Source organism: Dipteris shenzhenensis, chromosome 22, assembly GCF_047967505.1.
Source record: "Dipteris shenzhenensis isolate YYH24624 ecotype China chromosome 22, Dip_SZ_1.0, whole genome shotgun sequence".
NCBI lineage: Eukaryota > Viridiplantae > Streptophyta > Polypodiopsida > Gleicheniales > Dipteridaceae > Dipteris > Dipteris shenzhenensis.
The window spans coordinates 8,286,676-8,358,764 of record NC_141617.1 but is presented as its reverse complement, the minus strand read 5'-3'; the positions used below and the strand labels follow the sequence as shown (position 1 = coordinate 8,358,764).

The window sequence follows — 72,089 nt, the reverse complement described above, 5'->3', positions numbered from 1 at the left end:
TTCTCTACATGTCTTAATATCAAGCAAGTCAATGAAACACATACATCTGCTTTACAACACGTAAATTCCAATTGATTATATGCTTCTCACTCATCATTCTAATTCTTTTGGGTCACTTTTGTGGTTTTGCACGGACTTGCTTCCTCTTCATGCATCTCTATGTCCGTTTTAGTTCCTTGTGTACATTGTTCTTTGTATTTATGTTCTTCTTTCCCTCACAATTTTATGCCACATTATATCGATTGCATATTGCATCCTTGATCATGTCTATCTCAAAGTTAAATATGGAATAATCCTTTGGTGAACTGAACATCCTTACTTTTGATACAAATTGGAGAGCCATTTTGAACGTTTGGACATGAAGTTTGCAAGTTTGCTTTGGTAAACTTATAATTGCATCCTTTTGCATTAAATGTGCTTCGAGATGGTGAGAACCTTGAAATTCATCTACTCCTGAGAGAACATCATTTATTGACACACCTTGCATGGTTTTCACAACACCATAACTTCTATCACCAAGTTTGTCAATATCCATGAAGTCGTCTATGCCTTATACTAATGAAACCCTTACCTTTTTGAAAGTGCATGAATTCATCCATTTTGGATAAGATATCCCTTCTAGAACATTTTACTTTTTTAATGTCAATGAACTAATCCACGTCTAAAAGGGTACAGCTTGGTGTGTAGGCAAGTTGTTTTTGTCCATGCAAATTGCAATATATCTTATCTTTGTCATTGAAAACCACATGTCTCATTCTAATCTTCAAAAATTGCATTCTTCATCTCATAACCTTGTATACCTCATAGTAAGGAGCATCCAAGGAGCTGGCATTATCATCTATAGCATCATTAGTGGCTTTCATGATTCTCATATTTGCAAATGATAGTTGCTCCACCTATTCAAATCTTGATACTTTTCTTTTTGCTACATCCTTATTTGCAAATGTCTTCATTTGTAAAATATATCCTACTTAAAAATACAAAGAGATGTGCTTTTTACTCCTAACGATGTCTTTTGGATAAGTCTCATCTCTATTCCATGCAATAAAACCTTTGTTGTGTGTATTATAGGGTATAACATCTCCAAGTGTTTCCATATCTCCACATGTATGCTTTAGCTCAATATGTGAGCGAAGAGCCTTTGATACAATAACTTCCATCTTATCTTCACCAAGTCTTCTAAAATGGAAAATGGAATTTGGATTACTATGATGGATCATAGCAAATGCAACAACTTTTTTTTTGCAACCTAAAGTCAACTCCACCCCAGAAAAAAGCTCTATCACCATCTTCTTTGCGAGCTTCCTTTATAAGTTGCAATGACAAGTAAGTTCCAAAAACAGTACTCTCAACTGAATAATCTTCTTAATAATCATAAATTAAAATTATGAAGGCCTTATTTAGGTTTTAGGATATAGGGTTTATGCTAATGGGTATAAGATGTAGGGTAATGGGTATAGGACTTAAGGTTTAAGATGGGATTTAGTGTTTGTGGTTTCGGGGATAGGGTTGAGGGTTGAGGGTTTAGAATATAGGGTTTAGGGTGTAGGATTAGGATTTAAGGGTTAGGGTTTAGAGTATAGGGTACAATGTTTAATATAGGGTTTAGGGTCTATGGTTTAGGTTTTAGGGTGTAGGATTTAGGATATAGGATATAGGGTTTATGGTTTTGGTTTTAGAGTGTAAGATATACGGTGTAGAATAATGGCTATCAGGTCTAGAGTATAGGGTATAAGGTTATGATTTATATTTTAGGGTATGCCATTTGCGATTTAGAGTTTATGAAATAGGGTATAAGGTTATGATTTAGATTTTAGGGTATGCCATTTTGCAACTTAGAGTTTACAGTATAGGTTATAGGATTAAGGGTTTAGAATATAGGGTTTAGGGTATAAGATTTAGTGTTTATGATCTAGGGGTTAGGGTTTAAGTTATAGGGTATAAAGTTTAGGATTTAAGGTTTAGAATATAGGATTAGGGTCTATAATATAGGTTTAGTGCATAGGTTTTGGATATAAGGTGTAGGGTCTAGGGTTTAGGCTTTAGGTTTCAGGGTATAGAATTTAGGATTATTTATAATATAGGGTTTAGAGTATAGGGTTCAAGATTTATGATTTAGGTTTTAGGGTATGGGGTTTAAAGGTTAGGGTTTAGTCTTTACAATTTAGGTTTAGGAGTTAGGGTTTAGGATCTAAGGTTTGGGTTTAGAATCTAGGGCTTAGGCAAATGAGTAAGAACCTCGTACTTGCAAAGTTTCATAAAAATTGCACATGATTTGTATGGTGTGACATGCACTTCTGCTCATTTTTAAACATGTGCAATGCTAACTTGTACAAGAAAACTATGCATTGGTATGCTTATACTATACGTGTAAGTTGTTGATGGTCACAAAACTTTGCAAAGAATTTCCATGTGTAAGGCCCCTATTCGTGTAAAGTTTCATAAGGATAGTGCATCATTTGTATGGGGGAACATGCACATCTTCTCATTATAGAACATGCACATTGGGTAAGTACAAAAAATTATGCATCGATTTGCTTATGCCATACGTGTATGTTGCCAATAGTCATAAGAGTTTGCAAAGAACTTTCCATCACTAAGGTCCTTATACTTGTAAAGCTCCATAAGGATCGCACATTGTTTTTATGGTGCTACATGCACATCTTCTCATTTCTAAACATGCATATTGCTTAAGTACTAAAAGATTGTGCATTAATATACTTATACCATATGTGCATGTTGTTGATAGTCATGAAACTTTGAAAATGAATTTCAATGAGTAAGAAAAATTTTCTTCCAAAGGTTCATAAGGACCGTACATCATTTTTATGGTGGGACATGCATATCTTCTCAGTTTTAAACATGGAGGGTACGTAGTTATAAAAAATTGTGCATCGATATGCTTTACCGTAGACCATTCAAAGAATATGGATCAGAATTTATACTTACAAATTTTCATAATATCAAAACATCATTTGTATGGTGTAACATGCATATTCTTCTAATTGTAAGCATGTACAATACTGTAGAGGCAAAAAATTGTGCGTCTGTATGCTAATGCATACATGTAAGTTGTCGTTTGTCATAAAACTTTTAAAAATAAATTTCAATGCATAATTACCTTATTCTTGAAAAATCATTGTACATCATTTGTGTGGGATATCCATATCTTCTCATTTTTAAACATACGCAGTTGATAAGTACCACAAAATTATGCATCATATGCTTATACCATACATGTATGTTGCTGATGGTTATGAAACTTTTCAAAGCTATTTAAAAAAGTAAGAAACTCACTTGGAGAGTTTCATAATGATGGTGCATCATTTATATGGTGCAACATGCACATCTTCTCATTTCCAAACATTCACAATGCATTAGTATAAAAATGTTGTGCATTGGTACACTTATGCCATATGCGTATGTTGTCAATGCTCGTGAAACTTTAAAATCGTGCCCATCTGATAGGCCACCTCGAAGGGTATTTTTGGATTGTTGTGCATCATACTTGGCAAAAAACATGGTATAATGCATCCATGACCATATCCGATGTGCATGATACTTTGTACTCACCTTAAGGTGGGTGACATTGATATGCGTGCAAATAACCATTCCCGTAGGAGACTAGCACATTCAAATAAGTCACCCCAAAGCGTGTTTTTTCATCGTTGTGCATCATACTTTATGAACATGGTATTAAGCATCCTTGACAATGCAAAACATATTTGATGGGCATGATACTTTGAACATGCATTAAGATAAGTGATATTGGTATGTGTACAAAGTATTGTGCTCATCAAAGACTTGCACATTCGAATAAGGCACCCCGAAGCGTGTTTTTTGACCCTTGTGCATGATGGGTGGTGAAAACCATGGTATAATGCATCCTTAACCATATAAACCAGATTCGATGGGTACGATACTTTGCATGCACCTTAAGGTTGGGTATAACTAGGTGAATGCAAAATACCGTGTCCAACGGAGACTTGCATATTTGAATAAGCCACCCCAAAGCGTGTCTTTTAATGATTGTGCATGATGGGTGGTGAAAAACATAGTATAATGTGTCCTCAGCCATGCAAACCATATTCCAGGGGCATGATACTTTGCATGTGGCTCAATATCAATGAGATTGATGCAAAGTATCATGCCCATTGGATACTCTCATGTTCAAATAAGGCATCCGAAAGCATGCTTTTTTACCCTTGTGCATGACGGGTCATGAAAAACATGGTATACTGCATCACGACCATGGAAACCATATCCGATGGGCACAATACTTTGAACACACCTTAAGGTGTGTGCAAAGTATGATTCCCATCGGACAATCACACATTTGAATAAGGCATCTTGTAAATGTGTTTTTTGATAGTTGTGCATGATACTTGGTGAAAAATATGGTATAATGTGTCCCTGACCATGCAAACCATATTTGATGGGCACAATACTTTGCATGTTCCTTAAGGTGGGTGCAATTGAGGTTCAAAAAAGGCATGGTTCCCATCGTGCACTTGCATGTTTGAATAAGGAACACCCCGAAGTGTGTTTTTTGGTCGTGCATCATACTAAGTGGAAAACATGGTATAATGCAACCCCGACCATCCAAACCATATGCGATGGGCACAATATGTTGCACATACCTTGAGGATAGGTAACATGGATACTAGTCCAAATTATTGTTTCCATCAGAGAATCGCACGTTCAAATAAGTCAGCGTGAAGCATGCTTTTTGACCCTTGTGCATGATGCTTGGTGAAAAACATGGTATAATGCAACCCTGACCATGCAAACTATATACGATGGGCATAATAGTTTGCTTGAACATTTATATGGCTGATATTGAGATGTGAGCAAATTATCCTACCCATTAGACACTCATGCATTCGAATCAATGATCTCAAAGCGTGTTTTTGGACCATTGTGTATAACAAGTGGTGAAAAACATGGTATAATGTACCCTCAACCATGCAAGCCATATCCAATGGGCATGATACTTTGCATGTGCCTTAAGGTGAGTGAGATTGAGGCACGTGAAAAGTATCATGCCCATCAAACACTTTCATGTTTGAATAAGCCACCCCGAAGCATGTTTTTTTTACTGTTGTGCATGATACTTGGTGAAAACCCCAACCATCCAAACCATATCCGATGGGATTTTACTTAAAAGTTAGATCATTAACCAAAGTGGGTAGTTGATCAATCATCCACATAGTATTATTTTGTAGAATATTTCCTAGAAAAGTTTCGGAATTACTTTTTGCTCATGGTTTTCAATCTTTGACACCATTTGCAATATTGCCTTCTTGAGAACCTCCATCTCACTCATTTCAATGTGCTATGGATTTTATCACAATTGCATAATTATGGAAGAAGGTATGACCCGGGTAGTAGCACCCAGTCTTCCCTATTATTATTAATCTCTTTGTATTGCTTATGTAGAGCTTGCAAATGCTTTACTAATTCTTCTTTTGAACGAGTTCTTGTAGCCGATGCGAATGGTACTTTGATACATTGTCTTTATTAAGGCTTTGTTCACGGCATAAGGCCTTGAATCTCTCATCCATGGACAAGTTGCGTGGATATTTTCTAGCCATGTCTAGAACAAAGAGTAAAATTTTACATACATACATACATACATACATATATGTATTTTTTAAACATACGTATTTATATATATGTTTAAGAAATTAATATTGGCTCAAATCAATGCAAAATTTAAGTGAACTAACAATTAATTAAAATTTTGATATAATACTCAAATAAAATTAACAATTAATTAAATTATGATATAAAACTTAAAAAAACCTACATATATTATTTATTTTGCAAACACAATTCAATGCAACTTCATAAATATTTTGCAAACTTGATTCAATACAACTTCATAAATATTTTGCAAACACAATTCAATACAACTTTAGAAATATTTGCAGAGGATAAGAACAACTCGTTATCTCAACACCACATGTAGACTCAAGCATTAATTTTCATGTATCCAAGTATTGCCCTTCATTCTGCATGGCATGTCTCTTGTCGTGGGATGTCTCTTGCTGCGGATTTGGAATTCACACATTGGCTAGATCGACGTCCATGGCATGTTGAAAATTTTATAGAACAAGCCCTTCTAATACAAAGTATATCCATTCACTCTGCATGGCATGTCTCTTGCTGTGGAATGTCTCTTGCTGTGGATTCTAGAATGCGCACATTGGCGAGACCGACATCTCCATGGCATGTTGACAAATCTGTAGAACAAGCCCTTCTGTTTAAGTCTTACATAATCTTTCAGTGTTGATATCTATATAATAAAGGCATTTTTTCTTCAAGATGATGAAAGGTTCATTGCAATACTTAGTGACTTCATTTATATGCATATTATGGTAACAACAATGAGTCCTTTTTTTAATTTAAAAACTCAATATCTTCACAAGCTCTCGTAACAACACCATATTAGATAAAGTGGGAAATTTCTCACACTTGGGGAGTTTCAAAATTGGTTGGATTTCATTAAATTTGGGAATTTTTTTGTTGATTATGGGAAACTCTATCATGGGAATTATGCTAATATTGAGAATTTTATTGATTTTGGAAAATTCCAATGATTTTGGGAAAATTCATTTGTTGTGGAAAATTTCATTGGTCGTAGTAAGTGGAATGTAGCACTTTGGTAGTGTGGTAGAGTTTGAAAATTATGTATTCTATGGTTTTAATAAACATCATTTATGGACAATATAGATAATTTTCTATTGGTGTTAATGAACACAAATACATGGAATTAAACACTGTGCAAAGTTAATCACAAGAAACAAAATTGGTGAAAGACTTCATAATATGTAAATTGTAATATTAATATGCAACAATGCATCATTAAAAATCACAACAAAATTGATGAGAAGCATCACACCAAGCAATCCATCCTATTCTTGGACACATACATTCTATGGAATCTTAATCTTCTTGGGTTGATTTATGGCTTTTGATGTCCATGAACAAAACCACCACATTAACACACTCCCATACCTATGGATCTGACCTATTCTCTGCCCAATACTTGTTCCAACAATCAGCCTAGAACCTAAGATGCTATGCTGACTTTGGGAAACATGAACTCATTAGATTCAAAAAATAGATTCTACCAAGGGTCTCACAAATAGAAAAAGCCAATGATAAACCATAATCGTCAAAAATAAAAAGGTTTGATGTAGAAGAGAAAGATCAAAATGATGAGGCTTTTTGGTACAAAAGATTGTAATTTAAATCACAAAGACATTGGAACTTACATCACGGAGACTTATATGATATAAATATCTTAATTAAATCATGGATGATTGGATATCCAAACATTTAACCCCTCTACTCCCATACCATGTCTTGCATATTGGATCTTATTGTATTAAACCTTTCTCTTAATAAAAAGTACACTCAAGGTAATCCTACTCAAAGACATCATACATAGTCCCATAATGACATCATGAGGTGCAATGAAATGAATCCCTTTTGAATAATAAAAAACTAGATTTACAATTCGTTGGGGCATTTTTACTACAATTTCTTGCAAGCTCTCGGCTTGGATTGTTCACCATTTGTGCTCTCCATCTGCTTGGTTGCTGCTAATTGAGGGTGCCTTAGCCAACTCAACATCAATACTCTGTTCAATCATTGCTGTAGTCCTTTCAGCAACCTCATTCAAAATCTCATCACATGCCACTACAACACCTATCTTAGAAAACATTCAATCAGTTATCAAACGAATTTCCATGTATTAAATAGTAGTCTTGGCCCAAGGTCGATTTCTAGCAGTGCTAGGTCTTAGCAGTGTTTATACTAGTAGTGTTCTACCTTAGTAGTTAGCAATGCTAGTACTTGGCAATGATAGTAAGTCTAGTACTTAGCAATCCTGCACTTGTGGTGTTAGCACTGTCTTCCCTAAACAAGTTCTATGCTAGTAATAGTGGTGTTAGAATAGCAATAATAAGTTTTGTGCTAGCAGTTAGCTAATACTTAGCAATGCTAGTATTTAGCAATGATGTACTTGTGGTGTTAGCATAGCACTAGTAGCCTAGCTAGTATTATTAGCAAGTGTATGCCACTATTATATTTGTAATGGCAATACCATACTATTGTTAGCTTAGTAGTTAGCAATACTAGTATTGTACTTGTGCTATCTCAAGGCACTACTAGCATAGCCATTTCCTATAGTTAGTAGTATTATAATTGTGCTATCTTCATAGCAACTCCATTTGCTAAACTTGTACTTATAAGTATCATACTAAGTGCTAAATTTGTAGCTAGCAACAATGTTAGTACTTAGCAACGTTGTACTTGTGGTGGTACCATAACTAGTATTGTTTTCACTTTTATGCTACTTAGTAATGCTTGTACTTAGTAGTATCATGCCAATTCTAGACTAGTAGGTTGGGCATGCCAATACTTAGCAATCTTCAATAGAAAGCAAACCAAGGGAGCCCAAGCCTACACAAATACCTCTAAAAGTTGCAATATTATCCTACCTTTGCCAAAAGGAAATGGACTTTCTTTCATATTCTTACCTCCCCTCCTAAGCATCACCCCCTCGCCCCCTTCCCTCCTCCCCTCACTAAAAAAAACATACAAAACAACCATTCCAAACCAACAAGGTATGCTCTATTCAAGTGTGGAATGATGGGATGTGTCGAGTAGCAAGGAGGCAAAAGTTGTGACACAAATTATTGAGGAAGAATAGACATTAATGATCAAAATTAATAGTGAATGGAGTGGATAAGGTACCACCACCAACTCATCCTTTGATTGAACGTACTTCAAAATCTATTTTGGCTTACAAACTCATATACTTATTGAAATGATAATTTTGCGTAATAATGAACACAATTTAAAGTTGAGGTTAAAATTTCAATTTGTGTCTTGTAAGACTCAAATCTATCCCCTCCATTGGCAACTTGCATATCAAAGCTTACTAAAAGAATGCCACATGTGCACAAATAAAAAATCTCCTCCTTGCCACACACATTACATGAGTTGATCACATCCTACATAGCTTCACCAAATGCATGTTGCCTAGGCCCTAGAAGATTCCCACCTTAACTTCGCATCTTACCAAGTGTTGGCACCTTACACACTACATGAGTTGATCACATCCCTTATACACAGCTTGACCACATGCGTGTTTCCCCTTAGTTCCTAGAAGGTTCCCACCTTGATCTAGCATCTTGCCAAGTGTTCCCCATGGGACCCTTTATGATCCTCTATAGGAATTCTTATCATAATGGAACATATGCTCTCATCATATCCTCAAGAGTCTTATTACCTGTCTCTATTTAACCAGTAATCTCAGGATGATCCTCACTAATCATTCCAAGAAAATTATAAGTGCATCAAATACTAGGGTTTAGAAATGGCTAGTAAATTGTATCTATATCTTCTATTATGGATTTTAGTAATCCATGGAGACAAAGTAGATTACTAATGCAACAAATACTCTACTTGTGGAGCACTAACTGACTCTCTAGTCAGAATGGGGTGAGCCATCTTGGTAAGATAGTCAATTGCCACAAATGGAATCATACCCTGCTTGTGCAGCTCATGTCTTCTTCACTCTTAGATGTCCCAAGTGGCGACGTTTAATTATCTTCTATCTGAGATCATTCGATTAGGTATCATAACCTTGACATTTCTATTAAGCATCCATCATTTATGGTATATCTTGCACATACATGGCCTTCTTTAGATGCCAAGTCATCAATTACCCTGGCCCAACCACAAGATCCTTAGACCAAAGGCTCTAGAATTCTCATCCACCTTTTCAGTTCCTTTATCTCAGTCATCATTAGTACTCGCTAATGCTATGAAACTCATATTATGAATAATGCGTGATAATGCATCCTCAACAGGGTTATTTTCCTTCCATCTTTGATATCAAATTTCCATATGAAATACTTGCATGAGTTCTAACCACCTAGCTTGGTGATTTGGCTATTTACAAAAATACTTTATAGTATCATGGTTGACATTGATATAAAACTTATAGTCGTAAGGTCATCTCTCAATGATTTAAAAGCATGAACAATAAAATAACACACACGACTTTTTCATGAGTTGACTAACTTTTCTAGCAAGAAGAAAGCTTGTTGTAATTGCTGTTCTGTCTTGTAGTAAGATTGCTCCAATTGCATTGCATGACTACTCACATTGGTTTCTAGGAAAAATGGTCTTTGGGAATTAACAAATTTCTATACAAGACCTTCAAAAACTACTCTCTTTACTATGTCAAACCTCTCTTTTTAGTTCTTTCCCCCCCAAAAAAGTACTTTGTTTGAGGTAAACTCAATCATTGATGAAACAAGATCAGAATATGCTCTAATATGTATTCTATGAATTTGAATAGATCTTAAGAATGATCGCAAGTTGTTACACTCTCAAGTATCGTAGCCACCTTCTGCAGATCCATTTTAACCCATTAAAAGTTATAATGAATCCTATATATTCTAACTTAACCATGCACAGCATTTGTCTACTTTTTGCTAACAAAGAGACTAGCTCGTCTCAAAGGGTTGAAATCTTTTTGAAGTGTTCTCTATGATAACAATACTCTTGCTATAAACCATAATGTCATCAATAAAATGTACTAGGGACTTCTCAATCTACTGATGTACTAAATCATTCATCAACATGATGAATGTAGCTAGAGCATGGTAAGTCCTAATGGAATTACCAAAAACTCATAATAACTAGATCTGCTTATAAGAGTAATGTTATATGTATCTTTAGCTTGAATTTTGATCCAATCATAGCCACATTAGAGATTGGTAACAATAAAAAAGTACATCTTTCTTTTTATTTAGTGTCACCAGTGATGCAAAAGGTAAGCAATTGGGTTGATATTGTCCCAACCTGAGATATTCTTCTAGTTGTCTTCGCACCTCAACCTCTTCAATCTATGCGAAGGTCTATTTATAGGTTCTACCCTAGGAATAAGTTCAATCTTATGTAGAACATTCATTTTTAGGGATAACCTATAGGATAGGTCATCTCTAAACAAATAAAAAACTCATCGAGAATCTGATCACCTAATAAGACCATCTTTGTATCTTGGATACACAAAGAGCTAGCCAATACAACCTCGCATGACTCAACCAATGTATTGCAAAGGAATAGAAACTCACGGTACTAGCTCAACTCAACTTTATTCCTACTATTTGTTTTGGCCCATGGATGCTAAAATTAACCCATGTTTGACGACAGGTTAATTTATTTTATGCATAGGGTAATCTTTTTTATTATAAAAAGGAGCATAGGGTAATCTTTTAAGCCTATGTCTAAAAGGAGTGCACATTATATTTGAAATTCAAGGGGATTTTAACCCACACTCTTGTATTTCACACATGTGAGTTTTATTACTAAGCTATAGAGTAGTATAACATCTTTAAAGATAACTATAATATTAGAAATGGTCCCTCCTCCCCCTCCCCCTTTAGCACATCCCTTCCTCTTTAGTGCCCTCTTCATAAGTGGTTCCCTCTTTAATGCCTACTACCCTCCATTATTCTTTAATTGAAACTCCTCCCCTCCCCCCTTTATCCCTTTAATCATGGCCTTGCCCTCTTCCTTTTCACCCCTCTTCTTTTCCCCACAACTAATTAATAGGAATTTCCATTTCCTCAACATCTTAGTGACATACTACAAAGTGATAGAAACTCACCTCAAGTTTTCTGAACTTCATACCAAGATTAAAGGAACTTTAGGCATATCTCTTCGCCTCAAAGAACATATGATCAATCCATAAATGTGTCTTTGTTGATCCAAAACAGGATACTTCTTAGAGTGCCAAGCCATTCCACGATCTATGTTTGCATGAGCAAGGCTAGTAGTTTCAAAATCTAAATTTTTTGCATAGTCCCAATTGCATGACCATTTGGTCCCACACTTCTGTTGGATATGGAAATCTTCACTATATAACCATAGCCAAATGGAAGAGTTTGAAGTTTTAATATTTTCACTAGTTTGAAACTTATAACGTTGGGTATTGGTGTTCAATCAAACAACACAATGATATTATATTGTCCACATATGCCTTTATTTTTTAAAATTTAAAATTTGAATACCTCGTTATTGAGGGTCTTAATAGAATATTAATAAGTATATTTTCTAGTTTTTTTGAAATAGATACCTTCAAGAAAATAGTTTGCTTTATGCACCACTATCGCCCACATGAGTCACCAATCAAGGACTCTTTCTTGAGAGAGTGTCATTCTCACCTAATAGTGGCATTTTTGTAACTCAGATAAGGCTCAATTGTTTTCGAACTGGGTATTTATCCAACAGGACCCTGTGCAGTGTTACAATCGCGAGTCCCGGGGGTGAACTCTAGACAAACGTTGATTCCTTGTTTCCCTTTATTTTTGGAATGTTGCGTAAGGCAATAGATACTCAGTTACATAAGCAAAGCTTTCCTAAAAGAAAGGGTCAAGCACTTTAAAAAAGACAAACCAACCCCCTCTTCGTGAAAACTTGTCCCCTGACCAAACAAGCGAGTACAAGTACTCGTGAGCATTGCCCTTAAAGGGACGAGTTGATTTGGTAAGAGAGAGAGAGAGAGAGAGAGAGAAGTCGATTTGGGAAGGGGGGAGGAAAGAGGGAGAGTTAGAGAGAGAAGTGGATTTGAGAAGGGGGGAGGAGAGAGAGAGAGAGAGAGAGAGAGAGAGAGAGAGAGGAACACACTAAGAGAGATCACCCACCAGAATAGAAAGGAGTATGAGTGACAAGGTGAGGCAACAATGTGTCACAGAAATACTGGAGGGACAATTTTAGTTAAGGACGGCACTGCTGCAGGCAGTGCTAACAAAAGCGTCAGAGTGACAAGGATGGAACACCAAGACTACAGCTTTTCCAAGACTACAGTGGTAAATGTGCGCTTGGCAGCCCACTTCAACTGGAGTCTTCCCATGAAAACTCAGGTACCCAACCCCTTCACAAGCATTATTTTATAGGCCGAGGCACATCAAATTCAATTCCATGTACTTCACATCTATCAAATTTTTTGCATCCATTTCCATGTGCAGGTCTTGAGATGAACAATACAGAACACAGCTTACCGCTAGGGTACAGGTCCAAAATTAAACTACAGTAGCACATTCTAATGCACACCAGGAGAGCAAAGGCAATATCACACCTTGTAACAGATTTAAAGGCATAGCAGGCCAGCAACCGCAATCCTCGTCTGTGGAGTCTAATGCACAGCAGGACAGCAAATGCAATGACTCCAGATGGACCTTGTCTTCGTCTTTGTAACACTATGAGAGTTCCATGTGCCCTCCACCGTCTCCACATCTCCATGACCAACTGTGCTAGCAATTTTATGGTTCTGATCTGTTTTTTCAGACCCTTCCTTAGCAAGGAGACTTCGTAGGGGTGTATGTGTCTTTTCAGTTATTTGATGGTCCTTCACGTCAGCGTCACTGCTCTTTGGGACTACTGCATGAGCTAATTCTTCTGTTTGGACTTCATTATCTTCACTGCCAACTTCTGAAGTTCCAATCTCTTGCCAAGCTTCTGGAGAGGGCGCTTTTAGATCCTGTGTGGTACTTTTGCCTGAAAACTTCATCTTTGACAGTGGAGTATCTTTATCTTCACGGCCAAGTCCAGACGTACCTGCTCGATCCGACATGTTTTGCAGCTTCGGCTGCTCTTGCGACTCAAGATCTATTTTTTTGCCTGCAGACATTGATTTGCAAGGGTTAGAATTTTGTTTTGCAAACAATGCCAGTAATTTGTAAGAAACACGAGAGAAGAAAAGCCAGTCAGCTCAAAATCCCTCCAATACTTAGGGGTAAACCCTTGCTAAAGGTTAACGTCATCCTTTCAGATGTGAAGATAAAAAGGACAGAAATAGATATCTAACTTCGTTGCAAAGCAGCCTAAATTCATGTTGCAGACTTTTTTTCCAAAAGAGAAACTTTTTAACACTGCACAAATGCTAGAACTTGCAGAATTTCATGCCATGTGAAATAACTATTTGATCATTGCGTCCTAATGAAACCAAAATAACACCTCTAGCTTGCAGTTGGGCATAGAAGAACTTTATGCTTTCCACAGATCAACTAGCCCTTCTGTGCTCATGCAATTAAGTTTTATTGGTTCACATAGCATGCGACCTGATTCACCCAAACAATGAACATTATCATACCTTTACTTACAGTTTTGACATTAAAATCAACTGTACCTTCTAGCTTTCCATCAGCAATTTGATTGGAATCATCCATGTTGTCATTTTCGTCAATACTGCCACCCACAGAGCCTGTTTCAAAGCTATCTGGAGCATCTTCATAAGTTTCAGTCTCGATTGAATCAGTCCGTCCAGGAGGTGCTGCTCTCACTCCTCCAGCAGTCTGAACAACTATTTCTGGCGCTCTGCTGTTGGAAACTATTCTTGGCAACCCTTCATCCGTCGTTTCACTTGAATCTTGTTCTTGCAATTGCTTTCCAGCTTCTGACTCTTTGACATGACTTTCAGTGTCAGCAGCAGCAATGCATTTTGCAGGATCATCCTGCTTAGTATCCTCGACCAATGCCTTTGATTCACTTGTGAGTTCTGGTACTGGCACAAATCCTTTATGGAGCACATCCTCAGAGTTCACAGAAACCTTCTCCGTCGCTTCATCACTAGAGTTCTCACACCTGTGATTGACAGTTTGCATCGTCAAATCAGGTGTGACATTGACGTCATTAGAAGTTTCCACGTCCTCAGGCTGAGAAGATTCATTTAATGTAGGAGCAAAGAAATCTACGGGAACTCCTCCACAGTCTAAATTTGAAGTCGAATTCCCTGGCTGTCCTAGGGTGCCAGTATACATTTCAGTCGGCTCGCTTCCTGTCCCATCATGAGTCAGACACAGACCACTTTCTTTTATTTCACCTGACAAAGAAGACTGCTCAGATACGGGTCCTAGTTGTTTGTCAGTGACCTGTGTCTTATCAGATCTCACTTCTGTGTCACCATCATTTGTCAAGCCAACAACATCTGAACTTGATAAGAGAGGGTTCAGCAGAAGGTCCTCTTGCATTGAGCCATTTTCAGCATTTACATATTCACTCATAGGGGTGTGAACGGGTGAAGTATTCCTGGAAGATTTATTGGATGCTATGTCATGTCCTGCAACAAATGGCGTGCTCAAATCGCCATTCCCGCTTTCCAATCCTTCTGCTGAAGCCTCAAGATCCACACCCCTGCTCTCAATTGACGGGCAGGTCTCATTATTTTCTTCCACTTGCATTTCTCCATCATTTGAAACATCTTTGGGCAGCTCTGATTCTGCATAAGTATCCAGTGGAACAACTCCTGCAATGTTACCTGGAAACAAAAAAGAAAAAGGCAAATCTTACAAAATTCTCCTTTGAAGTGAAGCAGCTATCATTTTATGCTCCTAATTATTTTACCAGAGCCATGCCTGTTTCTTCAAAACATAAAACAAGTGGCCTAGCTATTGTACATCCTACGCAAGCAGGCGAACTTGTACTGTTATTCCCGTTATCACAACCTTTACATTCAACCAGACTCTGCCAGTCCTTGCTCTAAAGTTTTTGCAGCTGCTTACTCTTCTGCAAACAAAAGGAAAGGAAAAGCATTCATGGGCAATAAGGCCGATCCCAAACTTCCCAATCAGTATAGAGTCCAGAAAGTGATCCTGTCCTTTAAGCTTAGTTGCAGGAAAAGGAAACCCCGTTCCCTAACGTTTCCAAAATTGGGGCGTTCCAAAACTTGAAAACGTTTTGGAAACGCCTAATCTACAAGGAAAAGCCAACAAGGGCAGGTATTGACAAGAGATTATGGCAGGCTCTTGCATTATCATGGTGGGTGCATAGCAAAGGCCTCAGAAGTAACACAAGACTCGGAGTAGAGCCTTTGCAATCAATGAGACAGGAATCTAGCTCATAAGGGGGTTTGTTGTAAATTCTTCAAGGCAAGAGATCCCGCCCCCCCCCTTGCCGCATAACAAAATATGTAATTGGGCCTTGCTCAAGATATCCACACCCTCGTCTCTTTGAGTTTATTTGCTTTTGTAAGTTTGACGAATCATTCCCCACGTAATTTACTTGAAACAAATGCATTATCGTTTTCAAAAAAAAGGCTATATTCCTCACTCGGAGTAGCCTTGCTATTTGTTTCCTCACTTGTTGGAGTAGCCTTGCAATTTGTTTCCTCCACCAGCGTAACATGCATTTCTTTTGGTGAAGAAATACCCATGCCCGGGGCTGTTGGAAGATTAAGACTATATTCCTCACTCGTTGCTGGAGTAGCCTTGCTATCTGTTTCCTCCAGTGAATCATGCATGTCTTTTGGTGAAGAAATACCCACATCCGGGGCTGCTGGCAAATTTCCTAGAATCTCCTCATGATGCCCTACACAGAAGCCAGAAAAAGATTCAATTTCCAATTTTAAAAAGCATTAATTACTTAAAAGGGGAAAACATGACAAAAACAAGTTACTTAAAGGGGAAAGAAACAAGTTGAATACATTCAAGAGGCCTGCAGGGGCAAATTGAAAGGTGAGAAGAAGAAGCAGAAGAAGAAGAAGAAGAGAGAGAGAGAAAGGGGGAGAAAATGATGGGGGCATAAATAGAAATTTAGCTTCAAGTTGAGAGAGAGAGAGAGAACAAGAGGACACGTGGGTGGCACCTGGATTAGAAAGAAGGGACAACACGTGCAATTCTAATTTTCATGAAATAAATAAAACAACCATTTTCGCTTTCATGAGATGAAACACTGTTATTTAGGCTTCCACTTTAAAAGTGGCAGCCAAAAAGGGGGAAAACATGGCAAAAACACATATAGAGTACTTATTCCTACAGGGCACTTCCTAAAACACCATGCATGCATACCGTAGGGGCATGCACCTCAAAAAACGTCCAGAATTAGAAATATTATTCAAAAGATTGTTACTTCAAGGATGCAGCAGTGTAGGCGAATGCATTTCGGTACCTTTATAGACTCCAAATAACTGAGGAACCTCAATTCATGTATTGCAGCTTTTGATTAGATTTGACTCTTACCTTGCTCCCATACAAATATGACACCATTTCCTATTCCAAAGGCTATCACTCCAATCTGTCTCAAAACTGCCTCCAACGCTTCACCACTATGTGCCTCCGCAATAAATGATTGTAAAAATCCAAGGCATACCAACACTTTATCCATTGCCTCAAATGGGCTCCATCCCAATAGATAAATGCTTCGTGCTTTTGTAGAAAAAATCACTAGTTCCAGACATTTATCCCAAGACCTCTAAGTGTCATGGTAGAAGTCTCTCAAGTGAATTCTTCCACCCATTTTTCTGCTTTCCAGTATCTCCACTATCTACCACGATAGAATACAAGGCATTCAAGAGAGTACATATAGGATTTAAGGGCAGCAGCCATATTTTCAGACTTGTAGGTTCCATCATGTCACGAACATGAAACCCTATCAAAGCGAAGGTACCGTGGAGAGCAACAAGGGTCCATAGACCCCCTAATTGGCACCAACGTTGAGCGACTGAAATCTATTTAACTTGCATAATGGCCTATTGTTTTTCTGTGACAATTTTTATTTGGACCAGACTCACAAAACATAGAATTTTGAGACTAGGGAGAGGTGTTGAAGAGATGTGGCGAAGTATAAATGCTAGCCATGCAAGTGAAACAAAATGGAAAACAAAGTACTGCCAAGTTTGGTGCAGCCATTGCCTATCTCAAAAGGCAAGTGGACACACACCCCATGGGTTTTATTATTGAGATGCCTTCTATAAACAAGGATGGGATAGCAATTATGTTGTGGTCGGCAGGCTTACCAGACAAACCCATTTCGTCCCACATATACAGGAATTATATGCAGCAGTGGGCGCCCTCCTGCTCATCTTGCGGCTTGCCCTTGCACTAGCATGTGACTTTTGAGCATACATGTACACAAACAAAGCACAGACTCTGGTCTGGTTTGTTCCTTTGTTTTAGAACTCTCACTTGATTTGTGTGTTAATGTTATAAAGCGATTGCATGAGCTATGTGCTCTTTATATACATCTTGCTATGAAGGACCTGGTCCTTGAAACCCATGAATGCACTCCATGATATGGAGGAGATGGCCCTCCTATCCATAGGTAGCTCAGATAAGACATGCACATTTTGGCACACGTGCAATTTCCCTTGCCATGCATCCATACTTATTGCAATGAAACATGGATTCTTGAAGTGGGTGGTAGCTCTAGCCTCCATCTCATAGGTTACTCTTATGGATAATCCTTTAAGGGCTATAACACTTGTGAGGCAGTTTGGTGTTGGTGTGGCCCTTCAAGGACCCATATCTATCTTAGATGAATCCAATCTGCTTCTTTACTGAAACCAAAAAGGAATTATTTCCACACACGAAGTCACCACTTAATCAATTGGAGAAGAGCACAATCACACCACGAAAAGCGACAGCAGACTGGGTACAATCTTCCCCCCTAGATGAGTGGCTCACGCTTCCTCATCTAGAGTATTTATGATATTTCATAAAGCACCAAGAAGCCAAAATTATCCCCCTCATCCAAAAATGAGGGATTTGCTTTACATAGCCATCTTAGGATCCAAAAAGAATTATGTTCACTATAAAATATATTGCTCAAACTTGCAATAATAAAGCAAATACAAAATTGACCCATGGCCATGTATAATACGCTGTGCGACACCTCAATCGGTACCCTCGCACTAACTCCAATCCTTGCTATGAGTTCCATCACCTGTACTCAAGCCGCCAATTACATTAGTTATTAACAATCGATTGAATGAATCATCGAATCAACCGATCCCAACATAACTGCGCTCAAAGCACAATAACCAAGCTCAACACCAATAACACTAACGACATCAGTATTAACATGGAATCATCCACAATACCGACCATCTAGCATGGCAAAACACAGCTAGTCGGGCATCCCCAACTAACCACACAAAGCATCCACTAGGACCCCCGCCGCGTCTGGTACGCTCCTATGTAGTACTTTGTCATAGTCACATACGACTAAAATAATAATGTCCAAAGCAAGATATATCAAAAATATAATTTTCGTAACATCCCTCTTGCTTGGATTGCAACTGACCTCAGTTGCGTGTTTGATTATAGGAACTAAGGAGGTTTGGAAAAGTTCGAAAGAACCGCTCAGGCATCCACTGAGCATCATCTCTCGGATGGTTCTTAAATTTGAGCAAGTATTTAATATAAACATTTCCTTTTCGGGTTGAGGTTTGTTGATGATCAATAATGCATTTAGGTTCTAGAATTTCTTCCTCATCAACAATCAATGGAGCCTCTTCATAGACAGGATGAATAGGTAAAGGTCCTTTGAAGGGCTTTAAGAGGCTAATATGAAAAGCATTATGTCTTTTCCAATTATCAGGCAATTCAAGCCTATAAGCTAGATCATTGATTTTTTGAATTACCTTGAATCGTCCATAAAAACATGGGGACATCTTGATTACTGGCCATTTCTCAACACTCTTCAATCTTCTTTTCTTAATCCGAAGAAGTACATAATCGCCTTCTTTAAAACGCATGTGTTTCTTATTTGCTTGTTTTGTGTACTTCTCTTGGGCTATTGCAATGGCTTCTCGAACCTCTTTGAGAATATTTTGATAGTCATGGGTAAATGCATCTTCTGCCTCCACTCTATGGGTCAATCGTGTGATAGGAATAGGTAAAACCTTCCCATAGATAATCTCAAAGGGTGCTCTTCTAGTTGCAGAATGAGGAGTATTATTATAAGCAAACTGTAAGAGATGGAGATATTTATCCCAAGTCTTTGGTTGACTTCTCGCATAAGCTTTTGTCATATCTAGAATAGTACTGTTTGTAACTTCAGTTTGTCCATTTGATTCTAGATGAAAAGCTGATGAGAAATCTAACTTAGTGCCTAGATTATGAAATAATGCAGTCCGAAAATTACTGCAAAACTTCGAATCTCAATCAGACACTATAATCTTTGACAAGCCATGATGAATAAAGATATGCTTGATGAATAAATGTGCAGCTTGCTGAGCTGTTAAAGTCTTCTTGCATGGGATGAAATAAGCTTGCTTACTGAAGCGATCTACTATCGTCTAAATCATATCATTTTGATTCATTGTAGTAGGAAAACCTGTTATGAAATCCATGGATATTTGTTCCCAAGGTTGCGTAGGAATTGGCAAAGGCATTAGCAATCCTGGCATCTTTCCTTTGTAACTCTTGATCTTCTAACAAGTGATGCATTTGGCTACAAACTTAGCCATATCTTTTCTTATAGTAGGTCAATGAAATTCTCTTGCTATCACTTGTAAAGTGGCACTCACTCCCCTATGTCCCATATATGGTGGTTGGTGCATTTCCTCCATTACAATTTGTCTAAAGTATCGAGTGATGCATAATTTCTTTTCATAAAAGAGGTATCCATCATTGCATGAATAATCCAACATAGGATTCCAATTGTTATTCTCTAATTTGTTTCATATATCGAAAAAGTCTAGATCCGCTTGATAAGAATTCTTCATACCTTCAAAAGGCTGGGTCTCTACAACAGTGATGTGATTAATACTTGGCTTTCTGCTAAGAGCATCAGCAACTACATTCTCTTTTCTAGGTTGATACTGAATCGTGGGCTGAAAACTCTGTATAAATGATGCCCACTTGATGTGCCCATCGGATATTAGTGGCTGAGTCAACAAATGCTTGATACTTTGCTGATCGGTTTTGATAAGAAACTCAGCTCCCATCAAATAATGTTTCCACATTCATAAGGCATGCACAATAGCAGTTAATTCTTTATCATATGTACTGTAATTGCATTCCGCTGGTTTTAATTTTCGGCTCTCATATGCTATTGGATGTCCATCTTGCATAAGTACGGCTCCAATTCCATATCCACTAGCATCGGTTACAACTACAAAGAATGGTCTAGAGAAATTAGGTAATTGCAACACAGGAGCTTGTGTGAGAGCTTCTTTCAAAGCTGTAAAAGATTCATCTTGACGCTCAGTCCATAAGAAATGCTTAGCTTTCCTAAGAAGGTCTGTCAATAGATATACAATGTATGCGAAATTCTTGACAAACTTTCTGTAAAAGCTACACAATTCCAAGAATGATCTTAATTCATGTATATCTCGGGGTTTAGGCCATGTGACTATGCACTCAAATGTTATGCTCTAGCCGAGATAGCATGACCTCGGAAAGATCGGTGGGCATTTTCTCTTAGATGACCAACTTTTGTAATAGTTAATGTGCGTAAATGAAATGGTCAAGAGAAGTAACTGCCAAGGTCCTAGGTGAGGGTGAAATGGCATTGACTAGGTAGTTCTGAGTGCTAAGGCCTAGGTGCACCTAAATGTGCAATAATGCCAAGGGACAAGTGGTTTTAAATGTGCCTCAAGAGAGGGATAAAAAGGTGCACCAAGTGGAAAGGCTAAAATGATGACATTTGGCAAGGGGAACTATCTAGGGAAATGAGGGTCTCGTGGATAAGCATGAAAAAAAGAAAGGAACGAATTAATTAGAATATCTGTGATCTACGAGAGTAGGCTGGGAGGAAAAAATGAAATGCCATCGCCCGTGATCTGTGTTAACGTAGGAAGAGAGTTTCTTTCAATCTTCTTTGGATCTACTCGAATCCCATCGGTGGATACAATGTGATCCAAATACTCTATCTGATCTTGAAAGAAACTACTCTTTTCAGGATTTATGTATAATTGATTTTCTTTCAAGAGTAAAAAGACTAACTTCAGTTGTTCCTTATGCTCCTCAATGTCTTTGCTAAACACCAAAATATCATCGAAGAATACTACCACACAATCTTGGTGTTTAAGAAAGATTCGGTTCATCATTCTACTAAAAGTAGCTGGAGCATTAGTTAGCCCAAAAGGCATAACTAGGAACTCATAATGTCCCGTTTGAGTTCTAAAGGCAATCTTGCATATATCCTCTTCTATCATACGAACTTAATGATAGCCGGATTTGAGATCTATCTTACTGAAGACCTTGGCCCCTTTTAATTTATCCAAAAGATCATCAATCCTAGGGATTGGATATTTGTTCTTCACTGTGATTTTATTTAGTGCACGATAGTCTATGCACATTCGATAGGTTCCATTTTTCTTTTTGACTAATAAGACAAGTGCTCCATAGGGAGAACTACTGGGTCTTATTAATCCTCTCTCTATCAATTCCTCCACTTGCTTTTAAATTTCCTTTTGTTCTAGCTGGTTGACTTTATATGGAGCTTTGCAAGGTGGAGTATTGCCCGGTAGGATTTCTATCCTATGATCTTCAAGTCGAGAACATGGTAGTCCAGAAGGTAAATCTTCTAAGAAACAATCAGAAAATTGAGAAAGAAACTTTTGATGTGTAAGCTTAGTGTTTGGCTGAGTAGCCGTTACCATATTCACCAAAATTAAATGTCTTCTCACGTTTTCTAATTGCTCTTTTGACTTGTATGTAGTTGAGTAAAGGACTGATCTCAGGTTTCATGGAGCTTTTCAGACATGTTTCTTGTCAGTCCTTCTCAGTCCACATCTGATGTGAATCGTAATCTATCTCAGGATTATATTGGTGCCTCCATGGCATTCCTAAAATGTTCACTCCCTGTAGGGGTGCCACTAGAAAGTCTCGTGTATCCTTGTAGGGTTTAATTGAGATTTCAAGATTCTTGACTTCTCTAGTGCAATTGTACTTTGTTTTGGTAAAAGCAGCTTTGACCTTATAGTTAGATGGGAAAGACTCTAGGTTTAGCTTTGCTAAGGTTCTTTCCGAAATGAAATCATGTGTACTACCATCGTCATGCAGAATAACAACCTCTTTGCCATTAATGAAACCTTTCATCTTTAGAAGAGCATGACAATTATACTTACCTCCCTCTTACTTGGCTGCTTCGTCGTTGATCATGTGCACTTTCACCGTCGGGGTCTTCTTTCTTTCAGGACACTCAGTGGCTATGTATCCCACCTTGTTGCACTTGAAACACCTTATTTCTTTCTTTGGAAAATTCCCACCGTTTGGCTTCGAAGAAGAATCTGCCTTCTGTGGAATAAAACCATTTTTAGATTTAAAGAAGGGCTTTTTATCAAATCTCATTTTCTTATGGAAGGGTACATGCCGTTCTGAATCTTTCCCTTCTTTTGGGATCCCATTCTTTCTCTCACAATTCATTGCAAGAGAAATTACAGAGCTCAGTGAGCGAGGATAAAACATGTTAATCTTAGCTCTCAACTTAGATTTTAGACCTGCCACATACTTCCTTCGTTGATCTCGCTCATTAACTTTCTCTAAGGACTGTAATTGGATCAACGTTTGCCAAATTCTATCACTATATGTGGAGATCGTTTCCTTATCAAACTGCCTGAAAGTATCCCACTGATGTCTAGCTTTTGCTTTGAAATGTGAGGGAAGAAAATCTCTCTTGATTAGCTTTTAAAAAGATTTTCAAGATTTTGGTCGCCTTTTACTATGCTTAGTGATGTTCCACCAAAGTGCAGCACTCTCTACTAAATGATTTGCAGCACATTTAATCTTGTCTTTTTCAGAGAATTTCTCCCCTGAAAAATAATCATCTAGCTGACTGATCCAAGACAAGACATTGCGTGCTTCTTTCTTTCCATCGAAATTTTGAAATGAGAAAGCTTTTCTACTTATCTTACTCTCCTTCCTCGAATTTTGTGCTTTCAGTGTGGCTTTGACTGTCCTGATAATAGTATCATCATCGGAATCATCGTCGGATGACTCATCTTCAAATGAATGTCTCTTTCTTTTCTTACCATTGATTTTCTTTTCCAATCTCTCCCTATGCTCACGCTCATGGGCCAATTGTGCCTGAAGTGCATCTAGTTGCTCTTGGAGCATGGGTGGCTATGGATGGTGCGCCATGATAATGTGATAAATACAAATAAAGCGAAGCGAAGAAAAGTAGGGATACTAAGTGTATGAAAATTAAACGGATGAAAAAAAGTGTGATTCGAGCATATGGTAAGACAACGGTTGGCGGAAAATACTAAGTGTATGAAATATAAAGCCAAGAAATCGCTTAACTGACTCTTTGATCGAAAGTAGAAAGGACTAGAGTGAGAGATATGTGACCGATGATGTCACTCGTAGTCGTCTTTACGCTCGACTGATCTCCAATTAATTGCTCGGTGATTCATGGTTCCAATTGCCTTCTTGATTTGAGCTTCTTCAGATTTTGCCTTGCACTCTTTTTTCTCTTTTTTTTTTTAATGTGCCTTCGCTGGTTGGTGGAGTAGGCTCGCACTTTGTGTTGCAATACATCAAGGAAAGGAAAAACGTCTCTTCTCTTTTTTTTAAAATACTTTAAAATAAATAAATAAATAAATAAATCCTTTTTTAGGGCCTTTTGAGCCTTAGGATACCTTTGTTTGAAGTCAAAGGATTTACTTTGACTTAATTCGTTGTCTTTTTTTTTTAAAGAAGTCTTCAATTCTCGTGCGACGTGCGATGGCAAAATCTTCCCAAGGGCGGCGCGATGGAGACTGTGAGGCTGCACAGTGCACTCACTGCACCTTTGTTTGAAGTCAAAGGATTTACTTTGACTTAATTCGTTGTCTTTTTTTTTAAAGAAGTCTTCAATTCTCGTGCGACGTGCGATGGCAAAATCTTCCCAAAGGCGGCACGATGGAGACTGTGAGGCTGCACAGTGCACTCACTGCACTAGGGCTTCTAATAAAGGCAGCGCTGACACCAACACGGATGGATGAGCCGGAAGCGGGCTGCAGCGGCTGCTATCCCTGCACTCTGCAGATAGGCGTGCAGACAGAGAAGAGACTTCCAAGGTCTCTAGGCCGCTGGCCTTCAGTGCTACTGCTGCGCAGTCTGAGAAAAGAGGTTGCGGGTGCCGGTGACTTTATGAGTCGGGGATCACTAACGGGTGCACGAATCTCGGAGATGCAGATGGGCACACGATTTTTTTAAAGATGCAGACGAGCACGCTGGTCGAAGTACTACAGGCGACTGTAGGTCCTGCAGACGGAGTCGCGCAAAAAGAGAGAGACTTGCAGGGTCTCTAAAGGGACTGCCAAAGTAACACGACTACGCGTTGCTGCTAACAAGCCGCTGAGGTAATTCGGCTGCGCGTAGAGTTCATGGCCCAAGGCTTGCTCCAAGACTAGGACCTCTTGAATTCTCCACAAAACTTCTCTTTCCAAGGTGTCTCTTTCTTCTCACACGAACCACGAGGTAGCCTTCTTCCTTCACAAGAGCGTCACCAAGGCTCTGATACCACTGAAACCAAAAGGTAATTCTTTCCACACACGAAGTCACCACTTAATCAATTGGAGAAGAAGAGCACAATCACACCACGAAAAGCGACAACAGATTGGGTACAATCTCTCCCCCCTAGATGAGTGGCTCACACTTCCTCATCTAGAGTATTTATGATATTTCATAAAAGCACCAAGGAGCCAAAATTATCCCCCTCATAAAAAATGAGGGATTTGCTTTACATAGCCATCTTAGGGCCCAAAAAGAATTATGTCCACTATAAAATATATTGCTCAAACTTGCAATAATAAAGCAAATACAAAATTGGCCCATGGCCATGTATAATGCGCTGTGCGACACCTCGATCGATACCCTCGCACTAACTCCAATCCTTGCTATGAGTTCCATCACCTGTACTCAAGTCGCCAATTACATTAATTATTAACAATCAATTGAACGAATCACCGAATCAACCGATCCCAACATAACTGCGCTCAAAGCACAATAACCAAGCACAACACCAATAACACTAGCGACATCAGTATTAACATGGAATCACCCACAATACCGACCATCTAGCATGGCAAAACACAGCTAGTCGGGCGTCCCCAACTAACCACACAAAGTATCCACTAGGACCCCCGCCGTGTCCGGTGCGCTCCTATGGAGTACTTTGTCATAGTAACACACGACTAAAATAATAATGTCCAAAGCAAGATATATCAGAAATATAATTTCCGTAACATTTACACTCCGGATAGCTCCTACACTGATTGGTTTTGTATTGCATGAGCATCTTGCATGTATTTTTCTGGTGAATTGCAAAAGAGCATCCATCATTTCCAAATTATCCCTTGCTTGCTCATTTTTCACGAATCACAGCCCATGTCTGCGTTTGTGCAAACCATTCCAATCTTACATTCATACATTACCTCAAATGCTTGGTGCTAATAGCTATTGTAACAAAATGCAGCAAGTCCAAGCCAGTTGTCCCAAGATCTCTGACTGTCATGGCAGACATGCCTCAAGTATTCCTACACCAATTTGTTCACCCTCGCAGACTAACCATCAGTGTCTGGATGGTATGCTGTACTGGGAGCTACAAAAGCTGCCTTAGCAAGCAAAGGAGTCTATGTATAAGATGAGGCCAGGCACAAAGGTTTCCAACCTTGTGGGTTAGCAGCAAAGCACAAACTTGGCCAACCAGGTTTGTAGACATGGCTGAGCAACAGCTTTCCCAAACAAAATCCCTAGACTAGCAAGCAGCTGTTGAAATTATCAAGGTCAAGGAAGACATCCCTGCCATACCAAATCCCCAACCATAAGAGCGTCAAAAGACTTCTTACCCACATTCCTCTGAAGGCCATTAGCATGGCAACCGAGTCTCACGAGGAGACACAATCCCGTTGAGCAATGAGCAAAGCATATATTTAAGTGTAGGACTTCTCCTGGCTGAATACAAGCCCCCTTTACGGTCCATTCTGAGCTCCATTGAATTCATGATTCTCGACAAAAAAGTTTAGTTTATCCCGACTTGCATTCATCTTGTATGCACAAAATAAGCAAAGCCAACTATATCCTTATTCCCGCACCTAATAAGAGATGTGTAGTGAAATTAGAGTGGCAAAACAGGAGCGACATAATGTAGCAACATACTTTTGTGATCATGATTCTCATCATCTGAGGATGCCTCCTCTGAAGACCCGCCAGGAGCTGCTCCATCTAGTTTTGAGACTCTCATATTGCTGCAGTGTTTTTTATGGTTCCTCCTGTGCTTGGCACTTGGATGTGCATTCGGATAAGTCCATCCACAATGATGACATATCCAGAGATCTTGGTGATTGATCTTTGAACTACCTGCATACAAACAGAAATCCATTCATAGGGATCCTGAATTGAGTCCTTTCCAAATACTAAAAATGGCACCCTGAAATGTAAATCATATACATCCTGCAATTCAGTCACATGAACTCCGCATAAACTTACACAAAGGAATTCCAAAAGTGTCTCCATTCAGGACTGACTAACAATACTTGATGAGCATATAACTACATGAAAGGATACATAGCCTTGAATGAAACAATGGAAAAGAATCCTAGTTCCCACATGAAAGTTACAAGCCAAAAACGATAAATAATATCTACCTGGAATAGCAGATTGTTCATCTATAGATGCTTCCCTCTTTGACATTGAGCTGTCCTGCTTAGATATTTGTACATCCCCTTTTTCCCCAGTATTAAGTTGCAGGGAGTCAGGTGAAGCCATGTTTTTTTCCACAGCAGTTGGATAGCTCAATCCTTCCTCTTCCCCTGAAAAAACTTTTAGCTTATCATGGAAGAGGTTTGATATGGACTCCTTGTAGCTATTAATGCAGGCCCAAATGAATGTACAGAGGAAGATAAAAATCAGTTAACAACATATAACAAGTAGGAGAGTAGCAACCAATCAGGGATGGCATTAAAGCACTTATATTCTTTGCAGAAACTGCATACAATTCAACATATTTTGTTAAAAAAATACCGTGTGCTTCTGTCGAAACACCATCTTGAGCTGTAAATGCCTCTTCCTTTGCAATCGAGCTGTCCTGCTGATCAGTCGTATGTGAATTCTCTTTCTGTGCAGAATCAAGTTGGAAAGAGTCATGTGGGGTGCCAACTTCTTCCATACCCATTGGATGACTTTCTTCCTCTTTTACTACTCTAGTACCCTCCATCTGCTCATCCAGAGAAACACTGCTTGGTGTAAAAGAATCTTTATCTTGCATAAGAGAAGTTGAAACGCCTTGCAGCATTGATCCTTCATTCTTGATATAAAATCCTTCTTGTGAAGAAGAGATTTCTCTGGATTGATCATTGGCTGAGCTATCTGCATGATTCTGACTTTCTCCACTGACTGCAGGATAATCTACTGTACCAGCAGCAAGTTTTTCTTGTGCAGGAAAGACTTCTCTGGATTGATCACTTACTGAACTACCTGCATGATTCTTACTTTCTCCACTCAATGCAGGAGAATCTACTGTGCCAACAGCTTCCTCACCTGACAAAGGATTATCTGCTGTAGCCGGACTCACTGATTCAGGCTGGGGTTGCAATAATTGTTGAGACTGCTTGGAGAAAGGCTCTGTAGAAACAACTGACATTAGTCAGCATTTTGTTCCAAGGCCCCTCAAAACAAGCAGAGAATGAATACCTCTGTTAAAGGCAGCAGAAACATTAACCATAGAAGGTAACAAACCTTTAAGGCTAGTCACGACTTACAACAAACCTAATAGAACAACAGAAATCTAAGTTCCCTCGGGGAAGAAACATCAAGAAGGAAATCACGTGTTCACTTTAAAATCATAAAAGCCAAACTTAGTTGTGCTTCTTTTTATCACCTTGTTCTAATCGTCTTAAAAATCAAGGGGACAACTTGGAGGATATACATTCATTTGCTCAAACAATGTAGCAGTCAATTGTGGCAATGTGACCATTGAGAAAGGACTGGCTGCACTGAAATGTCCCTAATGTATTTCCAAGAATATCACTGCCATACTGTAAAAACCGCATCCATTGCAGAAACACCCCCCTGGTCGAGATTCTGCTAGCCACCTTCCAAGTTCTTCGGTTTTCCTCCTCCCTTCCCAAATCCCATCTACACCCCATCAGCCTGACCGTCATGCATACAGACCCCCCCCGGTTTCTGTCTAGTCCCCCCCTCCCTGCTCAATCCCCCCTCCCTTTTTTTTCTTGCTCCCTTCACCTGCACTCCCCCCTTCCCCTTTTTTCTTGCTGCCTTCACCTGCACTCCAGGCTTGTTCTCACGCCATACGGTCATCTGCCACAGCCCATATGGGGACTTTTTTTGTAATTGTCGAGTCTTCCCCCTGTGGGGCTTTGGGCTCCCACCTGAACTTGAATGTCCAACTTGGGAATCCCTTGAGCTGCTTTACTTGCTACCCCACCGGCTGTTTCCAAGCCTCTAAGGAAGATTTATAGGACTGCTAATAAATACACAGATCCACAGAAGACCTATGTTACAGTTGTAAGATGTGATGTGGTTCTCTATGTTGTTGTGACCTGTCTATCTGGATGGTTGTGGAAACGGAAATGATGTTCAGGTGCAGCTGCACATAGGAACCTTAGGGACGGTGTCCATGCAAATACTAAAACTCACAGACAAAATGAGGTCAGTAGAAGAAGAGAAAATCTTCTGCGATACGTGTGAGATAAGTAGTAGACCTGTCATGTGTGCCAAGACTAGTGCAGTAATGTATCAGATCACATCACAACAAAGCATAAGGCAAATTGTCTAGTTTATTGTTGCGCAAGTAGAGAGTGCAATGAAGGATTAATCGTACACAGCCAAGAAATGCATCTTCTGTCCCAAGAAAACAAAACGCACATGTAACACTTGATATCTAGGCGTCCAATACTCACTGAGAGTGCATCTTGAGTTCTATAGGATGCAATGGTTAAGTCTACATGAACATGCAGCTCACCATTTTATTTCCTTCACTACGTGCACAACTACCTCACAAACTATCTGTGTACTCGATGTCCCATTTCCTATCAATCTTTGAGCTGCATGTTGTCCTAAAATGAAGGTTATCCTATTTAGGAAATTCTTATCATGACACCATGGCAGTAGCGTTCAGCTTGCTTTCACAAACTAGCAACTCTAAATAATCAGATGTTTTTTAGCAAAGTATATATCTAGATGAATCCAGTAACATGCCGAACTCATCCTCTACAAACACAACACATACTGCAGTTTCAATTTCATGATAGTCACAGCAATGAATACTGCAGTGGAAGAATATGCTTGGAATCAGACAATGTGTAACTCAAATCTCACTCTTAACTGCACACAGATATTGCTAAGGTATACGCACAGTAACAGGGAGATATACAGCCAAAAGAGCATATAATAGATGTTCCAAAATGGACAGAACCAAATACAAAATATGCCCTTACTCAAGTACAAAGAGCACTCGTAACCTTGGAGTAGTCAATCTTCTGGTTCATTCCGCTGCACTAGCTCATATCTGACAAATCTGCTACTAAGATGCTGAACTCTGATCCAACAGATCTGTGCTTCTTCCTAAGTCAGGCACTCCTTGCTACTGATCCCAAATGTCCCTGTTGCTCTAAATGCAGCCAATCTTGAGAAACTAGATGTATACATGGATCAGCACATGTAAAGCCATCGGACTGATCATCCTGTAATAGAGCTAACACCATAGATGCAACTGATAAAAACTCTTGCAATCCCTACTTGACCAAGGAACAATTATCTGAATCTACGCTCAAAGGTACATGTCCTTTAGGCATAGATTTTTATTTAAAAATTCTGCACTATCATGACCTTGGATTGATCGGTGACAAAAAGTCCTTAGGGCCCGATGGTAATGTATAAAAATGTAAATAATCGATTGTTGTGTTGTGTTAATGGTTTGATCAAGCATTAATGGGAATGAGATGACTACAAGCTGTGGAGATCTCCATGCGTATTTCTCTTGGTTAATTTGTTAGCCATGCACCTAGGGGTAACTTCCTAGGGGCAAGAACCTTATTAATGAATTAGTTAGAGACCATAAGGGGGCTAAAGTTTAGTAAATGCATGGGGGGAGGCTAGGACCTAGCAAGCAGCTAGGAATATTCTAGGGAGTTGGGGACACCTTGATCCATGCTTGATGAAGATTCAACAAAGCATTACATTTTGTGATTTTTGCAACTCAAGTTGGGTTGTGCAGAAGTGTGTGGATGCAAGGTGTATTTGGCTGGTTGGAGACTTTGTCTTGGACACCTTTGACTTTTTTCATATGCTTGAGGAATGGATTGTACCAACTCAAGCTTTACTTAACCAAGGCATTCCCCTTGGGGTAATGTCACCACACATTACTAGTGTTGTAACACCACCACACCTAACCCATTATGACATAAACCTACCAAAGCTTTGCTTTTGAAAGCACTCGGGTCAAAATCGACCCATAGCTAATATAGCTCAAACATTAGGTTATGATACACAATGCTTGTCATGATGAAAAGCATCTAATAACGTGGTAATATGAGAGGCGAACAATAGTACAAATTCGAGCACTTAAGGTTAGTATATCTGTCTTTGTGATTTGGAAACTTATACATGGAAAGTTCCAAGATAAAGGGAATGCCCCTCATAGCAATAAGCCTTGGCATTAGACCCATAAGAGCTTTTAAAAGAAGAAATCTGCCAACAAGCATAGGATGCCATAGATAAAAGCTATTTGAGGATATAAAATCATCAATTTCACCATTAAATGCAAGACAATTTCATAAAATACACAAGAATATATCGAGGGCATATCCGCACACTTTGAACTATAACAGTTTACTCTTTTGAGAAACTACCTGTTTTAGCATGACCCTCTTCATCAGTAGACACCTCATCTGATGAGCCACCATTGTGTGGCCCACCAACTAGCTCAAAACCTTTTATTTTTCCACAATGTTTCTTATGGTTTCTTCGATGCTTTGCACTTGGATGAGGATTTGGGTAAGTCCAACCACAACGATGGCATGTCCATGAATCCTCATGATGTAAAGAACCTGCAAGAGACAATAGCTCACCTTTATTCAACCAAAATATTCTACATAACGATGTTTTATATACCTTCCTAGCAATTTTTTTTTAAAAAGATTCAAAATAAAAGAGTAATCAAAGTAACACTTAAATTCTCACCAGACTCACATCAAGTTGTAAGGGTATTTAAAGTCCAAAAGGCACGGTTACTAAGATGTAAACCAAAACAAAGATAGAACAGAGTGTGAGAGAGGGAGCGAGATGTTGACACGAATTGATTTTTTTGTTAGAACATACAAAACATGATCTACAAAACTCAAAGAAAAATGAAAAGGAGAGAACACAATTTAAGAAATGCAAAACTGATTTGCACAATTAGAGTCTAATGATGAAACCCTAGACTTAGCAAGGTTAAATCCTCAATGCCAAGTGATGAAATGTAATAATGCTGCCATGTGGTGTCAAACCTAAATTTTCTATTTTGCCATAAGCCCGAGGACCCTAGATACGACACCTTAACTCATGTTACATTCTAAAATTGATCCCTAGAGAATAAGCTACACGGCCCTAAAAATTGAAATTTCAAGTCTCAATCCTAGGGACCACACTTAACAAGCATTGATCCATAAATAATTAGAACGAATGAGAGCCTCTTCATAATGCAACATGAGTGTGGTAACATATTCTCAATATCAACAATAGCTTTACACTTTTAGGCATTTAATCCCCACTCAAGAACAATCCTACACAAACAATGGATGCTTGCAAATGAAGAACTCCTTGGGTGAAGCTTTGGAGATCGCACAAAACCATCGAAGACATAAGGCTTGACATACTACAATAATGGGTGCCATATACTAAGCCTTATGAGAGAGCAATGATGTTTTGCTTCTTGTTAAACCAAGAAATGCTTCCACTACTGAGTGAAAAGGTGTGACCTATGTGGATTACTTATTTCTTGATGCCTCTCAAATCAGTCACAAAACTTATTAAGCTGTAGAGCTTCATAAAAGACCCAAAATGCAAAGCACCTTTATAATCAAGAATCCTTTGCTTACCTTGTTTTTGGATGTGCTATATATTGATTGACACAATTACTACATGTGAAATGACAACGCTAGCAGTTACAAAGAGAAATCTAGCTGTCAACTAATCTCCTATATAAGTTTGCTCCATAATTTACTCATCCATATTGGCATCCAATGCCAACCGTGTCTGAATGGGTGCAGAAATTGGCAGGCTGATCCCTTTGGACCCTTAACTCAAAATAATCTCATCTCAAAATAATTACATTTAACACCAAATTTATGCTAACTTTACGGGCATTGGCATCTCCTGTCTGTACTACAGGGAGTGAGGGCTGATTTGAGGGCGTGCCGCCTAAAGATAGTGATAGAACCTTCCAGTAAAATACACAGTTAGGTGTGCAAGGGCATTCAGCCGAGCAAGTAGGTAAGGTTATTGGCTGAGTTAAGAGCCGTAAAGAGGGCCTGTTTATGGCCTGGTTAAGTACTGGTAGAATGCCAGTTAGGGCTGGCTATTGCCAACTGGTCGCGGCCAGTTAGGCCAGCCAACACCCAACCACAGCGTCGGGTCAGGGTCGACTTGACCAGTGTTGGGTAACCAACCAGGTTAGCAGACCAGCCAAGTCAGGTCAGATTGCCCAATCTGCAGCTTATCCCCCCCCACAAAACAAAACAAAGAAGAAAGGGCCAATGTGCCCTTGTATTGCATAGTTCACAGGCGCTGTTTTTAGCCTTGTTTGGAGTGTTCCAAGCTGAGATTTCTGCCAGGTTGTGGTTTTTCCTCAGCAGTAAAGAGCAGAGGTTTTTCCAGCACTTGTACCTTGCAGTCTGAAGGCAGCCAACCAGGGCTGCCACTTGCCAAATGGAGCACCGAGCATGGGGGGTCCCAATTCCGCACCTCCTAGCCACAAATGCCTCCTTGTCTTCCGGAAATATCTCCGGAGGGGTATGAGGAGGGACTTCCATGAGGCATATATATCATGGGCCAGTCAGGCCACATATTTGTATATGAGATCAGTAATCCCTCAAATCTTACACATGTCACAAGCGTCTGCGCCCCTTTGACTAAACAATGCTCCCGCACGTCCAAACGAGAAGGCCACCACCTCAAACACCCCCCGTGTAAAAACCCCGAAGTATAGAAACAATGACCAGCTGATCAAACCAAAGGCAATCCACAACCAAATCAAGGCTGGACCAACCAAACCAAGGTGACGGGAGACAAACCGCATGGGGATCAACAAACCAAAGCCGCCCCAAAGTCCACCCCAACCAACCAAAGACCAACTGCCACCAAAGTCCTAGGGTAGCCGCCGCCACCATGTGTCATGCACGTGACAGCCGTGCCAAAAACCTGCTTTGATACCATGTAGGCCCCCAAATGAAGAGGACATGCGGGATGTGTACCAGCGGGGTTTTAGAGATGCCATGTGCACAGGGACAGGGGGGCAGATCTAGGATGGCATGCAGGGCTGCCTCATGGGCAGCATGCAGGCCTTCATCTAGGGAGCAGAAGCAGCAAAGACAGGCTGCTGACAAGCCCTAGATGGGAAGCAGGGGCCACAGGTTGGGCAGGTACTAGGACCAGAACAAGCAGTCAGATGACTGGAGCAGTATCTGCAGACAACAAATGTCTGTGCAGTGTTGGTTGTACAGCAAGCAATCTCCACCACTATTTTCTAACACAACCTTCTTCTTTCTGCAGTCCCTCACATAATGTGCTAGCTGTTCGTAAATAGAAAGATTTCTTATTTTCCTTGCTTCCACTCTAGAAGAGTCCTTCGCATCATCAGTCTTGTCATCTCTCAGAGGAGGGGTTTAGTGAACCACTGATTCATCTCTTGCATGGTTGAGATAGGCAGGCAGAGGGCATCCCATGTGAGGTACGCATTCGCAGCCACAGAGTTTCTTGCATAGCCTGATCAGCAAGGCGTGGCTGTTTTCCCCCTCAAGAGAGAGATAGACATCGGCTCATACGAGCGAGCATACAAGGGACCTTCAGAGCCCAGCCAGAGGACGACTACAGACTTTTTCTTCAGTGACCTGAGACAGCGGAAACAGGGAACTAGACATAGTAGAGAGCCAAAGTGCAGGACTTGACAGACTCGACCTCAGGTGGACACTCACATGAAGACCACAAACATCTCCTCTCTTCTCATTGACATGGGGAGACAGACTGCGGGAGTGAAGGTAGCACTTGGAAGACGACGAGCTTCCTCTCAGGCTACAAAGGAGGGGGGAGAGACCCAAACAGTCTGTACATGCTATTCAGCAGTAGCGATCCATCACGGGTTCTTCCTTGATGATGCAAACCCTCTCATATCTGGAGCCATCATTAGACGAGATCCTCTCGACTATCCTCAGTCGACCGGTGAAGTTAGTCCCACAGACAGCAAACAAGATTCAGTCATCCGGATGGATAGATGATTTGTTGGCTGACAGCCATGGGCCTCCTATCGTGGTCTTCTTTGCAAAAGATAAGAGTGATATGCAGGCACACTTGGATGCCTCAGATATGCAAAAATGCAGGACAACCTAGCAAAAACCAAAGTAATTGTGAAAACAGATAAATTTCACATTCAAAGGGGAGACTTTGGAAATAGTCGATTCATATTAATCTAGGGCTGGATTTTTGCTGCTCATGCTAACCAGATGGGCAGCCTGTATGCTGCCCATCTGGAGCCGCAGGCTCACTCGTGCTTGAAGGGCTTCTCCAGGTCAGCAAAATGTTGAAGATTAGCCAGAGCAAGCATTCCCTATTGTGCAGAAAAGGGATCTGCAGCACGTGAGCAGCAACCTCAAGATCCATGCGGCTTTCTCGACAAACAAAAGCAATTTTCAAGTTTGCTGTGTTTAGGACATCAGTTCTTCTTTGCTCAAATATACAATGATAGGATTCCTATCTCAATACATCTCTACCCAAAGGGACCTAGAAGGTTCTTCCCCAACCTACTCAAACCTGTCTCCAACATGAAATTGGTTTTTCCTCCCAAAAATCTTGGGAGGATGCATATCATCGGCGATTCTCTCTTAATTCCATTTTCTTCTAGTAGCGGTCAAAGTCTCTCAAGTGAATTTTCCCCTATGCCTATCTTTTTAAAGGCCTCCACTTGCTTTCCCATATCATTCTCCATCTTGGCCTTCCATCCTTTGAGCATGTCTGAGGCCTGCAACTTCTTTACTAGAAAGTACACCCAAATCATACAGCTGAAGTCATTGATGAAGGAAAAACAGTGTGGACTCCGACATCGACCTAGTGATCGTGTTGCGTTAGATGTCCAAGAGGACCAACTACTTTGGACCCAATGGTGGCCTTCAATGAGAATGCATCTCACCGTTAGCTTGCCCTCCAAATGCAAGCTTGACACGCATTTTTAGTGCCCATTATCAATGAGCATCCATCCAACATGTCCGCATTTTGCATTTGTGAAAGAGTGCTATAGCTGATGCGACAAACATCTCACGGCACAACCTCAACTACTTAGCTCATCCCGAACTAGTGAGGCAATTATCTCGTATAGACCGTTTTTGTCAATCCTTCAACCACAAACCTTCCATATATCTTTCAACCTAATGACTCTTAGATGTTGAATGCTACTTTCATCCTATGCTTGGTCAAGGCACTTACAAAAATCTAATTGTTGGAATTGGTAACATCAATTGTCATCCACCATCACTCATGGATCCAAATCCATGGCCTTCAATATCTTGAACCACTCCTTATTGTTGGACATGTGTTTGGAAGGCACCATTACTTAATCCAATCCTCTTACATATGTATCACTACATATATGAAACAATCACCTATGACTAGCAAAGAATTACTAGTTGAATATAACTTCGGCCTTGTCTTTATACTACAGCTTCTTCAAGTCCACCTCCTTTTTGCAATCTTTTGTAAAATGGCCAAGTTTATCACATTAAAACACTCCTTTTTGTCTCAATAGAGACTTATTTTTCTTGTCTCCACTACCAATAGTCTTCTCACCATATGAATCTTTGTCATAATGGCCCATGTCTTTTACCTTTGCAAGACATGAAGGCCTGCTCTTCAACTCCATTAAATTTATTTGCCCTCATCTTAGTGTAATGGCCTTGTTCTCAACATAATCTGAGTCACCTTCCTCCATCACCTTCCAAAAGGAAACTTGATCCTCTAATCACTGCACGCGCCCTATCATAATAAATGGCTACTAAGTGTAACCACTTTCTTTCATTACAAATTATAGTGTTAGGTTCCGACAATTCCTTGTTAGTTTTGTTCGTCTTTCATTTTCAAAGCCGCCTTCTTCATTTGGCAATCTAAGCTAATCACTATAAAAGCATTTTTCCTCTTTTTCTTGCTCTCACGGTCAGAATCCGCCTCAAAAGAATCCTTGCCTTGAATCTTAGCCTGCTCTATCCAAGCTTGTCCTTCTTGTTCCCCTTCCCATTTGTTGGGAGTAGTAAGCTTCATGTCATTGCCAGCTCCCTCATAAAGCTTTTGCAGAGCTGCCTCCTGGTGTAGTAAGGAACCAAGCTTCCCACATGGGAGTGGCTTCCATCTCTCTCTCCAACTGTCTTAGAGGTCACCAACCCTTGGTAGCTCCTTGGCAATTTGGTAATCATGTGAGCATGTGTGACTAAACACTATCCACATTTTAACCAGCTGATCTCGCAAAACCTTTACCTTCAACAATTGTTTGTTGGCAAGTTCACGCTCATCCACCATCATCATAAATAGCTGATTTTGGAGAGTCACAATCCATGCAATATTATTGGCCTTGAACACATCGATATGGTCACCTCCGAATGAATGTGCGGAAGCACTAAATTTTTTGGCGTCCCATGATAAGAGATAGTGACCATCCATAAGCCAATCGTTTACATCCTAACTTTTGGCAAAGTACTAAATTTGTTGCCGTCCCAATGATAAGGGATAGTGACTCAAAATGCGTAAGCCAATCTTTCACATCCTAGCTTCTCCAATGATTTGCCATCAAATACAAACTATATAGCTGGCGAACACCCAATTCAAAAAAAGGTCAGCTCATGTAAACATTTGTGGATAACTGAAAAAAAAAGAGACTTCAAAAAATTGCACACCTGGAGACTTCGAATGGCTTCCCTCCATTACTCCAGCTAAATCATAGGCATTCTTATAAGATATCTCCTTACCAAATGTCTGGTACCATATACACCTTCAACCTATCATTCCCACACCACCCCCAACCCCCAAAACAAAACGAAACAAAATAAAAAACAAACTTAGCTTTGATGCCTGATAATTTTAGGTTTGCACTTTGCAGAGCTGGTTTAGATTCCTTAAATATGCAGCTATAAAACAAACAATGCAATCAAGCTCGATGTTACATCCTTCAAAATGAAACCATGGCCATCACATAGCAAAGACCATGACTAAGGCATTAGCTTACTCATAGGTGATGAATAAACAAATTTGTATCTTTTCACCTTCAACCACACCAAAATCTCCTACATATGGATGTGACTATTTTTCCCGATTGTGAATTTCTAACTTCAAAACAAATAAACATGTGACTCGCAGGAAGGACGCAATCACAACTTTGAACCAAACAATCTAAGCAACCACTTAGCTGGGACATGTTCAGCCAAACATGCACGGATAATGTGCACCAATGCACAGGCACGCACACACGTGCTCCTCAAAACAAGCAGGCATACATGTCTACAAGCACTCAAACCCAACTGGAGATAACGCAAAGGCATCTCATTAGTAAGTATGAACAAGTCAAGATAGCTTAAAGACATCTTTTAGTAACTATGAAGAAGACAATAAAGGAGAACAAAAGCAACGATCGACAACGCACATAGTTGTTTATTTAGATAATTATTTCGTTTCAAGAAGCTCAGATAAGCGTTCAGGAATAGATACGCCGTTGTGAATGTAATGAAATCATATGTCCTCACCCGATTCCAAAATTACTCAAGTAGACACATGCACTAAAACACCGTATGCAGCTAGGGCTCCTTCGCTCCCTTTCTAGCTTGTAATTCTGGGACCTTGTTCACTGGCTGGTCTGCCAGGACCGTCACACTCACGGCTCCATTCACAACGGAATCACAGTTTGTAAGGCTGGCTGAGCAGCCTGTTTCCCAGCTGTACGTAACAACTACTTCTCATTGACCAGGCTAGTCTGGTCAACCAAGACTTACCCGATCAGAATTTTCCTACTGGTCATGAGCTGGGCAACACTCTCCTGCATCTCCCCCAGTGTTTTGCACAGCCTTGTCTCCTAAGTGTCCTGATGTCTACTCCCAAAGTACATAGATTTACCTCATGCGCTTTTAAAAAAGGCTCTACTTTGAGTCTCTTTACTAGCTCCATCTATTGTCAGCAGAAGTTCCACATTCAATCTGGCTAATAGCAAGTTTTGGCTGCGTGCTCTCTTATGAAGCTACGTGGCCGAAACGTACCATTGATGTGAAAAAAACTATCGTGCAGATTGCACGGAGCTTTACTTAAACCTGATTATTCGCATCTATCTCAAAACTAAAATGCCCGCAGCCCAACCTAGATGGTCCATGCGCACATGCGCGGCGGGGGATCCAAGATGCCCCAAAACAAAAATGCCAGAAATGCCTCAAACAGGTTGAAATTTAACGGAGCTTTACTTAAACCTGTTTATTCGTATCGAACACGACCGCAGCCCAACCTAGGGATCCATGCGCAAATTGGGGGGGGCGGGGGATCCAAGACGCCCCAAACAAAAATGCCAGAAATGCCTCAAACCGGTTGAAACTTGCCTTCGGGCTGCCGTTGTAAGGTCTTGCTAGACAACCAAATGCTTGGACCTTTGGGGATATGCCACACGGGAAACTTTGTCATACGACTCGATCATAGTTTCGAGGTCTCACTATCGTTTACACTGACGGCAGCGCAATTGATTCTTTCGTGTGAGCTCCATGCTGCTCATAACAGCGGCAATGGACACCATTCAATCTCAAGTGCCTCTCCAGAGCCCAGCGCGATAACGCATCATTTGACGAGTGACTCCAGCTATAAGTAATCTGAAGCTTCGCAAACTAGTAGATTTAGCGTTCGTCCGACACTTTTCTTTGAGGCATTTTGCCATCCACTTCAAGCATCAATCCAGCTGCGGCTACTCCCGCTATTGCATTTTAACTTGACGGAGAAAGCAAATGCAGCAGAACCAGATAAAGCGTAAAACATCACGGAGCACAAATCCGACAGGCTCATTCAAGCTCAAAAAATGGTACGTCGATCGGTTGAAAACCAAAACAATTCCAATCAGCTCGATCCATGGATAGACTGTTCCAAAACCATAAATCGGAACATATGCCTTCCCACGCTAAAGCGATTGTCTCTGAGCTGTCAAAGTAAGGATGTGCCTACTTTTGCTCAAAGTAAGGATCTGCCAGCACGCGGAGGACGTACAGTTCGTAACTGACGACGGGCACCAACTCCGATGTCAGCTGTTCCGTCCTACGGAACAATGCTTGGATTCTGTCTTCTGCGAGTTAAACTGGCAGGGCCAGGAACTCTCAGAGTTCACGCAAAGCGTTGAGCTGCGCTCTCATTTATGAGCTCCCGAGCGGAAGCAAGCGAAGCTCAGGCATGAAGGCGGTCGGTCATTCCTCACGAGGCCGGTGACAGGTCGCGATGGGTGCAGTGTAATCTCGTGGCTAACCCAAAACCTGGTTCCCAGAGTGTAAAATCTCGTGGGGAGGAGGTGAATTCAAATGTTGCGCAGAGTCTCTCTCTCTCTCTCTCGCTCTCACGTTCTGTCTCGCTCTCGCTCTCTAAGCGTGCTAATTGCACACGACAATCTTTCGATTCAATATCCCGATTAACCCGTCTCCTTGTAGCGCAACACTCGTCCTCCCGAGATTCCAAGGAATAATACCGCGGCTGTGTCCGATGGGAACGAGGAGCACCGAGTGCAGCGACCAGGTGAAATGGGAGCAGAGTCCAAAAATGAAGGCAGCGAGGTCCGAAACAAGCTGAGGTGAGGAGAAAGCGGAGGGGAGCAAAGGATCGAGAGGAGGAAGGCGAAACTCGGGAGGAGGAGGAGGAGGGAGTGCAGAGAAATCAGAGAGGAGGAACTTGGAGTGCAGAAGAAGAAGTGAAGAAGAAGAAGAGCAGAAGAACTGATGAAGAAGAAGAAGAAGAGAAAGATGAAGATGATGATGATGATGATGATGATGATGATGAGATTTTGGATGGATGTATGACAGTGATGCTCTCCATAAATGACTGGTTGCTAGGCTGGCTGCCTGGCCTCCCCTTCCTTTGACTTAATACCCCCCCTCTCCTTCTTGAGTCTCCGTCCCGGAAGCAGAGACTGTAGAGAACATCGGGTCGAGACTCCATACTCTACGGCCCGCCTCTGCCAATGATCCGTTTTATTTTACCAGTTCCTCAAGAGCTCACTTGAGTCTTCTTCTCCGAACCTAGAGCGGTTCCTTTGAGGGAACAGTTCCTTGGCAGCACCTGCGTCTTCTTCTCCGATTCCAAAGCGCCTCACGCACAGCCTGGTTGCCAGGCAAGTGGATATTCCATGAAAATCACTAGTGAAGTAGAGAGCGTGGGAATGCTCTCTTACAAAAAGAAAACAACTCTGCCAACCGGTTTCCTGTTGAACGGCAATCACACTCGCACATTCGAGGGGCAATATTAAGTGACAAAGTCAGAATTTCTCACCGGCTCGTTTCTTGATCCGACAGGCTAGTTTTGAAATTTTGTAGCCAACTGCATGCCAAGCTCAGGCTCTCTTTCCCTAAAACCTTGCAAGTTCACACACCTTCTTCCCCTTTTCTCACTTCCGTCCAGGTCGTTGGTGGCTGTGATTAGATCTCAACAATCCAATGACGCCTCTTTAAAACCCAAAAAGTAGGCCCAAAAAAATCCAACAATCTCCCACTGCCGCTATTGATGCCACGTGGAGCTCGCACACGCATCCCAAACACCCTTGACAGTCGGGAATGGCCACGTATCAACCTTCCTAATCAAAATCCGGTCAAAATTCCAATGCCCAACCTATCGGTCAATCGTCAAAATCCTCCAAACTTCCTCCCAAGAAACACCTTCCCGTGGCCCTCCCCTACTCCAACACCCTCCATGCCCTCCCTTCACCCCTCCTCTCACACTTAGCCACAGATATCTCTTGCAACAGAGCTTCACTCCCCTGCTACCAGGAAATACCATGAATAAGTTGTCCCCAACTACTTCGAAGTGCCAGTAGGTACATTCAATTACTTCCTTCAAACCCTCCCACGCACCCAATTCTACACATAGAGCCTTACTAAATGCAAGGTCCCTATTTGAGCTCCAAAACTCTTTAAAGGCTTTCTCTATAAACAAATATGTAGTGACCACTCCATTGTCCAAGCACTCCCCTCATAAAGCATGATAGTTCACAAGTGAGGCATACTAGGAGGACCTTGAAGCTCCATTTAATAGAGTTGTCCCACATCCTAGCATTGTTCTCTATAGTCGTCCCACATCCTAGTAATGATTATACTAAGTACAAGCTCTTTTCAACTCTAGTTTTTCATACAAAGTTGGCATACAATATGGACATGTAAGCAATACCAAGCCCATCTACAAGGTTCAAAACGTCAACAAGAGTGCCCAAACACCCACACACCTTTTAAATCTTCCCCCATAGGAGGGAAAGTGGTTTCCCACCTTCACTTTTTCCACCCTTGCCTCCATCGTGCCTTAATGGCCTTTAAGACTAGAAGTTTTCACATGCAAAGCATGCCCCCTATCCCCCACCCCTTCTGACCTCACTTTTGCTCACCCTCTCAAAGCCAACCGTTGTATGCTTTCGCTCAGCACTTCACAACAAAGTTATGTCGCCATCTCAAGATTGTTCTAATCCACTTGGCATTGCCTTGTGAAGGTGGAGCCACCTTATACCTATAGCCAATTTTAGAATGGCTAGCTCAAGTTGGTGGAGCCTCTACATAGCTATGTATACTTTTAGAATGTTTAATGAGACTCATCCACTCCAACATTCGTTGAACTAGGTGGAGCCTTCTCAAGGCTACAATCATTTGTGGACTAAAATTTTACTTCTTTGTAGGCTCTTAGTTTGTTGAGCAAGAAGCCCACCATCGTTCCCTTACAGACTTGGATGACCCTCCTTGTACTTTTAGTACAACTCCCCTTCAATTGTGATCATAGTCTAGGGCTTAACTTTTGCGAAGTGACTTACGCCAGAAGTTGCCATATTGCTTTTTCTTTCTTGTTGTGCAAAATGGAATAACTTGTATTTGTGGTAGCTTCAAGAGAACTTTTGATATGCAAGTTAAGAAAGTAACTTGAATCAGAACAAAAAATCTAAACCTATAGAGTAGGTGGCTCCATTAGCACATCTACAACCACAAAATCATGATGATGATGCTTGAATACATCTTGCAACTGCCGCCCATTTTATACTTTACAAATTTATTTTAACAAATTCATAAGGTACATCATGAAGTGCCACTAATTTTATAGTTTATAAACTCGTTTTAACAAATTCATAAGGTATCACCAATCAACACTAAGAGAAAATTCTCATTACTCAACACTACAAAAGCATGACAAGATAGCACTGAAAAAAATCATGGCCAAGTACTAGACTTCTCTTCATAAAGCAACAACAATTACATTTATGATTCATCCAAATATTTGCTTTCTATTAAAATCATGTCAAAAACTTGCTCTTGAGATATAGATACCCATGTACTTAGGGATGTGTCAAAGGAATTTAGTTTAGTCCCCCACAAAGGGAGGAAACCATTTCAAACTCAACTAGATAAGAAAGGATGCCCAAAATCAACATCAAATGTATATATTAATCTCGTAAAAAAGGTGCACTTGTCTACATACAAAAAGGTGCACGTGTCTTGTACAAAAGGCTATTTTGTAATATTAGTAACGAATAGGTAAGCAAATGATTTGTAAGCAAATAGTTGTAATGGCTCTTCAAAATTAAAATCAATTAATACTTCTATTGCGGGATCCCTCTTGAATTAACCTAAGGCCTATCTCGAATTAAGCTCTCCTCTTTGTTGCGCTCCACCTCACCACCTACCTTGTCGCTTTGCCCTCTATCTTTCCTTCTCCACTGCTACTCTCCTTGTCACCTCTCCCTACCCTGCTTCCCTCCTCCTTCCTCCACACTCCACCAACTCCCCCTCCCTCCCCTCCATATATTCGCTCAAGGCAGTAGCTACAAACATTCTAGATTTCAAAGCTTCTTGAATTCGGCATGTTCTAGATTTCTGTGAATCTTCTCCAATTAGCAAGTTCTGCCCTCAAATGCATTAATAGTCACTATTCACCTTACCTTAATCGCCACTCACCCATCCCATGACAAATACTAATAGGAATTTTTCAACATCGTGGGGGCACCTATTTTGTATCATTAGCGGCTACTACGTAAGTAGGCAAATTTTCAATTCATCCCTTCAACAATGCACAACATATATTGAATTCATGATTAATGTTTTGTGACTAGGCTATCTCTACCCAAAAGAGAGTCTAGAGAGCTACTAAAATGCAAAAAAGTAAAGTAATTACTATTCATTGGTTTTTGTCACTTAGCTTTGAAGTATATATATTTTGTCACTTACCTTTGAAGTATATACAATCTTACTTGAAAGAGAGTCTAGAGTCTTAGTAAAATGCAAGGAAAGTAACTTTCTTACTTTCCTTTGGTTTTTGTCACTTGGCTTTGAAGTATATATATAGAGCTTTGGTTTTGGGCTTAGCTTTCAAGTATATAGCTTGTCACATTATATAACTATAGATCCTTGTGTCTTTTCCTAGTTATAGAGCCTTGTGTCTTTTCAAGTATATAGCTTGTCACACTATATAACTATCGAGCCTTGTGTCTTTTCCTAGCTATAGAGCATTGAGTCTTTTCAAGCATATAGCTTGTTACATTATATAATTATAGATCCTTGTGTCTTTTCCTAGTTAGGTTTGCATTAGATGTTGTCACTTTTGTCACACTATATAATTCTAGAGTCTTGTGTCTTCACCTCGTTTGTATTAGATGTAGGCACTTTTGTCACACGATTTAATGTAAAGTCTTGTGTCTTTTCCTAATTTGGTTTGCCTTACATGCCATCACTTTTGTCACACTATATAACTTCAAATGTTCTTTATAAAGTCTCATCCAATATTTGGTCCAATATCTATCTAAAGTTTATAGCCTTGTGTGCTTCCTAGTTTGGTGTGCATTATATCATGAGAATTATGTGTAGTAGGTTTTTATGTCTTTATGAACATAATTACGCTCCATGTGTCATCATGCATGCTTACAGTTGCAATGTATATGCCCTTTAATTTTAACATTATGCCATGTATGGATGTTTAAACTTGTGTTATACACTCACAATTGGATTGTGAGCGTATACGCTGACAATTGGATTGTATTATGTTGAAATTGTAAAAGAGTAAGAGGTTAACCTCTTCAATACAATTTGACAATATATTTCCATCACATTATGGTAGCAATGGTATACTCAATACATCAAGATACTGAAAAAAATGTTTTCCCTAGTTGGCAATAAGATATGCTTATAATTAGATATTCCTATAGTTTAACATTGGAATATTTTTTGCTTGTACCACATGTAAAATGTCACAAAATTGTCCAATTTTTGCCTCTTATAGCCCAAACATATAATTGCAAGTTACAACACACTATTTTTGTTGTTTAAGATTCAATTTTGTTTGCCTTAGTTTGTAAGCCCTATGTCCCTCGTGTATGTAGCATGTACTCCTTTAATAAATTTCATAGTTGGTTCTTGTTATGAAAAACTAATGTTGGGCCTAAAGACTACGATTATTGGACCATTCTCACTCTTTAGTACATATGTGTTGCTAGCATGTTTGTAGAGATCCATTGTTGATATTAATCCTTGCACTAATTCATATAGCATTATGATAAAAGGTCCCCCCAATTGAATAAAATTAAAAAATATATTAAAATTAGTGGAAAAATGACGGAAGGGCTATAAATGCAAGGGGAGGGATTAAGAGGAGAGTGAATAATGAGGAAGTCCCCCGATTTACAAGGTGAGGGTCCCCCTCCTTTCTTATCATATCTATACTCTACTTCTTTCACAACATCTTCATATAGCCTAGTGGATGTAAAGTGGATGTCTTGAGTTCAAGCCCAACTTTGCATGAAGTTTTAAATCTATCCAGTTAACACTAGCTTATCGGTGTACTCCACCTTTTCATTTAAGAAATCAATTGTAATCCTCAATTGAAAAATAAAGGACTTTTTAAGTACCTTTGTCCTTGGGTTAAGTTATATGTAATAATAATTTGTTGATATTAAGGGCCTTTAGAATAAGTGGACGAAAAGTATAGATGAGCAAACCAATGGAGGAATCCTGAGGCGCCAACTCCCTTTAGTAAGAAAACCCATCAAAATCTTGAGTATGAGATGAATTTAACAATAAGCCAAGAGTAGAAATTATTCAAATTAACATGGTTGTGTTCTACACTAAAAGAGCTTTAAATATGTCTTTACACCTTGAAATTTGGGTAACCCGTGAAAAATTTACATTAATTTGAAAGATGGGTTTTCATATTTTAGTGTATTTTTTGTATTACCCCCCCTCATATGAATGCGATTGTTAGTGAGTAGTCTTGACTCTTAAGCTAAGGGTCTTAGGTATGGAGAGAAGGGGGAGACGAGATGGCAATGACTTGAGCAGAAATAGGGCATGTGTTGCGACTACAAATGCACAATCGAAAATGCCTGAAATTAGAAATGCTCGTTCACAATCTTCAAGATGAGTTGTGACTAGGCAAACTGTGGATGCATCGAGTCATGCCCATGCCAGTATTGATATGCCTAAAAATGTTCCCGGGGTTGTAGAAGGAGTTGCAGAAGAGGATCTCATTGCCAAAATGGGCACTACCCCAACGCTTGATCCACCCTGTGAGGTTGTTAACCAAGATACGGGGAGAGGATTTATGTGGGTGTCACAATCCTTTCAAAGAGTTGTTCCATGTGCATAGAAGGAAAAACGTAAGTCACATGGTCTAGAGTGGGACTTTGTTATTAATATTCGTGACTCCATTGAGTGGAAATGCAAGTATTGTGGAATACAAAAATATGGGGGAGCACCTTGCATAAGGGGCCACTTGCAGGTGACTCAAGAAAGAGCATTCAGCGTTGTGTAGCCCCAGGAGCTACTGTGCAACTTGCACCTTGACTGAGAAGATGCAAGCTTATGAAAAAATACGAAGAAGATCAATTTGGGAAAGTCAAGGTATAAGTGGAGTAGAGTCTGTAAGCATACACGGTGATGGAAGTACTAGTGTTGCATGCTCCCATGCTAGAACTCCTTGTGTGGACACTAGCATGTAAGATAGATCACCATGTATGGCTCGTGAAGCTAGATTGGCAACTGCTACTCCTAACTTGAGGCAACCCACGATAGTTGAGAGCATCCAGGTTCAAGACTTGGAGAATGCACAGTATGTACTTGGTAGATCAATCTTGTGATCAGGATATCCATTGAGTATTATATGAGAGCTGCATGGAATTGCATTGCTAACTATGGGCTGGGCTTCAAGCCGCCTTCTTACCACACATTGCATACATCATTCTTAGATAAGGCATATGCAGAAGAGAAAGAGCACATAAATCGTAGCATTTTCGAGCAATTGCATAACACCAGATGCACAATTGTCTCATATGGGTGGACAAGCATAAAACGCCATGCTTTATTGAATGTGATGGTTATATCACCACATGGGGAGGCCTTCCACACATTGATTGATGCCTCACATGTAAAGAAGTCGGGGACATATATGGCTAGTGTGTTATCCAAAGTTATAAGAGAGTTAGGCCCTGAAAATGTTGTTCACGTTGTCGTAGATAATGCTAAGAGTTGTAAAAAGGCAGGAAGAATATTACAAAGGGAGTATACCAATTGATATGCATCTTCATGTTGTACACATACTTTAAATCTTGCATTGAAAGATTGGTATAAACAAGTGCCATGGCTCAAAGAGATTGTTTGTGAGGCTCGAGACATCGTCAAGTTAGTATGATCGAACCAATGTGTTGAAGCAATCTTTATGTCCTGTGATGGTTCTACAATGTTGCAATTACCAGCAACCACGAGATTTGCCATGTACTTCTACACTTTGCAATCTCTGGTGAAAAATAGGAGTTTTCTTATAGAGACATTTCATTGTGATGCATTTGAACGATGGATGTCAGAGTTGATTGACAGGGCAAAAAAGGAGAAAATGCATGACCTGAAAGAAACATTGCATTATGGAAACGGTTTGAGGATGCCGCTAATGCTATGAAACCTTTTTTATATGTGCTTAGGGCATTGGACTCAAAGTCTCCAACAATCGAAAAAGCATGGATGCACTTTTGGAGTATTGAGCAAGCTCTTATTGAGGAATCCCACTGCTCGCCTAGGGCAAGAGAATGAGAGAAGACCATTTAATGCTACAAAACGCAAGGAATTGTGGCAATTGTTTAGGCCGCAATGGGAGCAAGCTCATAATCCATTGCATAGTGTTGGGTACCTTTTAACCCTGAGTGGTGGAATATGAAGCCCGAAGAGATCCCAATTGTTATGCATGACTTTCATAAGGTGGTGCGACAATATTATCCCCACAACCATGAGTTTGCAAAGTGTTGTAATGAGTTAGCCAAGAATCGATGCAAGGAGGGGTTGTTTGCATCGAGCGATGTTCAAGCATTGGCAGAAACTACATCTGCTTGGAAATGGTGGATGATGAATGGTGACTACTCGGCATCTAGACTTTCCAACAAAATCCAATAAGATGTTTCCTAGGTGCAAGTTTGTGTGCATCCACCTCCCTACATGCAACCTTGCCAAACCATCCACAAGTGCATGGATGATATGGAGGAGATTCTCACAAAAGACATTGATCCGAGCAATATCTTCCTTCTCCAATGTAGATGGGACTTCCCCGCTTGCTGTGGCCATCAGATTTGCTCCTCCTCTTAGAACATGGTGGAAGTAGCATGTGAACTTGCCTTGGTCCATTGATAGAATCTGAAGAAATTGCAACAAGCTACCGCCATTAAAGTAAGGTGTGATGGTCCATAGTGGCTCTTCTTGGGTTGCTACGATCACAGGTACAAGGATTGGGTGTAAAATCTGCATGAGTTGTTCTCTCCTTGCTTCTCGTGTATGCGTCCCAATATTGCCCTTGTAGTTCTTTTCGGCATATTCCACATGATATGGCAACCCTACAACTCCTACCAACCGCACTTTAAAATAAAAATAGTGCCATAGGATCTTGAGCCGATTTTCTCACCTACTTGGATCTCCCTCTATGTGACATAGGCCAAGAATGACACTCTGTCTATGCTACTAGCCAGGCGTTGTTCCCTTTGAACCTCATCACCTCTCAATGGTTGAGAGGGTATAGAGGCTGGTTGCTCTTCAGCTGTAGCCAAGGACGTAGCTCGGCCATAAGCTGCTGCTGCAGCCTTCTTTTCCCAGCTCTTAGCCACTATGACACAGCGATCTGATGCAATGAACTTACTCTTGTGCTTGGCCTATACACTTGTCCATTGTGTTAATTTGAAGACATCAAACTCTTGTGCAAGAGTAGGGTCTGCATTGCATGCTTCATTGAAGCGGGTCTCTACATTCCTAATCAAGCTATCAACCCAAAGCATGGCATCTGTCTCCCACTGCTGCACTCGGCTCGCAAGGGTATCCTGACCTTCAGACTGCAAACTGGTCTTAGCATCACCAAGAATCCTCCTCTTCATAGTGCTAACTCCCTCTAAACTAGATATGGTTGATTCCATCTCACTCTCCATGTTGCACACCCTTCGCTTAGTGCCGACGGTTGAGGCCATGCTTGCGATTAGATCTTCCTATGTGTGCGGAAAGCTTTCTCGCGTGACACGAGCAAAAATAGCTGCAGTTGCCACACAATAGTGAGCAGGCAGGCATCTGACAATAACTCCCACCCTATGCATGCATTAAATGCAAATGCAAATGATTTCAATGCATGCATGCAAATGATTTCAATGCAACATGCAAATGATTTCAACGCAAAATTTTTAATTACTTGAAATGCATGCATGCAAGAAATGATTCTTTTAATGCATGCATGCATGAAATGCAAGATAATTTGGTTAAAAAATTGATTTTAATGCATGCATGCAAGATAATTTCGTAAAGAAATTGATTTCGATGCATCCATGCAAGAAATGCAAGATAATTTCGTACAAATTTTGAAAAAAATCTCCCCCCATTAAGTGGAAGGCCAAGGAAACCTAGTACCAGGTCGTGGTCCCAACTAGCCCCCCATCCTATTCAGAACGCGGGACCAGGAACCACTTCTTGGACTAGGCCCCTCGCCCAAGAGATGGAGAGAGGAGAATTTTTACCTCTTCTCAATCCACTGTTAGTGGACATTGATACCGGCAGTTAGCATATATTTTCGGGTGGTAGTACTACCGTCGATAGTGCAAGTATAACCATCGGTAGCACTACTATAACTGCTGGTAGCAGTAGTACTATTGACGGTAAAAATATTGATACTGCTAGTTGTACTACTGCTACCGGCGGTTATACTTGCACTACCGATGGTAATAAAAGAGACTGGCAATATGGTCACAATTACTGCTGGTAATAATGTGTCATTTTATCGACGATACTTTTAGCACTACCGCCGGTAACTAGATACTGCTGGTAGTATTACTGTTACCATGGGTATGTATCCGGTTTCCAGGTCAAGGCCACCTGATAGCACAAAGCCGTGATTGTAATCGTGAATGTGTAAAATACGTCATCACGACAGGTAATCACAAGAAAATTCACGTGATTATGTGAATATGAAATCCTTGGTGTGTACACCTATGTATGTACATATGCATGTATGTACACACGCACGTACATTTGTATGTACTGTACATGCATGCATTTATATGCGTATCACAAAAAATGCACAAATGGATGCACCGTTATTGTCTAAGATGGCATCTTACATATCTTGACTGTCTCATGTGATAGTTTGAGATTCTTATGAGATCCTGGAGTCTTTTGCCTTAGAGATTCCTATGAGATCATGTAGTCGCTTAGATGGAACTCCATAACTCCTTTTGGGATGCTATATGTGTGTTTGTGTGTGTATGTGCATAAACAAACAAATTTACATATAGATTGATAGATGTACACACACACAAGCCAAAATCAAACTATAAAAGACCAAACCAAGACACTATACTAATGTCAAAATGGTATGCGGAAAAAAGGTGGAAATTGCAATGCAACTACAAAAGACCACGATCAAGAGTGTGTCATGGGGTGTGAAGGATAAGACTCCACCCTATGAAATTTTGCAAGGTTCAATGAATTTTCATGCATACCATGTGAACGACGGATAATTTTCACATGACAGATCCGTTGTGAACAATTTTTTAGTCCATAAACAATTTAATTGGAGACCTTATACCTACTTCAATTTTGATGAAGTCAAAACTACAAAACATGGTACACCTCCCTATTGCTTTGCCATTTTACATTTAAATGATATGTTTGTGCCCTTCATGATTGATGAGCTTCATACTTCATGTAATTACCCATGGGTTTTTTTCTTTGCTTCCTTGAGCCTTTAATTTTGAATTTGATATAGTCTAAAAGATGGTAATGATTGAGGCTTCATAGTGGGTTGGACCTCAATGTCTTTTTAACGCTTTTATAGCTGAGTTGTTATTACTCTCTAGTTGTTTAATTAAAGGGATTTAAGTGTAAAAGAACAAGGTGGGGATCCCATTATGGCCCTGCCTTTTGGAGTGTCATTATAAGTCCAAGTGTAAGTAGCTCGATAAATATTTCGAATAACTTGTGAAAGGAAACGATACGTGTAAATTGGAAGGAAAGGAAAATAGAAAAAGCAAGTGAAGGTGAAGGAATATCAAGAAAGGTAGATGAGTGAAAGAGAGGAGAGAAAAGAGATGAAAAGGTGTGTGTGTGTGGTGGATGGGCCATTTAATAAAAGTGGGGACATGCCTATTTTGGCAAGAGTAATAAAAATGTGGTGGAGACAAAGAGAGTCTCCATCTTTAGAGAGAAATACCTAACAAAAGACAAAAGCTTTAGGATAAAAGACAAAAAACATTCAGGACCTCCACAAGCAAACAAAAACCTTAAACCCTAAATACATTAGAAGCCCTTATACTTCTACTAACCCACCTTTAATCCTCATTCTAACCATAATTTGCAAGGTCAAATTGACCAAATGAACTAACTTCAAAACTATGGCCCTTGATTAGCAACTCACTAACCATCATCCCTTAGGACCCTTGCAGGGCCAAAAAGAAAAGCATGCTTTACATAGGTGGGTTTTCATTCGTTGGCAGAATTTTAATCTGGTTATTTAATTGATCTCTTTCTTTGCTGTTATGAGCCTATAATATATATATATATATAAAATTTTTTAGTATCCATAAGTATGTTAGGGAATTCTTCTGAACCTTTAATTATAGATGGTATGAACATTTAACTATAGATGGTAAGCTCCTTTTCTCATTATATTTATGCAATGCGAGATGTGTTAGTATGCTCAGATCTAGATTCTTTAATTGGACAGCTTGACTGTAGTTAGGTGAGGTTTTTGATCTGTGACAAGAGTTTATTGTGACGATTGGTACTGTTTATTGTGACGATTGGTACCTCTCAGTGAGTTTTGTTCCTCTTTCTCCTCCTGATTTGGCACACCTTTGATGCCAAAGCTCCTCATTTGCTTTTTACAACTCCTGAGAGCATTGGCATGAAGCAATCTCTTTGCCGCTTTGTCTCATGCAGTCTATGTGTAGACGGACCCCTAAAGAGTGTCGACTTATAAGCACATTTGGCCAAGAGATCTACCTTCATCATTAAGCCTCCATGTTTTCTAAAAGGACATCTAGTAGCTTCCATTGTTGGTGTTTACAACAAGCGTGGGGCTCTCAGTCCCCAAAGCTTGCACATCATGCCATCCTCTAAGCGATTGTAATGGCCGTTCCTTCCATGCTCTCATCTCTTACCTTCTAATTAATGCTTTGCGAGCCGACTTCCAGCTTTACATGTGTTATTTACTCAGCTCTCTCTCCATTGCTCCTTTGCTCTACTTCCCATCCTATTGTTGGTAGGTGCCCATTATCCCTCTTAGGAGCCAACAAAATTGTTGAAGTGGGTCAAATGGAGCTCAGCTAGTTTTTTTAATGATCTCCTCAGGCTTGTCTTCACTATTCAATCTCCCAGATTCCCTGTGCATCTTTGTCAGTTCTCTACATGGCTCGCTACTCTCATGAGCAAAAAGTGAGCCACTTCTTGTATTCTTTCTTCCGCTTTCTTGCTCTGGTCATTTATATCAACTAGTGGTTAGTGCATCTACATGTGCTGGAGTTCTAAGATGTTCTTAGTAGATCCCGTAATGGGAATCTCCTTTGTTAGTTTGCCATTGTTCAGTCCATTTTCTTTAATGTCATGGTCTTTGTTGTTTTGTTTATCTCAGCTCTAGTATGCACTTAATGGTAGCTGCTTAGTCCTAGTTGGTAAACGTTTTCATTGCTTTCCTTACCTTCTAGGTCTACTTAGGAGCTTTCTCTCTTTCATCAACTAACTCTCCTGTTCATTAGTTTTATAGACAACTAGAAAGGATTGCTATTTGCTCTCTGGTGCCCAAGCTTCATATCCACAGCCATTTGTTTGTTCAAGTAGCTCTCAAGTCTTTACGGTTTTAGAAGCCGATCTGTTGGAACATACTTGCTCAAGTCAACCTTCTCGTGCCTCTTTGAAGGACCATTTCCCTATTTGCTACTGCTCTTTTGATCATAAGGTTAGTCTCTTCGTGAGTTCTCATATGCATTGCTTGCTTTTCCTTGGAGCGTTTGCCCTTTCGTCATTTATTGACACTAAATATTCATATATATATATATATATATATATATATATATTCCTAGACTTGTAGATAATAGAGTTATTTTGGTTCATTTAGAATGAATTTGGAATATACATCTAGGTAGTGGACAAAGATGTTTTTGTAAAAGGTGCTAAGCAAGGAGATAGAGTTATTTTGGTTCATTTAGAATGAATTTGGAATATACATATAAGTAGTGGACAAAGATGTTTTTGTAAAAGGTGCTAGGCCTTGCTAAAGGTTTTAAGTATAAAACTATGGTCTAAGTATGATAAATATAAGTCATCTCTCTATCACTTTAAGATTCTTATTTGTGGTTTACAAGAATTGGATATTAGAGTCTAAGTCTTTATAGCATTATGTGTAATTTCTATATATATTTGTTTAAATATCTTTGTGTATATTTATAGTTATACATACATACATACATATATATATATATATATCATCATATAGATTGATCAATTTAGAAATGTTTCCATTAATTTTGTTTCTCTAATTATGTCTTGTTAAATAATTCTTTCATTCTCTCTCTCTCTCTCTCTCTACATATATATATATATATATATATATTCGTATTGGTTTATTGATTTAGAACGTATTTTGCTATCTTGGTGTCTCTAATTATGTCATATGGTAGGTTAGTATTTCTCCTTCAATTAATATGACAAATTTCACAAAGTTCAAGGATTAAACTGGGGTATTTATATCAACATCATTATTTTGATTGATATGTAGATTTTTGGAAATTTTTATAAAGACAATATTAGAAAAAGAAATTTACCATTCAATTGAAACATCGCATGATAATTTGAATTATTGTATTATTATACAAAGTAATGCTTAGAATTTGATTTGTATTGAATCAATAAGTTGAATTCAAGTCTAATAGTGTAGAGAATTGGTTTGCATATTTCTTGTAAACACACACACAAAGCTTATCGATTTTAAAGGGAGTATCCTCTATGGGTTAGTAAGACAAATGATGGCGCACTGGCATAATAATGAGACACAATCTATTTGTTCAGAACACCGCATAGCCCAACACATGGCATCTCTACATTGCTTCGCACAGCACAGTTTCTGGCCTACGTTGCCTGATCACTTATCATCGCACACCCATGCAGATCATTAAAATTAAAGGTTGGTTTGGAGAGACCACCGTGCTGGTCCTTGGCATAATAATTAGACGTAATCTATCATTTTGAACACCATCCAAGCACAATCTCTGGCCTAGCCACTTGTCATCATCCAATCTTTTGTCGCATCTTTGCCTGCAGCCCATGCAAATCCTAGGTTGGCTTGGAAAGACCACCGCACTAGTTTTTGGGATAATAATGAGACTCAATCTATTATTCTGAGCATCGCCTCAGTGTAGTCTCTGCCTGATGATCTATCATCGCCCAGAATTCAAGGTTGTCTTGGAGAGACCACCGCATTGGTTCTTGGAGTTATAGCTCCGCTACCTATTTTACGTATTACAAGAGGAGGTCTATGACGACTAGCGTGCTAGTAAATAGAAGGAGATCCATGAAAGCCACTGTGCTGGTTCTTAGAGTTATATATTTGTATTCCAAGGAAAATGTATTCCGTTGTGCAGCCAAGCAAAATGCGATTGATGATATGGCCCTTGAGGGGTCCCCTTTAGGGCAAGGGCCATCTCAACATGCCATTTTTATCCAGTGGCATCTTGGATATTGTATAATGTACGTTGATATGGCCCTTGCCCCTAGAGGGGACCCCTCAAGGGCCATATCGTCAATTGCATTTTTTGAAATTTTAATTGTATTTTTCTAGATGCATCTCCATGCAACCACAATGGTGGGGTCGTTGGAGTTATTTTCGCGCTATTTTGGTCATAAAGCAAGGAAATTGTAGTCCTTCTTTCTTGGTACTTTATTCCTTGTTGCAAAAAATATAAATGAGGGCAAATGTACAATTTATTGAGTGAAAATTGAGCAAAAGAGATTACAATGTACATCTACATCCAATAATAGGTTATATAAAAATTATCAACTTATACCGAGCAAAATTAAACATAGGATCTTACATCTATAAAAACTCGGCAATTGCTGAGAGCCCTAAAGGCCAAAAGATTACAGGTAGCGGCCATAACCATTCAAATACAAATATAAAAGTTAGCAACAGTGCATACTAAGAGCCTCGAATTGAACAAAAAGTGATTACATAAATGCCTTAAAGCCTAAAACATTACATCTAGTGAGCCAAAAGATCGTTGAGAGCCCAAAAGATTACATCCAACCATTGTTGAGAGCCTCGTTTGAGCAAGAGGGAATTTGTACAACTCAGTTTTCCGCCAGTCTAGCTTGTTGCATTAAAAATTTTTAGGGAGCTAAAGGAGGATACGATGGAGAGGCTGAAGACCATGCACATTGCCAGGATTCAGATTACGACCCCCATGTAGGTCAAGAGTACTCTGCTCTACAAATACCGAGGCCTTCATCAACATCTAGGGGAAACCCATACAGCACAGCCATAAAGAGGCCCTCTGTGAGCATGTCATCTAAGGTGATGACATTCAGATGTGTGGGGAATCGCTTGTGGGAATGAAGGATCTCCACTAGTGCTAGCATTTCTACTCAAGGTGAGTGCAACACAATCACCTTATATGAGAAGGAAGATATTATTGGGATGATAGAGCATCAAGGGGGGGTGGTAGTAGGCATGTTGAAGATGAATGGGTGAGTAGCAGATGAGTAGGGGAGCAAACGCAGTGACAAGAGTTGGAGGAGGGAGCATGGAGCAAAGTAGAGCAGGGGTGGAAAAGAGCTAGAGGAGGGATGTGGAGCAAAGTAGTAGAGTGTGTGGAGCAAAGTAGTAGAGCATGGGTAGATCAAAGCAATGTAGTAAAATGCCGAACACCACGGATCTTATATAGATTATAAAGTTTGAGCTACCGCGGTGGTTGGAGCTCGGGGTTCCATCCATATTAATTGCAGGCCACCGTGGTGGAATCCCCCAAACAGGCTGGTAATCATGAAGAAGATGCCATGTGGTGCCACTCCAGTGGCTGGTAATTAACTGCCAGCCCGTTGGAATCTTAGCCACAACAGACGTGGCTGATGAGAGTCACCACCACTGTTTCCCGCAAAGGTAAATCATGAAGCTCTAATCACTCATTACCATGTACTCTAGTTCTATACTGAGCATGCGAGCCCGATGACTGGTAATTTTTACTGCACTCGTAGTGATCATGCATGCTAAAGTGCGGTGGTGGCATGGTGTAATCATTGCCACGTTAGACTTGGCTAATGACAGCCACCGCAGTAATTCCCACAAAAGTAAATCATGAAGCCTAATCACCTCTAATCCCTCATTATCATGCACTCTAGTACTCTCTTGAGCATGCAAGCTCAGTGACTGGTAATTTACTACACTCATAGTAATCATGCATGCAAGCCCGATGGTGGTAACTGGAAGCTGAGTAATTGTGGGCCAATGTGTGGCTGGTAATCAATTGCCAGCCCAGTGGGTCTTAGCCGCCACCACAGACATGGCTGGGAATCTTAGATGCCACCACCTCTAATCATTCATTACCATGCAAATCAGTATTGCCTCCTTGAATTATTCAAAATTTAGGCCAACCACCACGGTGGCTCTCACCTTGACAGTAGTCGGGCTACAACCACCGCGGTGGCTCTCATTTTGATAGTGTAGTCGGGCTACAAACCGCTATTCCATTTCCTTCAATGCTTTATCTTCTATCCTTCTCGACCATTTCTTTCTCCCTTACAATCGGACTGCAAACTCAAGCCTCCACTATTCCATTTCCTTCACTGTTTCATATTCTATCCCTCTCAACCATTTCTATCTCCCTTTACTCTTCCTGCAATGTCTATACCCTCTCATAATGGACCCTGCATAGTTCGGGGGCTCCTCACACAATCTTTCCTCCCTCTTTGTAGCACAGTGCGAGAGCCCCTCCTCCCCTAATCTTGAAATCGTGAGATATGGGAGCTCCTCTCTTGCTCTTCAAAAGCCCAATTTGGATGCTCTCCAAAACTTCACTAGGTTGGTATAGGAGGTGAACATGAAGGAGGGGCAACTAGTCTGTCAAGGTCAGAAGATTACCATGAATGAAAGTGTGATTGAAGATGCTCTAGGAATTTTGGAGGCAATTTGCAAGCAGACTTTTTTGAGAAGCAGTGGAAGAGGCAGGATATTCTAGACATATACCCCAATACTCAGATTAGTAAAGATGGTGAACTTAAGATTTTGAGCTTGCCAACAGACCTCCAACATGTGCTAGAGAAGATCATTCACTTCTTTCCTGATACGAGAGGGACCTGCAAGTTCTGGCAGGTTCAAGTAGCACTAGAGCAACTGAAAGGACGTGATGTATCTTTCTCAAGGGTGATCTCTAAGAGCTTGTTAACCAACATGAAGAATTGCATGGATGGCAAATCCCAATTGCCATCTTAGTCCGATGGAGTTGCAATGCACTTGATGGCATCTACCCTCAAAGAGATTTTTGAGCAATACGATAAGTAGGTGTCTTAGAAGGTGACTTTTGTACAAGAGAAAGCGACCAATGCAACAAAGGCAGTGCAACTTGAGAAAAGTCTCAGGGAAGGTGCAGAAGCCAAGGTAGAGGAGGCACAAGTGAGGGCCTTGCACGCACAAGAGCAAGCTAAGGCCTCTACAAAATTTGTCGACATGGAAAGGCATAGAAGAGAAGAAGTAGAGAAGCATATGAAGGAGCTCCGAGATAGGCTCGAAGAAGTAAGAAATGATGGGGACATGGCAGACAAGGAGCTAAAAAAGATGCAAAAGGATCTTGAAGATCAGAGAGCCAAAAGGAGGGTTTTTACAAATAGCTTTGTAACATGTAGAATGCATTGAACATTGAAAAAGACCAGATGATGGAGGAGCTAAAAAGGGAGAATGCAAAAACCAGAAAGGTGATGCAGGAAGCTTCAAGGCCAGGAAGGATGGGGCAGAGAGAGTAGTCAGGGTGGAGAAGACAATGAGGCAGCTCTCTAGGCTAGGAAGGATGCAAAGAGCAGCCATGGTGGAGTAAGTTCTAGCCACCATGGTGGAGCAAGTTCTAGCCACCACGATGGAGCAATTTGTAGCAGCCGTAGTGAGGGTTGTTTTTTTGAAACACTGTTGGAAGTCCAAAGAGCAAGCTACAAGACCCTGCAAGAAGATCATGATAGATGTTTGCACGAGCTTGCCATGGCTTTTGATAGTTATGAAAAGCAGTCCGTCATCATGAGAGATTTTCAAACTAGAGTGGAAGTCTTGAAAACGGCCCATGAAGATGTTTTTCAGCAATTTATGCAACTTCAATAGATGCTGAGAGATTCAGATGAAGCTGTTGCACAAAGTGAGCAAAAAGTGGAGGAGATGAAGGAGAACATCTGCAGGCTTAGTATGAGGGAGGAAGGAATCAAGAAGCAACTTCATCATGTATAGAGCAAGACTGTGGTATTGATGGCCACAATAGTTAAATCAGATGCCTATGCTATGCAGTAGGGTCTGAAATGCATGGTTTGCCATACCTCCATCATAGATGATGGTTGTATTCAATGGCCTGCATGCTACCACCCTGCGCACGTTTTTTGCTTTGGAGTGTTTATGCATACAAAATCTCTATGTAGAGAATGCCATTTGGCATCATCCACTGCCCAGGTCATGGACAGATCAAATGTGCCTGCCTGCTACAGCTATCTATGACGAGAAAGTAGATGCTGCAACTCAATTTGCCATTTGGGAAAAAGATATTAAAGACAAGGAGCTCAAATTGAAGAAGGCCAAGACTGGAGTGTGACTGCGAGGAAAGGGAGCCTGAAGGGAGGAACTAGCCTCCTTCAGGAAAGGAGCAAGAAGGGCCAAGCCTGCAACCAGGAAGCTCAAATCAAGGAAAGAGGAAGCAGCATGAAGCAAAAGGCCGAGCCCCTACAGGAAGGAACCAGCCCCATTCTGGAAAGGAGCAAGGAGGGCCGAGCCTACAATCATGGAGCTCAACAAGGAGTCCTTGAGATGTAATATGAAGTAAAGGAGTCTTTGAGATTATAATCTATGTAATCTGTGTGTAATCTATTGAATTGTTAATCTTCTCCAGAGTTTACTTGGGCAATGTTTTCCCAGCTATGTGACTAGATAGTGTCCTTTGATCCACACCAGCACAGTGATAATAATGAGACTAAAGATTTAGATTTGATAAGTAATGTGAGACAAAAGATTTCGATTAGATCACTAATGTGAGACTGAAAGATTTTGATTAATGAACTAATGTGAGACGAAAGATTTTGATTAGACAATCAATGTGAGATGAAAGATTTTGATTAGACAACTAATGTGAGATGAAAGATTTCGATTAGACAACTAACATGAGACTGAAGAATGAGAAGGCCGGGCTCAATGAACTCCCTCCCTATTTAAGTGCAGTGTAGACATAACTAAGAGCCCATTACAAAATCTAGCCCCAAAACTTTGTACACTGATCTAAACTCTGTACACCAATCCACCTACTGCGAATCTATGGCATACCCAAAAGACATTGGAATGATTTTGTTCTATCTGAAAATGATGTTGGATGGCATCCTTGCAGACATAGACCCAGAGAAGGAGGAAAATAGATGCAAGGAGGACATGCTTCAGTGGTAGGTGTATTACTTGCAGTCGGCACAGATGGTGAATATTAATTTCCTTGGCGATTAATTTTTCTGCTCCTTTAAGGTGCTTGTCAAGTTCATGATGTAGGTTTCTTTTGGTAGGACATGATAGAGGGGCGAAGATGTATAGACCGCAAAGAATAGGAAGAAGAGGACCCCCAAAGAAAGGAGGAGTTACTATGGACATATAAGTGGGCAGAGTCAAGCAAGCAGTGTGTAATCTGAGTGTGTGAAGAGGTCTAACATTGTACAACAGACTGGCCTCAAGAGCTGGGAGATGCTTGCTATAGAGAGGTTGATATGATAGTTGGGAGTTTAAAATTTCCTTGAAAAAGCAAAATGTCATTGTGTTTTGAAATAACAAAAATCTTGCAGACATTTCTTGAACTTTGGATATTCTCATGGTGCACGTAATACTTGATTTTGTATCGACCTGCTTTCATGCTAGTACTTAAATGTTTTAAGTAGCTTGATGGTTGAAATCTGACATTTAACTATAACCAGTCTAAAGGGAACTAGCACCGTGCAACAAATTTTAGGATAGCATGGCAATAGTGTAGGGATAGCATGGTAGTAGTGCAGGATTAGTGCAAGATAAGTTATCGCCAGTGTGGTGGTTGGTTGCACTAGGATATGAACAGCCACCAGCACAGTGGTTTGCTTCTATTATTACAAGATGAATGGATTTGTTATGGAAAACTAGTGCGGTGGTTGTTGGGACATACTAAAAGCAAGCATGGGATGAAATATGACGGTTAACAAAATGATAAAGAGTCTAAAGGGCACTATTTTAGTATAGCACTGTGCAACAAATTTTAGGATAGGACGACAGTAGTGTAGGGATAGCATGGTTGAAGGATAAGTTATCGCCAGCGTGGTGGTTGGTTTGCACTAGGATATTAGCCACCAGCGTGGTGGTTCGCTTCTATTATTACAAGATGAATGGATTTGTAGGATGTGTCGATTTATTATAGGAAACTAGCACGGTGGTTGTTGGGATATACTAAAAACAATCATGGGTTTTACCGTTTGGAATTTACAAAAACAATTTAATAAAACTAGCACGGTGGTTGTTTGGGATATATACTAAAAATAAGTAGTCTCAATACAAATTCCATTTTGTAGGACAAGTGGACATATTGTTTCCTTGCAATGAGACTACATACATTTTCTTAGCACTATCTCAGTCATCCTCATCCACTGCTCCAAGACACCCCAAGATGTGCTCATGCATGTCTAAATCCAATTTGAAGACACTCTTACCCTTCTTTCATTGTGGCACAGGTTGCATCTGGAACTTAATAGCTCTTACTAGATGAGAGTACACACATGTTTGTGGACTCTTATGTAGCAGTTTGTAATTGCGGCCTCTCTTGGATTGTACTAAAAAGCTTTAACTACTACATCCCACTTCTCATAGGTTGTTCCCCAATTATCTTTAAATGTTTCCTCAACCTTGTACTTAGGTTTTGTGTACTGCAATAGAAAGTATGGGTCATCTTCCTCGTTCTTGCTAGAATCTACGACAACTGCAAAGTTATCCCCCTCTTCCAAACAGTCCGTGAGGTCATCGAAACTCTCCCCAAATTGTGGCGAGTTGTTTGTCTCTCCATTGTTTGCCACTCCATTTGGATGTAGAGGGAAACTTGAACTCGCTTACATGTCTTCGCAGCTGCAATGTCCTTACAATCATCATGATCCCCTATGATGCATGCACTGCAGAAACAAGAAAGTTTTCTTGTTTCAATTAGTTGGTTGTTTGAAACACCCCAGATGCTGTGTAGACCACGAACTCCTTTAATTTTCTCACAATCGTGCCAGCTTCTCCTTTGCACTTCATCCACTTTCATGTCATGGAACACTCTGCATACTACAATATTCTTAAGGCTTTGTTTACTCTATGTTGAATGCATGCCTATGGAGAGGTTGGATGTAAGCCATGTTACAGCATCATGGGCATCATTGAGTTTTTCTTGAGGGCATGCTAATTGGTGTTTAAATAGAGCTTGCTTAATAACAACACGACATCCATCATGTTCACCCTTGCCATGGCTAGACCCAAAGAAATTCCACATCATGTCTAGACTGGTCAGGGATTTGAACCTTGAGATGAAGTAGAATCCACGTGCTAATTTGAATTGAGAGGCAGTACCATTTGACCACACCCAATGTTGTTTTATATTTTCTGCATGGGGATTTTCCTTTTTCAGCCATTCCCAATGCAGTAGAAAAGCATGTTGCACAAATAGGGTGTCATGTTCCCTATCATCTAAAATGTAGAAATGGTAAGTGTGTTGCACTGACCTAAACTCCTGTGAGTCAGCAAGCAGATTGACATCAGGTCTGGAAGAATCAAGCAAATGACTGTACATGATATGCACAAGAATTGTTATCTACTTGTTTTACTAGTGAGCACTTTGTATCTCATCTTGTTCTTGAAAAGAATAATTTTTAGCAAAATCTATGACAGATACAATAGTGTCACGGGAAAATTTGGCAAGGCACATCTTGAACTGCTTATCCTATCAACTAGCCATGAAATTGTGAAGGACATATTTTGGGATGGATTGAACCACATGACCTACAAGCTCCCTTGGCTGGGTGCTCTCATATGACAATAGCCATCTCTTTTTATCAGATCCTTCAACATTGAAATTTTCAAATCTCCTCCATTTTAGAGCAATGTGGTTGTCTTTGCTCATTTCATTTGGACAGACATTGAATGTCTTCTTTTTCAGCTTCAAAGTGCAATGCTTGCATGTGCCGCAAATGCATTCAATCCTGTGCCACTCATGGTCTCCCTTTGGACAAACCACTGGCTCCCACAGAGTCCTTAGGCTACAAAACCTACCCTAACACATGATGAGGATCTAGGTGGCCTACAGATTGCGCATTCATTAGGGAGGCATGAGCATTGATCCCCATGGAGCAATGCTCCAACACGACTAGATCTCAAGTCACTCATAGCTTGTCGGGCCAGGTCAAAGTCTATGTGTGTTTTGCAACAACAAGCATTTCTGTCTTTGAGTTTTCTGATGTACCAGGGCTTGTAGCAGGGCTTACAATGCTCAAAGCTCCTGTGCCCAATTGCATTGTTTGAATTCTAATCCACAAACTTGAGATACAACTCCGTCTGCTAACCCAACATGTGGGAACAATCGAACAATGAGCCCCCTTTTTGCTACTACTAAAAGAATACAAAACACAGTCTAATTAAAGTATATAATGAAGCAAAACAAATTTTGACTACTGCGTTGGTTTAGGAGTCACACCATTTCAATCACCGGGCTGGTTAAGGATGCATTTAGGATAGTCACAATTTCAACCACCGAGATGGTTTAGGACACTGTCACAGTTTCAACCACCAGGATGGTTTAGCCTGACAGTCTCAACTTCACATATTAGATAATAACAAGTATATTACTTTTCATTTCTGAATTTCACCATTAGAAAATAACAATATATTGCTTTTCATTTTTGAATTCCACAATTTAACAATGGTACATGTCTCGAATAGCAGGAAGTTAAACTTAACGAATTTAAGTACTAAGAAGCACAATAATTTCACCACTAGGCTGGTCAACAACTAATGTCTGTTCAACCACGCTGGTTTAGGACAATCACATAACTGGTGATTGAGCTGAAGCAGCCATGGTTGCATGATGTTCCAACCACCGGGCTTGAGATACAACTCCATCTACTGACCCAAAATGCAGGAACAACAGAACAATGAGCCCCCTTTTTGCTACTACTAAAAGAATACAAAACACAATCTAATTGAAGTATATAATGAAGCAAAACAAATTTCAACCACCGCACTGGTTTAGGACAACCACAATTTCAATCACTCGACTGGTTTAGGACACGTTTAGGATAGTCACAATTTCAACCACCGGCATGGTTTAGGACACTATCATAGTTTCAACCACTGGATGGTTTAGCTTGATGGTCTCAACTTCACATATTAGACAATAACAAGTATATTGCTTTTCATTTCTGAATTTCACCATTAGAAAATAACAATATATTGCTTTTCATTTATGAATTCCACAATTTAACAGTGGTATATGACCTGAATAGTAGGAAATTAAATTCAACAAATTTAAGTACTAAGAAACACAATAATTTCAACCACCGGTTTAGGACAATCACATAACTGGTGATTGAGCTGAAGCAGCCATGATTGCATGATGTTCAAACCACCAGGCTGGTTTAGTAAAATAACAATATATTGCAAAATATATTGTTGTTAATTTCTGCTCAACCATGCCACAGGGCTGGACAACAACTAATGTCTATTCAACCACGCTGGTTCATGACAATCACATAACTGGCGATTGAGCTGAACCAGCCTACAATTGCATGATGATCCAACCATCGGGCTGGTTTAGGACAATCACATTTAGTCTTTGGTTTAAGAAATGAAACAAGTAAACTATCCCAAAGCTCAATCACAACCACCGGGCTAGTTTAGGCACCACTAACTTGAGTTGTATCTAGCATGTGTATGATGTGCTCCTCAAACACCTTATGTCCTGTTTGCTTCTTACAGATGTCCTTTCTATTTGAAAAAACTCTCGTATTTTCGTGCCAAAACATCATTAGTGTAACAATGACTTCCCCACTTAGGCTGTCTCTCCTTTTTGTGTATTCTGTTGAAGCCCACTAACTTCTCGGATCGGGATGATCGTGCATTGCTTCTGCTCTACGTTTAATCACCACTAGAGCCATGTTGTTCCTTCTGATTGACAATTGTGCACCCCTTTGACTTTCTATAGGCCATTTCTTAGGTTAGAGAGCATCGCCTCTTGGGCATGCATCTCCCGAGGTGTTGGTAGGGTTGTTACTCTATGAACTTTAGGGTGCAGGCTAAAGCTTGTGAAGCCTTGAGATTGGTAATCACCTGAATGGCTTGATGTTGCTGCCTCGAATGCTCCCACCAATCATGACACCATAGCTCGTGTTCTTCACTCCAATGGTAATGATCAAATGCGTGCATCTGCGACTGCTTCTTGCTGCTACTCTTCAAGGAGTCTTCTTTCTTCTCGTTGTTTCTCCCTTTGCAAATGTTGCAAAAGTGTCTTCTGTTGTGCTGATTTGATACCGTGCCAGCACTTTCCTGGACTCGCACTCTGTTCCTTGTGCCTTGAATTGGATTTTCATCTTTCCTATCTCGTAGCCTCTGTCTACTTCTCTTGCAAGCGATGGCAAGCTGCATGTTGCCATTGACGCCATGGCCATGATCCATCTAGAATAGATCCAAAGAAGCTAGCTGTGGTGAGGCAAGCAAATAATAGAAGACAACTTACCCGAAAGAGGACAATGGCAAACCAAAGTCTGTGTAAGGTCACGTTGAGGTGCGTGTGGGTTGCAGGGCATTTGTAGGGCAAGGACAGGTCGTAGCAGGTAATCTTTTAAGATTTGATGGGCAGGAGGTGTGAAAATTCGAAATTTGTGGGAGTAGCAAAATTATAGCCGCGATTTTGCCCCCCTCCAGCGATACACGTTAGCAGATTTGGATATCCCAAACAAGTGCAATGTGGCCTAAAATGCTTCAAAACACAAATAGGCCAAAGGGCACGCTATTAGGTTTGATGCTATGTATTATTAAATGCAATGACCTTTGGCATGCTTATGAGCCATATAGCAAGCAAGTGCATGGAAAAAGAAACAATTCAAAATTGTAAATAGTGTTGGATTTATTAAAATATCTTTGCACATGCACAAATTGAACTTTTCCAACTTCTTCCATTTTAGGGTGAATCTAGATACCATTACCAACACCTATCAATGTTTTAAGACCACCGTGCACTAGTCCTAATAGTTTGGATTCCAATGTTTCAATCCATTTTGGTTTTCAACAAATAAAAAAAAAGTTATGGAGCATGCCCTCAAATGGGTATGCATCACTTTAGCACAACATTGGAGGCTCATTAACCCATGCATAATGATCTCATTTAGGTGTGTCCTTGCATTGATGAGAAGCTCACGTAGTGTACTTTAGAATGATTACTTGGTTGGATGTATGTATAGAACAAAATTTTGATGTTTTTGAATAAATTGCTATATCCTATAGTCTTTAGGATGCATGCTTCACATGCAACATAGCACTTGTAATGCTTTAACAGTCTGGTTCCAAATCCTTATTCCATAATTCTTTGCTTTCATGTTCAATTTTGGAACACGTACTACAACTTGAAGATAAAGTTTGCCAAATTCCATTGAGAAATGCATAACTTATGGGTCCTGCAATGTAGCTATATACAAAAAAGTCCTGAACATCACCAAAAATGGCTACACCTAAGCAAACAATGAGCCACAATGAAAGTGGAGGCCTTTTAACTTTAGGTAAGATTACTCTTTCATTAAATAAACATAGCTTTCCAAAGCAAGTATCTTGCCTTTCTAGAAGTTGGCTCCACAAAATGAGCATAATAAATTCATTCCCCCATATCATTGCGATCATTGACATTTTTCAACGATTTGAATGAAGGATGTGATTGTCCCATGGATGTATTTGGGATCATTTCATCTCTTAATTGAGTTTCTTAAATGTGGGAGTATTTAATCATTCTATAAAAGCTCTCATATATATTTGTGCTTTGCAAAGGGCCTTGAAAGTTGTTTATTTAATTTCAAAGAGATTTTTCTAAATGAGGGATATAATTAAACTCTATAATTATACCTAGTCATTATATGAATTAGGCTCTAAATATATCACCAATCATTCAAACTACAAATAATGATTATGTGAAAAAGGTATGGTTAAATAAAGACTTGCAATATATATATATTACACACACACACACACACACATATATATTTGCAAGGATTTGTAAAAGTAAATACACACCTCGTCATGCATATTATTGATGATGCTGTTGCTTTTGTATCGTTCAATTGTTTTGAACGTTGTCTACCTTCACTCTTGGCTCTTATTTTAGCCATTTGTTTGGATTGATACAACTCTCTACGTCTTTTGTTCTTCAAATTTTGTTCCATTTTTTTTCATGTTTAGAAAAAAATGTATTTGTATATAAATTGCTATTTTTTTCCTATATATATATATAAGGATTGAAAACTCAAATTAAAAAATTTATCATTTTGTTTTGAAATTGTATATGTGTAACCATACATTGGCTAAGAAAAATGTGCATTTTATTTTGGGTTTATGTGAAGCATAAATTTATACTATTTTGTTATTGAATAAAATTATCATATAAAATTTTTATATCCATAATAATTCTTGATAAATTCATAAATTTATATTGAAGAATAATATTATTTGGGATACATAAATGATGTATTGGTATCCTTTAGTGTTGAAAACCAACTAAAGGGACATATTTGTGCCCATTGTAGAAAATTTGTTTTTTCATAGGCAAGAAATAGCAAAATCAGGTTAGTGCCTCTACCACGCTTGGATTACCTCAACCACCAAATGAGTATTTTATGTCAATCCAATTAAGAACTCCAAGTTGATCTATGGCCATAATTGTACCTATGTATGGACCCACATGGTAGTCCCATTATACCTTGTCAATATCAAATATCAATTACCCTTTGATGCAATTGAAACGTAGATGGGCGCATTCTCTCACAAAGTAACTTGCTTGGGTCATTGATTTTGTGGATAATATCAATTTGTTTCGAAGAAAGATCAAGGGTGTTCTCTTTGGTTTTATGTTGAGTCTTCCCTCCCCCCCCAAAGAAATCTTCTTCAAATTAATCTTCATGAAGTAATTTTCTAATGTAACGGCTAAATACATGGCTAAATTTTGAATCCTATTGAAAATATTCCATACATACATACATACATACATATGTACATACATACATACATACATACACATACATATATATATATATATATATATATATATATATAAAATGAAGGTTATCAAACTCGAATTTCAAATTGTAATGATTTTCTTTTGAAATTATATGTGTGTAGCCATAAATTGGATAAGAAAACTTAGCATTTTTTTTGAGTTTATGTAACATATAATTTTGCACTATTTTGTTATTTAATCAAATTATCCAGGACATTTTTCATATCCATAATAATTCTCGATAAAATCATAATTTTCTATTGAAGAAGAAATTATTTGGGATACATAATGATGTATTCATATACTTTAGTGTTGAAAACCAACAAAGGGACATATTTCTACCCATTGTAGAATCTAAGCTTTTTCTTAGGCAAGATATCAATATCTACAACTACACCGGTCCCATGTGCAAACATTGCTGCAAACATCCTATCCTTCTTCTTTCCTTTTGCTATCAAGCAACCTTTATTTTTCATATCCTCAACAAAGCATCCATGAGGATTAAATTTGACCTGCAAGCCCTACTCAACCATTTGACCAATAGAAACCAGGTTCTTGGTAGAATAAGTTCACTGCCTCTACATGCTTAGATTACCCCAACCATCAAATGAGCATTTTATGTTAATCCAATTCAAAACACCAAGTTGATCTATGGCCATAATTGTACCTATGTACGGACCCACACTGTAGCTCTACTATACTTTGTCAACATCAAATATTAATCATCCTTTGATCAAATTGAAACGTAGATGGTCACATCCCTCACCAAGTAAGTTGCTTGGGTAAGAGATATACAATGAGAATGATCATTGATTTTGTGGATAATATGAGTTTGTTTTGGTGAAAGATCAAGGGTGTTTTCTTTGGTTATATTTTGAGTCTCTATTTTTCTCCCCAAAGAAATCTTCTTCCAATTAATCTTCATGATGTAATTTTCAAATGTAACGGCTAAATACTTGGCTAAATTTTGAATCCTCTTGAAAATATTTGTTGGATGGTGAGAAAGATTCCTAGTAAATTTGGTTGTAGTAGTTTTTGTGTCTTGAGGGACTTTTTTAGTCTTTAACCTAAGGACCCAAGATGGCTTCTCCCAATTCATCCTTCTTAATGAAGGATTCCAACATGTCTTATACACACATCTCCTTCCTTGATAAAGTACCATATTCCTGTTCATCAAGATAATTTTTATCATCCATATATGAATGAAATCAGATTCTAATTTCATTTTGGAATTATTTTAAATCTACTAATCTTGTTAGATCAATTTTATAATATATATAGATTAATTAAAATCTTGAATATGCATTTTTCCTTTTTCTAATGTTTTTATAATTTGTGTGGTTGTGGTATTTGTGTGTTAGTGTCTCGTAAATAAATTATATATATATTTAAAATGTTTAAAAGCATTTATGTATTTAGTTAATCTTATTTTATAATTTGAATTTAAATATATTTCTAATCTCAATAAAATATTAGTTAAAAAAGTTTATTTACTTGAAAAAAATCCTTTAAGTTATTTTTTGTTAATGCTACAAGTTATAAACAAAAAATAAAATAAAATATCCATAATTGAATGAAGCAAGATTATAATTCAATGTTTGAATGATTTTAAAACTTTTAATATTGATGGACCTATTTAATAGTATATATTGATTAATTATACATGTGTATATTTATGTTTGTCTCTATTTGTTTCTTTTTTTGTATTTTTTTGTGTGTGGGTATGTGCGTGCGTGATTGTTTATTTTTTTAAAATATTAAAGGATTTTTTCTAAAAAAATGCCATACCCTTTACATTATTACCGTGTCTATATCTCTCTCATAGAATGCGTGCATTCATCTGGCTGCTCCCTTGTACCTTCCTCAACATCTCTCTTGCTACTTTTGATCAACTTCCCTCACTATCCCATCCAAGAGTTCAACCCCATAGCCCCTTCCGATTTCAATCCTAGAGTGTTCTCCCCCCACTTCAATTCGATAAATCTTGGCTCCTTGGAGACCACCTCGTTCTGGTCCCTACATCGTTCCTTCCCTATTGATTGATGGGTTTCCCAAAATGTTAGCGAGGTAGGACTAAGAAACTGAGACAAAAAACCAAGGGGGGCTATGTGTAACACGATGTTATCAGATTGTAGTACATTTTAGGTAATTCTCGCATAGAGCTATGGATGCCTTGGCAAGATAGGTTTTTTTGTTTTCTCTTGCTCACAACAATTATAAAGTTAGAATCAAGTCAGGACTAGTGAAATGAACAATATTTGCGAAACTTGCAAAAGGATCTTGCAGGATGCGTATCAGTATTACTCATTGGCCTGCAAATTATCGCACAAATTCATCAGTCCTTACTGCCTATGATGTTGGATCGCCACGTTCATGAATTGTGTACGCCAAATTAAAATTCATGAGGTTATTGTTGATCATGTTAATATTGTGTGGTAGGTTGATGCTATCGTGAAATAGGGCAAAGCATGAAGGCATTTGAATTGGAAACCAAGGAGCAATTGTCTCCCAATTCATCATTGGAAGGCACCTTGGCAATCTTATCACATCGTCTTCACCAATGCCAAAGCAGGAATGGATGGCGTGGGCAAGGAGAAATTACAAAAGGTGGTATATGATATGAGTAAAGGGTCAAATTATTTTGAGAACGAGCAATGAAAATCAGCCCTAGTGTAGCAATGACTGTAGCACATGCAAGCCCAAAGCTGCTCGGCTTACTAACATTAACTCAACAAACTATGAGAAGATGGCATATTTAAAGCTAGCAGAATTGGAAGCAAGTAGGGACCTTTTGTGCACTTGGATGCATGTTTATTTGGATCCATTCTATGCTACTGTTGAAACTTTGGAAAATCCTTCTCTTGTTGGAAAACCAATGGCTGTTGGGGGTGCATCGATGATCTATACAGCAAATTATGAGGCTCGCAAATTTGGAGTTCATGTTGCCATGCTAGGTTTCATTATTCAAAGGCTATTTCTAGATTTGATTCCAAATTTTGATAAATATTCTCAATACAGTGAGCAGGTTTGTGAAGTCTTTCATGAATACGATCCACAGTTTCTTGCAAGGAGTTTGGATGAGGCATACCTTGATATTATGGAAAAATTGTGATCTACGGAATATTTTTGTAGTCCTACTGTGGTTTTGGTAAGTTGCAAGATTTAAGTCCTATGCGTGCTCTAACGAATCTAATTTCCTAAGCTACCTTGTCTGCAGCCTGTCGCTCCTTTGCTGAACAATCCAATGAAGATGAAACTTAGCTCCAAATCGATGACCACAGCAAGTATATCTTTGTCTCAGCAACTTCTTTCAAGGTGTGTCAAGCTTCTGCAGCCTACCGCTCCTTTGCTAAACACTCCAACGAAGATGAAACTCTACTCCTTGACTCTCGTGTTGTGTGGCCAATTTTCACGTCCAACTGTTTATGAGCTTGCCTTGGCTACTGTGCTATCATTGTTGCTCATTTGTACCATCCAGTAGCTCAGCCAGCATGGTAGCTCTTGTAGTAGCAAGCCTTTTCCCTTCAGATTTGTCAACCAGCAGCTTTACATCAGTCAAAATTGACTTGAAACTTATAAGCCATGAAGAGATGCAAGCTTGGAGACATGATGCAACCGTCCCACCTATGCCATCTTAGAGTTTGTGGGATTCTCCCCTCCTATCCTCCAGCACCCTCTAGGAATGTCAATTAAGTTGTGCTTCATGTTGGGGGTTATGTTGGAGAAGTGCGGCGAGGGCGTGAGCCATCTCAACATTGGTGGAGTTGGCGAGGATGGCATGCTGCTTGCAAAGGAGCTGGATCTAGTGACGGCAGTGAAGGCGGAGGTAATCCATGAGGAGGAGGGATTGGTGAGGCAAAGGACCAAGGAAGGCATTAAGATTGGAAGGGGAAAGG

At 39.6% G+C, this 72,089-nt stretch overlaps 1 protein-coding gene across 5 annotated transcripts; it reads right to left on the bottom strand.

Annotated features, from left to right (window-relative positions):
- Positions 1 to 12,996: 12,996 nt before the first annotated feature.
- On the bottom strand, positions 12,997 to 40,881 carry LOC147887691 (Pentatricopeptide repeat (PPR) superfamily protein). Of its 5 annotated transcripts, none has more exons than XM_087393469.1 (9): positions 40,690 to 40,881; positions 37,889 to 37,990; positions 31,607 to 31,804; positions 27,759 to 28,358; positions 27,383 to 27,547; positions 26,895 to 27,095; positions 16,135 to 16,392; positions 14,216 to 15,343; positions 12,997 to 13,707 (listed from the first exon to the last, which is right to left on the bottom strand). In XM_087393469.1, exons 2-9 carry the CDS (start codon positions 37,914 to 37,916, stop codon positions 13,223 to 13,225), a joined length of 3,063 nt encoding a protein of 1,020 aa, XP_087249595.1. In that variant the 5' UTR covers positions 37,917 to 37,990; positions 40,690 to 40,881; the 3' UTR covers positions 12,997 to 13,222. The 5 variants fall into 5 exon arrangements, with proteins under 5 accessions (XP_087249595.1, XP_087249598.1, XP_087249596.1 ...); XM_087393472.1 differs by having other exon boundaries at positions 16,165 to 16,392; XM_087393470.1 differs by lacking the exon at positions 40,690 to 40,881 and adding an exon at positions 39,569 to 40,068.
- Positions 40,882 to 72,089: the final 31,208 nt, after the last annotated feature.

Bases quoted from the DNA above. Each gene is read 5' to 3' on its own strand.
- LOC147887691 (XM_087393469.1), bottom strand. From the start codon at position 37,916: ATGGAGGGAAGCCATTCGAAGTCTCCAG. The intron at 27,548-27,758 runs GTATTTTTTTAA...AAGTTTTTTCAG, and splicing joins TGTTTCGACAGAAGCACACG to GGGAAGAGGAAGGATTGAGC. The intron at 13,708-14,215 runs GTACAGTTGATT...CAATGTCTGCAG, and splicing joins TGCTGATGGAAAGCTAGAAG to GCAAAAAAATAGATCTTGAG.